The sequence below is a fragment of the Dinoponera quadriceps genome, unplaced genomic scaffold (assembly GCF_001313825.1).
Source record: "Dinoponera quadriceps isolate SergipeBrazil2010 unplaced genomic scaffold, ASM131382v1 scaffold717, whole genome shotgun sequence".
Classification (NCBI taxonomy): Eukaryota; Metazoa; Arthropoda; class Insecta; order Hymenoptera; family Formicidae; genus Dinoponera; species Dinoponera quadriceps.
In genome coordinates, this window is record NW_014555639.1 from 2,321,089 (window position 1) to 2,382,569 (window position 61,481).

Genomic DNA, 61,481 nt, shown 5'->3' on the forward strand with positions numbered 1-61,481 from the left:
GACTCTCAAGTTAACAGCTACATAAAACCGGTAAAAATGGAATCGACGTTTCTCGTTCTGGAAAATATTCGATAGTAATTGGAGGAAAGAGAGAAGTGCAACCTGTTGGTTGCTTCTCACATTCATCGACTATGTTTCTTTCGTTTTACGAGATGTTTTACGCATATAAAACATGTATAAAATATGCCTTAAAGATTGTCCAAGTGCGCAAACGAAGGCCACCTCGTCAGAATCAAAAGATCAGTCGGAAAGAATGTCCTTGGAGTCCATTTTCAAAAGTGTTTCTCAAAAGCGTTCAACTGTCAAATCGACGAATTACGAACGTGATCCATTTCCATCTATGCAATTATTAACGCAATTAATACTCTTGGAATCCATTTTCAAAAGTGTTTCTCAAAAGCGTTCAACTGTCAAATCAACGAATTACGAACGTGATCCATTTCCATCTATGCAATTATTAACGCAATTAATACTTACGAGTTATACTAGGCCGTTTATGAAAAGCAAAGATCAACTGTATTTACAATGCTAATCTTGTTAAACTGTTATTAAGCGGACACGCAAAAGCGTTTGTTTTTATCCTCCTTTTTTACCCTTTCTCTCTCTCTCTCTCTCTCTCTATCGTAGATATATTTGCAGCAGTTATTACAGTCGCGATGAATGAATGTAAGAGGAAAAAGATCAATTTCGACAAATAATTATGCGTATGAACGGTCAAAGACCGAGGGAAAGACTCGTGGATGCTGGGTCCCAGGCTGACAGTGGGTCAATATTAGAAAGTATTCGTGTTACCTGCTAAGCAGTACGAAACACGGTGCGTGAAAAAGCGAGCAACGACTTTTTACGCGAAGCGGTAGTTGAACGAGCCTGAAGGAACGCCAAGGTTCCTCGATTCAAACAAGTTCTTGTCAAATAAAAATCAAAGTGAATTATCTCGTTTGCAAATGTAAATAATTTTCATGAATAAAATCAAACAACCAAAGAGAGTCTGGACTTTTCTTCGGTTGTCGCATCTAACGGGATATTTCTATTTCCTTTCCGATTCGCAAACATTTTTACCAGAAAGATAAGAATCTGATAGAGAGACCTTGCGCATTTAAAACAAGTATAATAAATTTGCGTGCGGTGCGACGCATAGTGCGCACGTGCAAGTGTAATTTTCTACGCGCTTTTAAACGGCGAGACACGGCACGGTGGTATCAGCTGCTGTGGACAAATTCATGTATCTTCTCGCGCGCAGTATGCCGAATAACGGTTTTCCCGGTGTTACCGTGTAGGAAACGTTCGCATCGCCATAATTACGATAGCACTGCAAACATACTTTCCAACTGGATCCTGGTTATCTTGCGCCTCTTGGGTATCGCGGAATATCAATTATATCTATATAAACCGTAATATAGAAAGAAGATTCCTCCGTCGCATCTCTTTTTAATTACGGCTATACCTCGCCGATTCTCGCTGCGTTTAATCTCCGATGTACAGTTCTATCTCCGAGAAGGGAAAGATTACATTTCTATTGAGCTGCTTCCTTTTTTCCACAGCTACTGACGATAAGGTTGTTCTCAGGGAGTAAGTTCCTCTTTCGATGTTTATCGAGTTTCCTCTTTCGATTTCTCTGTCAATGTTTATAACAGCTCGACGCGCTCGCCGTTGACACTCGGAGGTTTGCAGCGTTTGGAAAATGTACTTATCCTTAAAATTAGAGTTGGAATCAAACATATGGAGAAAACGTTTTTACGGTCATTTCACGTCTTGGAGATTTGTCATTAAACGTAGAATGAATTTGAATCTAGAATCAATCGTCGGTAAGTCGGACAGCTCTGTCCGACGGCTCTGAATATCGCGTCTATTGTCTGCGCTGATTATTCAATCCAGTTTCCAGGGTGAGTTTTTGCCGGAGAATGTACTTCCTGTTTTCCAGAGGTTCCCGTTTCGTGTCTTAACATCGGCTGGAATTTGCAAATTTCTGCTTTACAGTCGACACGAGTCGTAGACAGATTATGCTTTTAGATACGACCGATCACGAGCGAGGTACCGCTGCGCATTGTCCATCGATCGCTTCCGGTTTCCTCTTGGCTGGCATCCGTTCGCCGACGAAATTGGCAATCGAGAGACATTAATCATTGTCCATCTACGGTGTACCGTATAACGCGCCTCCTTTCTTGGTTACACGAGTAAGATGGTTTCAAAGTGATTTGCTAGATGATTTTTACATATCTCCTCTAATGTGCACCACTCCCTCGGGAATGTCGAACAACAGCAATTAAAGGCGAAGGAGAAGAATCAACAGAATTTAGAAGAATCGCGGAAAGGCGTTACGCATTACGTGCTTTACGTAAAACCTAATAACGCAGCCGACTGTGCGACTCGGTGAGAATTTTGCACGCCGTCGCGTTTCTTAGTGAATGGAACAACATGGCCTGATTACCTCGGTGTTACCGTAATCGCGTAATATCTACGCGTCTTGGACGAATTGGCAAGCGCTCGATGTAACAAGGTATGATCTAATTTCCGGCTGTCATCGACAACTTCGAAAATGGCCTTTCCTTGCGTAACGGTAACGCGGACGATTCATTCGATGACTCTTCCAATCGCCAATAATCGCCGATATAAATCCGCCGTAACGAAAGACCTGTGGGTATCTGGACGGAATATATTTTTGAGCGTGGGTGTACTTTTCTCTTGTGAGAATTGCGTGCTGAAGGAAGCCCGAGCCTTTGTGCGAAGGGTCGGGATTATGGACCTCCTCCTTTCTTCGCTACTTCGTCTGGCTGCCATCGCGATCGTTTGCATACAACGAAGCTCCGTCCCGGCAAGAACAAGAGCGAGCTTCGTGTTTCTTCATTTTGGCGTTTGATATTCTCCGACTTGACACTATTCACCAGTGCAGTGCATTTGCACTCGAGTCGACGAGCTGTATCGAGAGATGGTACAATCAAACTATTTTACTAGGCGTATAGTTTGATCACGCACGAAAGTAAGTACCGGTACGGACCAGTCGGTCCTTTTCTTTCTTTCACGCGATTGTGCAAGGGCATTCCGAGTGCTGCACTAGTCGCACCTTTAGCTAATGTAGCCGCGTGTAAAATTTCGGCCAAATACTCGAGCTGGCTCGGATATTCTCGCTTCCATACAACTCGTCCGCCAGTTATTAGTCGACGAATTTTCTTCGCTATCGTGAAGCCACTCAAATCCATGGAGATTTTAGAGCATACCGCGAGACAAACTTGCTAGTTTGATTTCACTTAAATACGCTAGATTCTTCACTCATCATTAAATTCGCGATCGTTTTCTTTTTCTTCTCTATGACGCATATATCCATTATCGAGTATAAAGAATGATGAACGAAAGATAAATCATATATACTTGGTTTCGCGTGTTCTACTCTTTTTCTACTCTTGTCATTTTTGCGAAGGACGCAAGTGTCATTAGCTACGGCGGTCAGCCTCGCGAGCGTGACTTTGTCGTATCGCCCTCATTGAAGCCGGTTTACCGTTTGTTTCTTGAATGCGGGATGCGCGGAAATTCAGGGTCGAGGCACATCGTTTCTTCACGAGATGACCTAATGTTCCTTACCTCACACAATTCTCACGGTTAACTGACCGATAAAGTTATTAAGACCGATAAACGAGGATGTCGCACGAGCGAACGTCGAGGAGGGGGCACACGCGTTTTTCGCGCGATTATTCGCGAAAGTCTCTCGTTTTTCAGATGACTTTAGCAGCACTTCAGTGAAAAGGAAATAGACAAACGAAAGTTTGTCGCCTTCGGTGCGATGAGGCGCTTGACATTTATGACCCGTTTTGCTCGCAGTTCGTCGACCGGCAGGAGTGCAGCCGGCCACGTGCGTGTTGCACGCGTGCGATGCAAGCGCAATGGAAATGCGAGGCGCGGCCGCGGATGCCGAGCGTTGTTGCGGTGCAGGCTTGTATTATAGCGCGGAGTTTCGCGGCTCTCTCGGGGCGTGGCCGTGCAGTCGCGGCGGTAATGCCGCGCGCGCCGACAGTGCGAAAAATGTTGCGAGACGATCGCGCAATTATTATCAGAACAAGGAAACCGTGGGCGTAAAGCTGGTGTGCGCTTAAAGTGGTGAAATGTACGGCACGTGGCTGCAAAATTTGGCTGAATTCGAGCATTCGTGGCTGGAGGTTATGTGGAATTTTGCGCGTGTGTGTATCTAGTTTCGTCGAATTCTTCCGGTTTCATTCTCGACACAATCTCTCTCTCGCGTGATAATATATTAAGGGAAAAGAAAATGCAACGCGATCGCCGAACGATCGTCATGCAAGCTTTCATCCGGTCATATCTGTTGCGCGATTGGAATTTCTCACGGCGATGATATGCTCTAGCCGTCGGCGAGTAACGGTACTCCGGCCAAGTAGCGTCATGGCTTCGGCGAATTTGTCGTTAAGTCACGGAGTCGAGCGAGGCGCAGCGAGAATTTCTGATCGTTCGTACGAATATCATACATTGGTATTTTTCAATCCCGATATGTATTACATTATATATAACATATATACACGGAGCCGAGGCACGAATAATGCGGGACGAATTTTAGCTTGCACAGACATGTAAGTACGTATTTTCACGCTTGGAATAATGCTGGGGTTGAACGTGACGTTGAACAGAGAGCGTGCCCTTAATATGCAAAATACGGGATCCCACGTGTGTGAGCACTTATCTTCTACCTACATGTCAGTCGTGTACCTGCCCGTCCACCTACCTACCTACCCGCCTATCCAAGCTACACAGCATGGTCTGTGTTTTCCGCCGGCCATTCTTCCATCGAAGATACTAATCTTCGATAGAAAAATTTTAGGTCATCGTGACGATGAGGAGAACTTTCTTAACATGTCGACCAGCACGCGAATAAAAATAATATCTCTCTCGTTTCATGCCTAAAACATGCGAAATTTTGTAACAACTTGGCCAAAACACTGAATTTTCTAGAGAAATAATGAGCCAAAGATAATACAAAACGACACTTTGTAATATCTATTGAAACACGCATCATATACTTTGCGATATTTCGCGCGAATTAAACGAATTAAACATTCAATGATTTCATAACGACATGTAGTAAGGACGCAACGTAAGGACGCGATATATCGTACTGTAATACTTTCAGTATCGCGCCCTTCTCTAATCGCGTGAAAATAATAATTCGCGTCGATGTTTACATCGATCTGATTAATTTGTGAGGAAAACATGCGAAAGAAAGGAGAACGCGAAGAAGGAAGAAAACCCAGCGATTCTCTCATTTTCTCTCTTCTAGCCGGGCCGAGTGAATCATTCGCGCCAAGCCGCTCGAAAATATGCGCTTGTAATTTTGTTCCTTTCGATATCCGCATTAGTATTTTATGAAACAAGGGATCGCGAGAAAAACTTTCTCCTCTACGCACGTCCCTAACGCTTCGCGACTGCTTGACGAATTTGCGCTCGGTTCGAAGGATTGTTGTGTGAGGAAATATGTGCGAATTGCGGCGCAAGGAAACCATCGACGCTAGAGGTATCGATGTCCGATATATCGAAAAAGGGAAAAGCCGGAAATTGCAATAGATGCGAATTTTTGAGCAATTTGCATATAGGCAACCTGCTTATGCCGTCAGCGATTGCGTCAACGAGCGAGAAATTGATTGCACTGTCTCTGTGTGTATGACGACGAGTTTCAAGATAAGTACGGAAAGGGGTTCTCCGAAGCGTTAAGCGAAGGAGTTCTTTTTTCTTATCATACGATGAATCTCTCTCACACAGTGAGGAAGATGGCTGCTAATTAAATTAGCAATGATTCGTGCTACTATTCTGGTTCAGTTGGTGTTTCTTGCACCACAAAACTACGACGTTTTACACTTGACGATGAAAGAGACGCGTATTTCTGCGGATCCTTTTATCGGGGGATACAATCTCATTGAAATAATTATCGCTTCAACTATGCACGCACTATTGGCCGTCCGTTTCGCGTAGCTTGGCGTTGTGCTTAGAATAGATGTTGTCTCTCGTCGATTCTCTTAATTGAACGAGTCAACGACCGGCAATCGTCCGTTCTGGCATTTCAAGATCGCGAGAATAGGATCGTGACTCGTCAATTTCAACTCTTCCTTCGTTAAAGTCTTCTACATGTGCAATCGCTGCAAGGTGCTTAACTCAATGCGTTTTATTGCAGACATTATATCAAATCGAATTGCGAATTCACCATCACCAAATTTCACCTTCCAGGCTGAAAGGTCGAAGCCGGACAAATTCGACCTCGTGCCCGATCGAGTTTCTGTTTCGAGCGAGTGTGCGAATGATTCCTCGACGCCTGCACGAAGAAAGGCGCGTTCATGCGACTCAACTTACGTTCGTTTCTCCTACGTTCTACGATGCGATCCTGGTCCCGGGTTACATGTACACCACTGAGGTGATTTTGATCCGAACAATCCTCCGTCAACGGTAATTCACTTCACCACAACGAAACACCGAAACGAATAACTCGCTGATAACCTTTGCGAAACCGGAAGACGAAGAAGGACGCGCGAGAAAGAGTCAGAATAAAGATAGACGCCGTAGTATCACGTACAATAATTGCGGCCGAATCGCGGTGCGAGACGTGCTCGAGGAAGAAAACGGAACTGAGAACGAGAAAAACGAGGAAAAAAATTCAAGAATCGTCCTCAGGGTCACGGAGCTCCTTCCCTCCGGCCCGCCGCTACGAGACTGAAGAATCCGACTCTCTCTCTTTCTGTCCAGGTGAACGGCAGGCGCGCATTACCTGAAGGAAAGAGTGCCTCCTTCTATTCCCTTGCGAACGCAGGGCAGCGGAGTAGAGGAAAGAGAGAGAGAGAGAGAGAGAGAGCGAGGCAGCCGTGAACGTAGGCACGGTAAAGGTGGAGAAGACTGACTCGACGGTCCGTCGCAACGTCGAAGAAGGCCGGGCACCGGCGTTGTCGCGAACTTGTCGCGATACGGGGGTAGCTGTACGGTATATTTAAATACCTGTCGCGTGGCGGTCAGATTGCTGCAAAATGACGTCAGAAGGACTGCAACAAAGAGAAGAACGCAAATTCTCTCTCTCGAACGAACGTACACGCCCGACGAACTCTCTTGTAGACTTCGATGGCGGCCTCGCGATGAAGGAGTTTTCGCTTTTCGAGGCGCGCTTTTCAGAAACTCGCTTTCCTCTGTGATGTTCATTTCTGAACTATATTCCGACTTTCGTTGCGAGTAAACACATCAATTTCAATCGCACTACATAAAATAGAATAATTTGATATCGTCAAGTAAGAATTCTGTAAGAGTTGAAGAAAAGTATTTCACTGATATATATATATATATACCCGCGTTCCGTAAAATATATCGCTCGTGCATTCTATTCGAAAATAGTATCCCAGTTTAAAACCGGTTTGTACGAGTGCATGGCTTCCCGTTGTGAAGGACAATATCTCAGTCTAGTGGATGTTCTCTCTCCGATTCTAATGCCACATTCGTAGGGAGATAGGGAATCGAAGAAGCGGCCTTTCTATTCGAGAAAATGGCCGTGAACATAGCAAGAAGGCGAAACAGCCGGTACAAACCAAGCCGAGAGGTTTACGTCATTACCGAGAGTAGGTATATACGCCTCCGGAGCTATCACAAACAACCAAAGAGGTTTGTTGGAGTAATCGCGAGACGTTCTTTCGCGACGTAAAAATCCACCGATATCATTATTCCTGTCTTTCGTTCTTCTCCTGTCGTCTCTCGTCCAAGCATCAGTCTTTATATACTGATTATATATTCCGCAGCAAAAAATTCCGGTAAATTTACAAAAGAAATTATAAATTTGCAAGAGTTGTCTGAACAGATAATATTAACGTGGGTAAAAGAGGATGTGCGAATGAATTGACTCAGAAAGCATTGCGAAATAAATCTTTAAGGAAGATTTACATTGTAAATATCTTGCTCAACTCTGACTAGAACTTTTTCTTTACCTTGCATTAACGCATACAGATCATAAAACATTTAGGGGGTTGACGTCTCGCCGAGAGACAGGGCATATCGAGCGTACCGATGGACCGAGCAAGCGAGTTGATCGCGAAAAGAGACATCGATGCTCGCGCAGGAAAGGCCGTCGAGCCAGATCGACGAAGAGTCACGGGTACGACGACCGATTTCTTTTTCTTGCGCACTTGAATGAAAGTTGTAATTGAGCGAGACACTGAACACGAACGACATTACGGCGCATCGTACGTTTTTACGCATCGCGCCGCTAATTCGGAGAGAAAGAGAGATCCTCATGTCGGCGATTATAGAGATCGTCGCGACGTGTATCGCTTCGAATAAGTGCAGGAGGAAGTTCGACGGTAATGTACACTGTTGAAACAATATCAATGCTACTTGGATTTGAATGGATTTTATCTTACGAATAAATGAGAGGCCGGTTGTGCATCATTATCTCTGTATTATCGGAAAAATGATCCACTTAATCCATCTTACTGTATAGAATAAAGATTCTCTCCGTTTCTTTTTTTAATTTGTAAGAAGGAGGACGAATTGTTCATGCGATTGCACATTTATTCGCCGAGATTCAAGTGCCGCTCTTTTCGTTCTCTCGTTCCGATTGGACGTAACACTTTTTTCCAAGCATGACTGCGGCATCAGAGTTATGCAAGAGGAGTGAACGCATCGCCGCGCCGTCGCCGACGCTATCCGTTGCAATTATCTTCTCTTAATTGGCGCGCCGAGCATTGAGAAGATCGCGGCGACGAAAAATCGGATAATTTCGCGACAGAGAAAGAAGCGCGCGCGTAAGTGCATTCCGTTAGCGTTTTATCGGGTCTGCTGCACTCGAAGGCGTTCAACCCGGCAACTCGCACGCGAGTCTTGGCGCGCACGGCTGTTTATAAATAAAACGGAACCATCATCCTTAAGTTGCTTACCAAACCAGAAACCGTGGAAGCCGACTCGCGTGGGCTGATGCTCGATCACTGTTTATTACATCGAGGAATCCGCATGTTCGTGCATACGAGAATAAAGAAAGAATATTCTCCAACGCGATACTTTCTTCCCTTATCGCGAGATTGTGTGTATCGACAAAGATGTTACGCAAAGATCAACGGAAAAGTGTCGATGAAAATATCGCGTCGGAAGCAATCGTATTGATACAGTGGAATTCACGCTATTTCACTTTCAGCACAGGTGCGGACAAGAGCGGGATGCAACTCTCACGATAGAATCACGAGTGGCGATTGTGAATCGGTCCGCATATTCTTTCGCACGACCAATATCATCATCCGCTGAGATCGGTCGCTTTCGTCCGTCAGTTTATATCAAGAACTTTCGCGCTGTCAATTATACACTTTCCCGGCTTTCTTTCGATCGGGCTTGTATCGCCATGTTAAAATTCGCTCAAACGTCATCAAAGCACTGGTCTCGTAACATTACACCAGCGGAAGTACGTTGTAACGCGCGTCTCAACGCATCATCCTGTTAGAAGTATTCAATCTGCGCAAAGAAGACCGATTTGTTTTGCCGGCCGGGGGTTATTCCTCGCGAACGGATTAGGAAGTTTGGCAGGGCGTCGACCCGCGAGAAACCGTTCGGCCGTCCAAGCGCTATCCGCTGTACGTAACGCTCCGGTACTCCGTGTCCTACAAAACTCACGCCGGGAATTAACGCTGGGGCATTTACGCGACGACCTCTTTATCCGCTAGTACACGCTCGCGTGCAAATCGACGCGCCGTCGTTTTCACCGAGGACATTCCAATACCAGCCCAAGCGTATTATATCTTTCCGCGACCGTGAAGGCCTCGAATTCCACAAAATTGGTCTCTCGGGAGAAAAGTTTCGCGATATCTTTCTTTGCCAAACTTTCAGTATTCATGTTGACACCACCACGCGAGGTGTCGAGTATGTAAAATTCGACGTAATTTAATACGGAAGAAGCGGAAGCGACGAAAAATTCAACGAAGCGCAAGAAAATGCCAGCGCTAAGCCGATGGTTAAGGGGCAGACGGACGTGCTCGTAATACATGAATTATATGCATCCTTCGCCTTGAACTTGAACGCGAACAAACGCGGAATAAGAATCGCGTACGATTTCCTCGTTCGATTCTTACGAAACTCGCCGTTGAAAAGAAGCCGACACGAATCTACAGAGGCGTGAGGAGTTAAAACCGTGCCGCCGATAATTACTATTTCATCGTGTGGCTATTTTTATCGCGCGAAACGGTTTCCGAGAGAATGCCATCCTAACGCAGATGAGCGCGCTAATTAGTGCTTCAATAACGCGCTCTATCGCGCCCGATGAATATTCATTCGACGAACGCGCATTTGTTGATGCAATTTTACGCGGCTCACTTCTCTCTCCCTCTCTGAGCTAAACTGCTATTCCGCAAAACTAAACGTTAATTCGAGCGAGCGTATAAAAACCGAAAGAAACCAGGTTTTAATCTTTCTATCAATTTAGATCTCGTGAAATATAAAACTAATCATCACGTTCTAACCATTCATCACCTTTCCAGCGTGATTAAACGTCGTGTCGGGAAATTCGAACAATCTACCCGACCGTACCGCGATAAGTTTTCATTGCAATTCGCGACAACCCGAAGGCGCGCCGTGAATTCCAACCTGTCGAATGCATTCTGAATTCTCGATCGGTGGAGTTTACGGTACAGCAGCGCGCGCGCGCGCGTGCTCGCACGTCCACCGGGAGTAGGTGACAATGACGATGCCAAAAAGACACCACGAATATGCGAAGGAGAGTCGTCGCAGAGCTGGGCCGCGATGGAGGACGCGAGTGGCAGGAAACTGCCAAGTATAACGGTACCGCGCGACTACTTGGTGGAGGCTTCGCGCCTTCGTCGATAAATATAGAGACGAGCCACAGGCTTTGTCATAGTTCAGTCATAGTCTCATCAAGGGATGCATTGGTCATCCTGAATGCCCAAAGAGAAAGAGAGAGACGAATATTCTGCGCAGGTTAGAACCAACTAATTAAACGATAAGAGGATAACCTTTGTAAAGATTTTTGTCGTCGTTTAATTTCTCATGTCTTCTTTTTTTCCTTCGCTCCTCCCCTCTCGTGGACGGAAACGAGTCAAGTATCACAAAATTGAATTTACGATGACCTCCATTTACATTCGGGTCTGTACACTCAACTAATTATCGCACCGCGAGAGTCTCCTTTCCCCAAGGTTCAGTATTAACAATGTTGGCCGAAATTCACGGCGACATTTTTTGCGGCACGCCTAACATTCGAATCATGCGACAATCTCTTGAATCATAATGCGCTCGCTCGATTGAATCACAGAAGGAATCTATCAATCGTATATACTTAATCGATTCGAAATCATCTCGCTTCTCCCATCCCTCCCAATTGTTAGAGCTTTGCAAAAATTGATCTTCTATTTCATTGGCTCGATAGAAAGGCTCGATGAATCGTTTTACATATTACGTACACAAGTATTTTGAATGAAGCAGTCATTCAGAAAAATGCCGCCTACCTAATTGTCGAAACTCTCCGACGTTCCGTTAACCATTGTTGACACTAACGGTTGCACGATCGTTAATGCGCCGATAAGAATTACGCGACCGATTAGCATTCCCGTATCCTACGATTAACGGCCTCTTTATCGACTGCTTCTGTAGAGATTACAGTTACACCGTTAAGATAAAATGTACGCCCGGAATTCTTTCAGTCATACGCAAAATCCTTCTCAAGGTCATCTTATACCGGCTCTTCATCCAGCGATTAAATAAAATGTTCTCTCGAGGATAAGATAAATTATTTGCAGATATCAAAGAAGGTAGGATTATTAACTGAACATTCTGTGCATCATCGTCCAATTAGGTAAGTGAGCGTAGTTTATTCTCAGCAACACGCCGCGTCTGAATCCATGCGGTGAATCAACTTGGAAGAAGGTGTTTTAAGCAACAATGCATGGATTATACGAGAAATATTCCTCTCCTTGGTCGCGCTTGTGGTAACATTACGTGACACACCCGTCACCGTTCGTAGATCTTCCGCAGGATGAGAACTTCCTCGGGATGATGATTCATGTCCCGCAACGATGCCGGTACAATGGCGCGTACAGGATAGAGCGGGCTCATCAAGACTGAGCGACGTAATTCGTAATGAGGACTTGGTACATTCCTGCCCGCTTTCTCTACTCGTCTCACTCGCTCCTTCTGCCAACGCGACAGGAGATTTCTCTCGCTCCTTTCCCTCGGATCCCGGCGGGTAATTTACACTGAAACGATTCATCGAAAACTATAATTCAGAGCTATCACGCGTTTTCAAGTATCGAATGTATTGTTAAAATAAAATTCCAGCAGACTCGCGATACGCTCCTTTACAGCGCTCGAATACGAGTGCACGCGCGCGCGCGACATGCACACATTAGCACGAGGAACGAAGAACCTTAGGCACAACCGGCGGGATCAACGGTACTTCTCCGATGGAATAAAATTACACATAGTGCTACCTCGTGTTGATTACATAATCAATGCCTCGCACGTATCACCGAGGAAAAGTTCCGATAGTCAGTCGCGCTTGGTTGAAAAGAATAAAACGAGACGTAACATTTCTTATTACATTCGAGTACGGTATCACAAGCGAGGACAGAAGGAACAAGAAAGAAGAAAAGAAACAGGAAGGTTTATAGAATGATTTGATTGACAATTGAGGTGAAATATATTCTTACATCTATCTCATGTATGTCGTAACGAGATCGATTATAACGATCGAGTCTCTATGAAGCAATCGCATGAAGCATCCAGTAAAAAAATACGTTCCTCGCGTACTCGGAGTTGCGTGAGTTAATAAGCAATGAGCATTTAACCGCTTTAAACATTGTTCGCGCGAATGCGCTAGAAACTCGGTTTACTTGTCGGCCGGAATTCTCTGTTTCTCAAGATTCGAGATTCACCGACGGAGTCCAGCGCGTGTATTTTGCGTCACTTTGAATCGTGCCCGTCGTTTAATCAGAGCGTGAATCTACCTGTCGGAAAGCGTGTGGAAAGTGCATCGAAAGTACATGTAGACGCGTATATATACGCCGCGATCGATAGGCCGTCCTACTGATCACTCGCAAAACCGACGTCAAAATAACGATCGTGATAACGGACGGGGAATGTACGAAAAAAAATAAAGAAATACGTGGATCACTGCCAGACTTGCGGTAAACAGGATGAACACGCGGAGGAAAAATAGTTCCCTCCCTCGTTTTCGCTCGAAAGAGCCCGCAGAGGAGTTTCCGCGTCGTCGTCGTCGGGGAATTCACCGATGCCGAGCAACGAACCGGCGGCTTTTGAGGTAAAGTACTGTAATCGAGAGGAGAATGCCGCGGAGAAATGGAAGAGAAACGAAATATACGCGCCGATAGTTACAAAAACTGACTTTTCATTTCGTTATCTCTCTTGTGCTTTGCGATCTCTCGCATTATCCTCTATATTACCCACACAAATATAACATTACTTTTAATTGATTAGAGTGAATTTTTCCATCGGAAAACGATCGAAACTTTCTCGCGGCGTTATTTCTTCGCGCGTGTTGGCACGTGTTTTCCCGTGGACGTGGTAAATCGGCCGAACGAAGTGAGCATGCAAAATTGCCGGAAGGTAGACGGGCGTGTGCAAAAGAGGAACGGAGAAGAAAGAGCAGATGTGGGGAATGTGGCGAATGAGGTCGCTGCCGTTGAAGGCAAACGACTGAGCACCGCCTGGCAGGTTGCCTTCGAACGGAAAACGATGCCCATTCACATTCCGGGAGTGACTAATCCCCGCTATCCTGTCGTAGGCTTCGTCAGCTCCGAGCCGGCGGATCGTGAAAATTCGATTGAAAGAAGAGATTTTCGGGGGTGACTAAACGATTTGCAACGCATCTCATTCTCGTATTTCATTTATTAAAAAGTCTACCACATTAAACAAATCTAAAGTATACTTTCTGTGTAACGTTTAGCGCACAGTGGTCTCAGTGGCCGCTGATGCGGTCTGCTTCAAACATTCACTTGTGATACACATAGTGATTTTAACCACTCTCAATCCCCATTTCCTCTAACGAACACTGCAAATTTCCCTTTTTCGTATGTACACTGTGTGTGTGTGTGTAATTCACTTCCCTGCTTGCGCATCTTTTCAATGTACGGTTTGATGATGCTTATATGCGATCCTCAGAAACTTGTCGCAACAAGTTGAACGCATCATGCGCACTTGACGAAGAGACGGTAACATGGATCTTCCGGTCGGACTAAATCTATAAGTGGTTTATCGTCACGCATGGTTACCCACGTTTCCAGATTCACTCGAATCGTATAAAAGTCATCACGAGACGGCACGACCGGCTCGTTCCAGGCTCGATCTTCGCGATCGATGGTGCCATTGGTGTAACCGATCTCCCTGCACGCGGTATTTGCCTCCGCTGACGTTACTACTACCGGGAAACATTGAGAATGCCATACACCGTAAGATCGTTGCATCACTTCTCCCGTACCAGGTCTGTAAAGCAATTTAGCGGACATATTTGCTCATATAAATCAAATTTCACTCGATGTTTGAAAAACATCGTCAACTCGGCATTTTACAATTAATACACGGCTTATTGAGCAACAACCGTTTAAATTCATATAGGTGATATATATATATATATATATACTGTGTAGATTACAAAGAGCTCTCGTTCGTTTATTCGTATGAAAACGGATGCGATCTTACTTATCAGCTGTAGATTCGCGCAGCTTTCGGCATTGCTTCTCGTCTCGGCCGTTCGGACAGTCCTGATCGCCGTCACACACGAAATCTTGAGGGATACAGGTGGAGTTTCCTTCTCTGTATATAAATAAAGCTCGTTATTATTCATACCTTTGATTTGCGGCAATTGTCAGTAAGAGTGTTAAAGTTCCGAGACATTCACACGAGACGAAATATACAAAAAATCCATGTCGTGCGTCTTACATGTCGCATTTGAAGCTGGTTTCCGTGCAACGACACACGTCCGGTGATTCGTCAGTTTTATCGAGACAATGTCGCACACCGTCGCACAGCCTTTCCGGTGCAGTCAGTTTAAGATATTCCGCGCAAGTACAGCTTATGGGTTCGTCCGTACCGTCCGAGCAATCCACTTTACCGTCGCAGAAAGTGTTCTTCGGCATACACTCGCCGTTTCCGCATCGCAATCTGGTCTTGGCGCATTCTGTGAATTTGTAAAAAAACAATAAACGGAACAAAAATATCCGATATGATGGAATCTTGACGCCACCACTGAAATGATCGTTGCGCGGTGATATGACTGCTGAAAGCAATTTCAATCAATGATTGCACAAAATTTTACAAAGCAGCCTGTGTGCGGCTTAATAATGTTGCTCGTCCAACAACGGCTACTCACTGCGATCGATGTCGTTATTGTAAACCCGTTGCGCTTTGTCACACATCTCGTCCATCTCGTCCACGGCGTCTCGGCAGTCCGCTACACCGTCGCATACTCGATCCCAAGAAACGCACCATCCGATGTTGCATCGAATACCGTCGCATGTAGCCTCGGCCTCGGTCGACTGCGGTTTCCCGTCTGTGTGAACAAAAAAATGGTATTATCTCGCGAAAACACCGATTTAACCGCATGGTCGAAAAACGTGGGAAATCTCTCTCTACGCAACCTACCTAAAATTTGCGTAATGTAAGCATGAACGTAATCGATACTCGTGAGATTTCGCGTGTTCTGGAAGCTGCACGGGCCGTTCTTCTCGTGAAACACAGCCGCGGGATACCATCCTTCCTGACCGTGACACACCACCGTGCCAGTCCAATCCGACCGAGTTTTGTTGTTCTGAGCGAGATTCACACGAATAGAAATAGAGAAGGCTATAGTAACTATAGTAGATTATACATTTCTCTGCTTACCGAACATTCCGAGCGTGTAGCTTCGACGAAGCAACGGTGACACTTGTCGCAATCTTCAAGGATCGGCTGCAGGAAGACCGATTGTGTCGCGTATTCCTCGTCAGTACCGACCGCCACGCATGAATCATTATTCCCCGGTGGATAAATTCTGCAAAAGTTCAGTGAATATGAATATACGTGCAGAGGGAAAAGGATAGCGATACTCACTTCTCTTGTAGAAACAGCGGCAATACGTAACGCGTGAGTTTCACCGGGGTTTTCAAGTGGAGCAACGAGACGTCTGAAAGTTTCACCTCCTTGATGTCATCAACGACCGATATCTGCTGATATGGTCCATCGACGTGGAGGTACGAGCGACTGTAGCCAACTAGGGTCGTCGTGTAATTCACCGATAGCCTGCAATTCGTGTTTTCGTGGATGAGATCCAAGGAAATTTAACAACGCCGCTCGAACAATTCAAGTAAAATTCAAGCACAATTTAAGCAAGACTAAAGTGCCTCAAGACAGATTTCGCACTCGCCTGATATCTCTCGTACATCCGGAGTTGGACAAGAGCCAGTCCGGCTTGAGGAGTAAAGCCGGGCAACGATAACGGCCGTCCACCAAGATGGCGGCCAGCCACGGCCACAGGTAGGTTTGACTTCCGGTGTCCGGATCGGCGATCAAGTGTGAGTCGACGCTGCCGCTCAAAACCGGTCTGCAGTGTATCCGCAGAGCCGAACACGGCCCGTCTCCCGTTTTGTAATCCGTGCTGGCATTGTTACTCCTACCCTGAACTTCCAGCTTGGTCCTGTTCACGTTGACTCTCTCCACCGACTGTACACTCCTGCCCGCGATAGGTGGCTTATTTTGTACGATTGGCCGCGTGCTTTCGGGCTATATCGGCCGAATATGAACGATAATTGCGTCACTCGGATGTGTCTTTCCGGGAGAGTTACGTACCTGAATCCGAGATACCTGCAAACTTTCTCGCCGATTCTCGTTGTTAGAGTATCATTGTCACGTATCGCTGATTGAGGGCATTCCGTGCGCCACGTTCCGTTTGTGTATCTAGCGAGCAAGCCTCTCACATTTAAAGCCGGCCGATCGTCGCTGTCCACCTCTACGTACTCTCCGTTGGTCAACACGACTGAAAATTAAATCGATATTTGCGATGCGTTTCACAGAAACGCGGCGATTTACTTACAGCAATCAATCTCGTCCTCTTTTAGAGCGCAATCGAATTTTCTGTCGCACCTCCTCGTCATCGGAATGCACACTCCGCTTCTGCCGCAGCGGAACTCGTCTTCCTTACACATACCTGAAACAAACGGTCAAGCGGCTGAGTTCGTCGTTGATGGAAGAACGCGTTTGCAAAATAGTATATCGAGCACCGCAATTCTTCTCATCTGTCTCGTCGTCGCAATCCAAGTGGCCGTCACAAATCGCCGTTGCTCGCAAATTCGACAGGTAGTCCTTGCACGTGCAGCCCTCTTCGTCGGTGCCGTCCTCGCAATCCAAGCGCTTGTCGCATCTCTTGCCGATCGTTATGGTTTGGATCAGACTGCGAACGAAATAAGTCTTCAGTTCGAACGAGATCGCAAACTATGCTTCCTCTTTCCGTCATTCAACTCGCCTCGTGCACGTGAACGTCGATCTAACGCTCGATATTGTTGTCATCGTCGCGCCGGCGGTACTTGAAACTTCGTTCGGCTCGTCAGTCCGCACAATTTCCTCTCCGTTTGAAGATTTCGAAGTTGTTGTTTCTGCAGCACGATTTGTCGCAGAAATATTTCGTGCGAACATTTGAGAGCTTATGCGTTGATACGTACCGTTGGTACGTTGGCCCGCTGATCTTTCCCCCATTTCCACAAACTCGTTGCTGCCATCTGACCGCCCATTACTGTCCATCATTTGCCAGACACAATCGACCTCATCTTCGGCATCCAAACAATCCACAATTCGATCGCAACGTTTCTCTATCGGCAAACACTTTTCCAATTTTCCCTGACAGCTGAAACCTGGACATTTAGCCAATGGTGTGCTCTGGTTGGAGAGCATCGGGGATTCTTCTGTAAATATATTCCTTGAATAACTATAATAATATCGTGAAAATAAGCGTGTTTCATCTTCTCTCCGTCAGCGGGACTGTCGGGAAACGATCGTGAGAGAAAGAACGTTTCGACATCTCACCGGTTTGCTTCTGAATCCAGCGCAGAAAGTAGCTCACTTTCGTGTAAACGCCGGGCTCGTCCGGACGTGCGCATCCGTCGCCATGGCTGATCACACCCGCCACGTACCATTGCGAATTCGGATCTCTGCGCAACGTTTCAACAGTTGGGAGAACGATTACCAGGAATGCTAATTTTTATTCGACTTTTACCTGCACATCAAAGGCCCGCCGCTATCACCTTGACACGCGTCGTAACCACCGTAAGGATATCCCGCGCAGATGGTGGCGTTGTTCCGATCGAGCGTATGCTTGCAGGATGATAAAATTGGTACTTCCACTTCTCGCAACTGGTCGACTGAACGCGAAAATTGTTCAATTTCATGATGTGTTTAGTTCTCGGATAAAGAAAAGAAACTTGCTCTCTATCATCTCTCTATCTCTCGCCAGAGATTTCAGTTTTACAGAGAATATCGAATGAATAAGTGAATGAAGCTCATTGTTGCCGAACAAACGAAATTCCGTCTTACGATCCGGTCCGAATTCTCTCGTAGCGCCCCATCCGATAGCGACGCACATGGATCGCGGTGTTGGTTGCCATTCCGCTGGTAGGCAAGCCTGACGGACCCACCGATTGAAGAGGAGCCTTTCGTCCAGCATAATCAGCGCAATGTCATTTTGCATGTTGTTACCGTTAAAGTCGGCGTGTATCAGCACGCTTCTCGCTTTCCTTGACTGAGCCATCGGTGAGAATGAAAACCGCCTGAGCGTGCCGGCTTGCACCTCATAATAATGCTTCTCGTACCTGTAAGCGGAGGACAAATCGAGGGAAAAGGGGATAAATTTGTTTGCCAATTTACGATAAAGCAGCGCCGACGCTTTAGAGTGACTCACTGGGCCATGCAATGAGCCGCGGTGAGTATCCAGACTTCGGTAAGAATGACACCGCCGCAATGGAAATCACCGTCCTTGTAAATTGCGACCAGGAAAGGCCAAGCTTTCGGTTGACTCGCTCGACCACCGACCACCCCCACTTGCGGCTCGACTAGCGTGTCGACGTTGCCATCCTCCTTGCTCCGTTCGACGTCCGAATATTTTTCGTCCAACAGTTTGAGCGTTTCCAAATAAACCTCCTCAAGATCGGACTCCGCACGTCTCACATAGCTACTTTCTGTTGTGTCGGAAGGAGTGGTGGAAGCCAGGAGGGAGTTCTGAGAGACTCTGGTGCCGCAGAGCAATGGCGGGCACTTGACAAACACCGCTAAATCCGAACACGAGTGCACGAGTTGCATCTGTCCGTCGGATCTGTTCAAGTAAGGACCTGGGAAGTCGTTTGCAAACGGACGGACCATTTCTATTTTCGGCGTTTCTCTGAAAATATATATTGATCCAAGTTGGCATCTGTCCAAAGAAAATACAGGAGAATCGCGCGTTCGTTGTTGATGAATCGTAAACTGAATTTTCCCAATTCAATTTGAAATGTATTCGATAAGCAGCGACGTACGTTGCGGGTTGGCCGGTTTCTGACGCGCAGGCGTCCATCGCCCAAGAAGGTTCGCTCGAGCACACGGGGTACCACCGCCCTCGCACATTCTTATGAAGATATCCCTCTGTGTAGCCGATCGTAAATATCTAAAAGTGATACGACGATTAAGATGTCACGGATGACGTGTGAGAGAGAAAAGTGATTGAAACATTTGTTTTTCGCGCGTACATCTTTCCTATCTATATACGACGTCGAGAGTATATTGCAATCCAGCTCGTCCTTTCCGTTTTGACATTGTTCCATTCCGTCGCAACGTTGGGAAAGCGGCACGCAATTGTCACTGTTGTGACGCCGGTCCCAGTCGTCACAGCTGAAAGAATCGTCAGGGCAATCTGAAAAATCGATCGTAGTCTCAGCAAGCTGAATACACACGGACTCATATAGAACAAATGCAGCGTAAATCCTGGCAAGTTTACGGCAACTCGTAGATTTACAAAATCGCACCGGAAATGATGTTTTGTATAAGGCGTTTGTGTAAGTCCACTCTTTGGACGACGGAAAGTGTCGTGGGTAAAACAGCTCGCGCAAATGTAACTAGTACTTGGCGTCATCTGGCGGACACTCGTAATGTCAATGTTGAAAGAAGAAACCAATGTTGAAGAAAGATAACCATTTTGTAATCATTTATTATAATCCGAATGCAGATGCGTGTTGAATTTGGAAATTTCGAGGCATCGACTTTTGTGATGAAAGTGATAAAAGAAGAGACGCGGCGTGCTCGATTGGACAATTAGGTTCCTACCGTATCGTACATTTTCACCGTTTCAACACTGCCTCGTTAAAATTTATATACTGTATAACACATTGCATATGTAAAGGCGTTATCTTAGCTAAACAAACATTTGCATGAGAAAAAAGACGTTGTAGAATGTGTAACGCAGAGAGAGGGGGAGAGAGAGAGGGAGAACTTTTCAAGAAATATCCACAACTTACTGAAACAGCCGAGCTCGTCCTCTCCGTGTGGACAATCAAAGTAACCATCGCAAAGTCGATCTCGAGATATCCGATCTCTGCAAGAGCACATGGTTTCGTCGCTGGCGTCGGAGCAATCCGCACGACCGTCGCACCATTTGACTTTTAAAATGCAACGCCCAGTGCCAGCGCAACGATGAGAATTCAACGGACACACTCCGAAATGTTCTGAAACAATCATTATACCGTTCGAGACGACGATCAATACGACTCGTGATTTTCTTCAGATAATCGACTCAAAGTTCAATCCTTTGATAGATGCACAAGCTGCTTCCAAGCCAGTGAAATTTCTCTTACCCGGACTGTACGACTCGGACGGTTCTTTCACCTCGCCGGATGAGGAACGAACAAAGTGCGATAAAGTGTTGGGAGTCTGCGGGAAGGTTGGTACCGATATGTAAGTGCAAAAGTACCGCTCGCTGAACCAAGTCGGTTGCTGCTGGTTAAGCGAGAACATCGGCGGCAAGGTCACCGTAGGACCGACACCTGTCGGCTGGGCTCGCGCTTGTTCGTTATTTGATATCGGGGAGTAGAAACCTAGCGGAAAGAAACTCTGTCCGAACTCATGATTTTGCGAAGAGCTGAAATCGGATGAGCCCGGATAAAATGTGGATCCTAGTTGCTTGTTGAAGACGGGGTAGAAGCAAACCAAATGCGGCCACGTCGTGGACGTCATCCGCTGAGCGCCTTCTGCGTTCTTCCCGGTCCGCCTCTCGGCGTTGCCCTTTGCGAAACGGTCGTCCTGAATCCTGGCCGAATCTGTACATTTTGAGAAATTTCCCCCTGTTGTATGTATCGTTTCAAGTTGGATATTTTTCTTTTACTTTTATCGGGATACTTTATGTATGTGGCGGAGAGACATTCTTACGTTATATATAAATGCTTTGGCGGAAACTCATGGAGGAGAATATGAGAGCAAAAGCGGCTAAAAAGGGGAGGCATTCTATTTAAAGAAGCGCAAGATACGAACGTAGTGTCGTCGCTCCCCACTTCTTCCATTACCGCAATGTCATTATTGTTCCATCTTTATATTCTTTCCGACCACGTACCGATCGCTGCGGTGGTCGACCGATTTTCCGGACGTCCCTCAAACGAAGGATGCGCCGGGCCGCCGTCGATTCCTGTCACGTCGGTGGACTTCTCCTTTGTTTTCACCCAGCTAGCCGTTGTTGCGCTTCCTTCGGTCGCGTCGTTTGACGAAGCGGCATTGCTCCGGGAAATTTTCGCCGCACGATTGTCGACTTCTTCCGACATGATGGAAACATCACTTTGGATTTTCGCCACGTGCGAGTCGATCGAACCGTTCGGCTGTTTATCAGTGCCATTGATATCATTTATCTCGTACGTGATAAGTGAAGCTCCATCCGAGCTTGTACGATCGAGCGATGCGACGGTTAAATTCATTTTTTCCGGCCGATCGGCAGAGCCGCGAACGTCCTCCTCCGCTTCTGTGTTAGCGAAAAATCCGGTAACGGCGGATGAATCCTGCGAATGACTGATATGGTCGTACGGCAGATATTTCTCGTTCGTCACGAGTTTGCTCGCTTTCCTGCAATACAGACATTTCAGAATATCCTCGAACACGGTCACGTCAGAGCCTTTGTCAGAGAAGTCACTCTTGAGAGTCTCGAGGTACTTGTGCATCGATCGCAACAGCACCTCGCAGCGCTCCGCGCTCACATCGCACATTCCTTGCTCATTCCTCGATATCTCTCGCTTGCTGCGCGTCTCTTTTGTGCTTCGTGTTCCTCCACTCGCGAGCTTCGCCCAATCGGATGACTTTCCATCGATCGTTACTTCCGACAACGATGTTTTACCGAAGAAATAGCCTTGCCTAACGCGATCTGGAAGAATCATAGCGGAGGAGATGACTACTCGAGGACATCGGCTGGAAATTGAAGATTGCTCGAACCGCGCGCGTTCACAAACCTGAAGTATCCTGAACATCGGATAGTAACAACGTGACAGCGAGCATAATTCTCATTAAATCCCACGCGATTAACAAAGCTGCTCCGATCAGAAGAATACGTTTGTAACGTCCACAAAAGTTCGAACAGTCACGTGCGTTCGCCGACTTTGCGTTCGATTTGTCGGACTCTTGGAACACAATCGATGTCAATTCTGCGGATAAATGTAATAACACAATAATTACCGTCATTATCGTTGAGCACACCAAATTTTCTACTAAAAACAAATCAGACTTTACAAATGCTTCGCGTTTTTATCGCGCAATAAATTTACCTGTATTTTTCAAATCCGACAACACGATGCAACATGATTGATCGATTCGAGGCTGCTCGGCCACTTGCGAAATTTTCTCGATGCCTACCTTATCCGAATTACTCTCGAGATACACTAATTATATAAAGAAAGAAAGAAATATGTATGTGGTGAAGTGTGTGGTATAGTAGTACTAATGGTAGTAGTAGTGAAACCGAAGAAAACAAAATTAATTAAAGTAGTTCCCAAGATGGACAGAATATAATCGGCGGATAGAAAACTTTTTGAAAGATTACACGTTTTGAAAGCTTACTTTCGCGGCTTTCCGTTCCTATCGAGGCACACGAGCAAATACCAAATTCCTCGAAGCGAAACCTCTTCGTCGATCCTCGCGCAACGACGATTCCGACGATGACTAATCTCCGATATAGATCCCATCATACGCTCATCGCGAACGATGCGTCAACGACAAATAAATTGCTGACGGCTATTCGGTCTCCGGTTACAATCGTGTGAATGAACCTTTTTTACACTCATCTGTCTACCGACGAACGACTTACGCAAAATGAGCGTATAAAATTTTCACGCACAGCTTTGAACGCGCGTGCTCTTCTTTGTCGCGCCGATCTGATTTAACAATCTCCACGACCAACGCGCGTGATTAATGGCTCTCATTTCCATGTGGAATCTTTCCTGGGAAACTTCCAACCTGAATGAGAAGCTATCATTCTTAGTCGTTGGAAAGTGTGCCGTTGTGGGCAGAGTTACTTCTCGCCACGTTGGACGAAAAGAAGAAAAGAATCAAGAAGAGAGAAACCGGTAAATCCGGGCTTTTCTTTCACGCAACACAATCAATTTCAATGGAGCGTCCGCGAAGAGTACTTGTTCTCGAAAGAGGCTGATGTAACTTTTTTACGTTTCAACTGATAATAGAAGTTGATTTTAAGATACGTGACAAGTTGAAACTTTCCGACGCGTCAGCTATTTTGAGAAAAAGTACTTTGCGCTGCGGAAAATGATTCGGAAAGCGTAAAGCATGAAAGGCACTGTAACATTGCTGTGACTGGAAACTAATTGCACACGTTGCTGAAGTATTAATGGATCAAGTTGCGAGCGCGCGCTCACGTTTCCGCGCATTGTGCCGCAAATTGGCAATCGATCGATCGTCGGGACGAACGGCACGGCGTTGTTATCGCGACAGGTCGCGTATTTGCTAATTTTCCGTAATACACTTCTCTAATTTGGCGAAACAATTGACTCCCAGGTTAGGCTATAGCACAACTTGATGTAAATACAAAGAATGATTATTCTATAAAGCGATCAAATGATAAATTTCAGTTATTCAGGAATGAATTTTTCAAGTGCTGCAAAAGTGCAGACGCAACGAAACTGGGCGGAAGTTAAGATGTGCGAAAGAAAATGAGGAAATTGCAGGGAATGGACTGGCCGTTATGTGAATAATTTCTTCTAATTCGAAAATTTCTCTGTGACACAAAATTCCACCGTGTCAGCCGACTGTTTCCGTATGAACATCAGTATGGAATGTGCCAACTACTCGAAACATCGGAAATTTGGAGCGATGCTTTCCGTGTCGGCAATTGAGAAACGCAATACTTCCTGAAAGATCCACATGAATTCGATCGTTTTCCTTCTCCAGCCGTTATTCTTCACATATTATAATAAAAAGCGATAATGTGCGTTACATAAACATTTGAATTCGCATGCCGCGCTATTGAAAAATTATCTCTCATCCTTTTATCGTTACGATCATTTAGCGTTGCATGGATGGATAATTCAATTATCAAATGCTCGCGCATCTGCGTGCACCACTTTCAGTGCTCATCACGTCAACAAATTTTTGCCTCACACTGTTTCACACCTGTCGGAAAACAGTGGCGGAACTTGCGAAGAAATCGAATGGATTTAATGAGTAAAATGGATATAAATTTTAAAGAGACACTCACGCGACTTTCTGCCTGCTCGTATGCTGTGTGACACTTTTTCGTTTTGTGTAATTATTTATAACAAAAATTAAGTTTGTGAAGCAATATGTTGTTATGAATCGTTGTTCAAATCTCCTCGAGACAAATTTGGTCATTGTAGAGTAGCGTTTCGCTCAAGTTGTTTCGGCTATTGTAGCGACGATAATTGCACAATCCGCCTAGTCTTACTTTCTCTCGCGAGTGTTCGAGCCAGTACGGATCGATGAAAGTGACAGTCCACGTTTCAACGTCGTGCACGATCGTATCGACGGATATCGCGTTCGATCGCGATGCTTTCGATTCCTCGCGATTACAGTTCGTTTGCACTTGAAAGTCTGAAGAAAAGACGCTCACACACCGTGCAGTACCGATGGTCTTAACCAACAGCGATCAACGTTTCTGTTAATAAGACATTATTGAGGAAACTCGTTCGTCAATAAAAATGTTGTGCAATTAAGTGGGAAACATAGAAAGTGTGCAAATTGACAAATAATTGTGAGAAAACTTTGTCACGACTCTTTACAGACGTATGTAGAATCTGTGATGTGAAACTAGCTCCACGAATGAAATTCGGCTAAGAAGATTTGGAGAAGGGAGACCCTTTTTTCGCGAATCGAAAAAGGTTCCCTTCAGACGTATTAAGCTGAAAATATCCGAAGATTTAAACAAACCTTCGTCGAGTAAAGCGTTGATCGATGAAACAACGCGTCCCGAAAAAAGAAATATAAAGTTAAAATTTAAATTAATCTGGTGAATATACGGAGTTTTTCTTTTTGGTTGATACAAATTCAAGCATAAATTCATCATTCACGATCATTTTTCCACACGCGGAAGTGGAAAAATGACGCGCACCGCAATTTCGGGCGACATATACGTCTCGAAGGATCTCAGGACGGAAATTGCTCCCGCGCCGCACGAGAAATCACAGGTGAGATTGCTGGGAAAATAATGTTCGAGCTGGTGTGCACATCGGAGATTCAAGGTAAATCGAAGCTTTCGATACATTTTTACATATAGCTATCCATTCGCCGCTATTTGAAATGTCTCTCTCACAGGCGGTATATTTCCCTTTCGCCATTGGAATATTCATCATGAGGGAAAGAAGTGTGCGCGGTTATGAAGCTGGCGGGTTTTGTTTCCAGGAAAATATCGTCTGCATAAAATATCGTTAAAATATCGTTGCGATTTCAACGATAAAATATCACTGAGACAATTTGCGTCTTGTAATCTGCCTAGAATGTACGTTATCCTTTTTACGAGTTTGCTCAGACCTTATGTTCATTTTAATAATTTTGTTACTTCATCAAGCCTCCCCCCTCTCTCTCTTTTTTTATAAATCTATCTTCTGAGCTCACTTAAGACAGCCGGGAAAGCGGAAAGTATGTAAGAAACTTAAAATGTAAAATATCGAATTTGTTGCGATGCACTTTTGCCCAAGTGTAAAATTTTACTGACATTTTATTTTCAATTCGAAACACTAGCATAGTTTGCCAATGCTCGATGCTTTACACGTCAAACTTGTCACACATGACGCGTTGATAAATATTTAGGTGCTCATTTAAACGGATCGTTGCACGTGTATTGCGTCACAGGATAGTTGCAACAGTGTTTTTTTTTGGAAAATGAAAAATGACAACGAAACAAACCTATGATTCACGAGCATACATCGGTCAGACAGCTGTCAAAATTACATACATACGTATGACCGACAGTATGCTTCTTTTTAATCGCTTTAGAGGCGATGCAAATTGTTAACAATGAGCGAACATAAAAAGATGAAAAATTCACATTTAGCGTTAATGTGAGAGATCACCGTGATCGTCACGGTTGAATGATTACATTAATATTGTGTATTTGCAAGTATGCGCAAATACATACATTTTCTTTCGAATATTTTTGGGCAATAATTGGGAAAGAATCGATAATAATTTCCAATCGCTATCATCGTTTTCAGCAGCTGAAACAGTTTACTCGCGGTGCGTGTCGTGACGTTAAAGTTAGGTCGTAATCCAGCCGAGAGAAGGAAAGGCACATGAGAGCGACAGAGATGAGGAACGTGGTCATTGTGTGCAATGAGAGAGTCGTTTCCTTCTTCCCCTCCTTCGCGGCTGAACATGTGAGTTCCAACATTGGGTTATCCGAGCGAAGCACTCGTTGTGACGCGATCTCGTGGCAGTCTCAACTGACACGCCGCGCGCTTCCCTTTCTTTTCACCAGAAAGAAGTCCATCAGCGGCGACCATCACGATGCATCAGGTGAATCATTGGTATCACTCGTATCGCTCAACTCGCAAAGGCGTGCCGCTTACATTTACTCGTATGAGATATATTTTATATTTTGTGTTATGTGATGCTCGCGATTAGATGGCGTCGCAGCGACGTATCGTTTCCACAAGATCGAGATAACATCGAGTTCTTGCGCCGGTAACGTTCGTTGCAACGTTCTTCGTTGCTTCGACAGCAGCATCTTCGGACGGACGGTTACACTCACGGCCGATAATTGGAATAAATGACTTAGGTATGTAATGTAATTTATCTCTTCTCAAAGACAGTGGAGAGACGCATTGGAAATTTAAAAGTTTTTACATGGAATACAATTTCTTCCCACGAGAGGAATACGTGCAATGCGGATGATGCAATACGCGGGCGAGATTCGGTGAAAAGTGAAAGCGCAGTGTTGGCATAAGTGACATAATCGGCCGTCTCGTCTCGAAATTTAGCAGCATCCGGCTCTTACTTGGTCCTATCTTCCCGATGGCAGATAGCGACCGCCCATAACCGAGCGAAATTTATGCGTGTGTGTAACATAGTTCGTACGTAGTTCCACTGAACTGTGTTCTTGACGACTTACGGCCTCTACAAACCATACGACGATCGACGAGAATATTATCGCACAAGATATAGATACTGTCTGACAGTTATGCGCTCTGCCGAGAGTATTCGACGGGTCGGTTCTTCCTCCGCTTTAGCATATCGCCGGATACTCGAAAGATCAACACCGGTATGTCATAATCGAGACGTCGTCTTGCGATTTGGCCTGCAAAATGCTGCGCACTGAGAAGAATAATCCCGATTGTTTTCTTCATTTCTTCGAGTGTACCTTTCTCGAGTGTGGCTGTAACCGTGGAAATTCCATCCTTTCGAGACATGGTTGAAAGCAAAAGTAACACAAATCATTGGTACAGCGCGTATATATAATAAATAGCGTGTATGTGTGCGTGACTAAATAGATACATAAGAATCAAGTTGAACGAAAATGGGGAGTATTACAGCGACGTAAACATGTTTCTCTTCATTCCTCTCATTTTACATGTGAAAGTGAACACACACACACACACACACACAAACACACAGACGGTACATGTTTCGACAAAAACTGCAGCAAAAATGACTTCGGTCGAAAAATTTGCAAAACAATCAACCGGTTGGAAGCGTTATAATATGCGTGAAAGATATTCGAGCGAAGTTGCCGACTATAATATAATATGCATGTAGCGGCGTATTTGAAATATTTGTACAAGGACAACGCGAAACGCGACGCCCGTGAAACCACGAGCGCGTAAAAATCCACGATGATTTATCAGTATGATCACGGAAGCGCGGAGCTTCCGTCAATGGCTCCATCATACCGCCGGTGTATCTGCACGTCACCCTGCAACTTTTGTTCTGATATTTTTGCTTTGTGCACATCGGTTATTTCGATTCGAAGGTGGTACTTTATATTTATACAATTAAAAAGATTTTATCTGTTCTCTAGCGTAGTATTTTCCGAAATGTTCACCGTGGCAATTGTACGCGATCGTACGTAAAGAAGAGAAACGGAAGAAAACGAGAAAGTTAATTGCTCTGGCGAACGAGACTCGTCTCATGTGCAAACGTCACATGTTCGTCAACGTGACGTCTCTCATGATTTTCAAACGTCTTCCGGCCTCGATCAATATATAGGATATATAATATGCAACTATATATAATATGCAACTATCATTAGCCTTAAATGATTAAAGGTCGGTTAAATGTTCTTATATCAGCTGCTCACGAGACCAGTTCTATAAATTGCTGATTAATGTCTCGCGCGATCGATCACGAAATGTAAAGTAAAAGAGCGATGTGTAGGCGAAACATATGCAGCATATTAAAAGCGACTCACACCAGTCTCTCTTTCTCTCGCGCGCGCGGGATTCAATCAAATATAAATTAAGGCGAATCTTCGTCACAGGCGAAAGATATAACGAGACCGCATCTTGGGAAACGGCATCGACACGACAATGAAATCTCGGTGTCGTTCGATAGTTTTTGAAGAGAGAGGCGAGCGCATACATTCTGACAATATGAAGAATTCGCGTGTGACATCACTTCGGAAAACAATATTGCTACTGAAACCGTAGAGATTCTGACACGTAGGGGAATAGTTATTCGAAAAAACAATGAAGATTCCAACAGATGACAAATGTTTCGGTTCAAACGTGCGGATTGTACACACGCAGTATATATGAGTAAAACCAACCAATATGTTTGCCATATTGTATATGTGCAAACGCACAGCTCTCGGTCCGATGAATTGAAATATCGAGCGACTTATATTAACTTGCGCGTTATTCGTAAACAGCATTGCACACAGAAGGCGTGTGACAAACGCAACTAATTACCATTCTCCTTTCTCGACTAAAACCAACGAAACATGGAACTCATCATTTCACTCTTTGTCTCTACGTACGTAATTTACAATAAATTTCAATGCGCGATATTATATACGACAATAAAAAACGCATTTACAGCCAGGATAATAAATCCCATCCCGTGTGTGGAATTACGAACTTTTTTGTATCCCTCCAGATTGCGTGCAGACGCGACAGCAATTGGCAGCAACCTCTAGCTAACTGTCGAACTGACTAACCGAAGGTGTTTTCCGTGAAATTTTAGCCTTCTCCTTCCTCTTCATCGAATATTCAGACTTACGTACGTAGTGAGAGTCCTTCGATCTGAGTCGTAAGGATCCGTCGGCTTTTCTTATCGCTCTAATGAACGTTCAATGTTGTTGTACGTGGTCAATACCGAGAAACAGCTTGTTCAGACGATTCAGCGTCGAGTATTGACATTCTATACATATCTCTTGATAAAAATCGCAAGCAGAGTGATGAGATTGTCAGAGTATTACACCTGAAATGGAATTTTCGCGACATAAAAATTCAGAGACTTCTCATCAGTCCGTCCACGCGATTTTTTTTTGGCAATGTTAATACGAAAAGAGGATTGTTGTGTTCGTCAAGAAAAAAAGAGGTACGCACTCTGAGATATATGAGACGATATCTCGTATCGGAACATTTTCAAAGTGCGATTAGAAATTATCAGAAATCGATGATTGTCTTGATGATAAATCCAAAGATCTCGCGCGCGCGTCAAGGATATATTCGCTGCCGTTGCGCGTGCACTTCTCATATCGTTGTCTGCTTCCAGTCTGACCGGTCAAGGGACTTGCAAGGCTGAATGGATACGTCAGTGTCGTCGTTCCTAAGAACCCGTGGCTTATCTGCGTTATGGCTCCTCCTGGTGTTATCGCCGGCCGTTCGTGCCTCCTACAGTATCGGCGTCGGAATAGCCGACAGCACAGGACCGACTGCGGAAATAGTTTTTGTTAGTAGTTTGGACAATTGTAAGGGAGCAAAATCCTTGTTTCAAAACTCTCTCTCATTCCCGAGATGTTTATAAAATATGGATCAATAAAGTTAATGGAATGATTTCTTGGGAGTTGTAATCAGAAAGATATAAAACGCGAACGAAATGTGACAGGAGCGAATGATGAAAAATAAAATGTCACACGCGATAATCCCGTGCATTTCAGATGGGATACGCGAAAATTGATCAGAAGGGGAGTGGTCTTCATCTGCGGACGTTCGCCAGAGCGTTTATAATCGACGACGGTGCGGAAAGATTCGTGTTTGTCAGCGTCGATTGTGGAATGATAGGGAACGATATCCGGCAGGAGGTAACGTATATGTATTCCTAATCGTATAATACCACACAAATCCATAATCTGTTCTACTGTTGATTTTGTCTCTTGTATGATTTTCGCCTTACGAAAATGAATTATAAGAAAGTACAAAGTTGTGCTGGGCTCGATCATTTGTAACTTGAAAAACGGCCATGTCCCGATTCTTCTTTACATCGATTCTCAATGTTTCAAGTTACTTTTCTCGATACTTTGTACAATTTATTCGCTCGTACCAACCTCCGCTGAATTTTGGGTTCTTTGTTTTGTTTGAAACTCTTCTTTCAAATCACCAAATAGGAAAATGTGCATTTATTGCTCATTATTCAATATTCACCGATATTCATGTATAAACGATACATACCGTGAAATCTATGCTTGAAATCTGTCCGAAAAAATTACGATCGAAATTTCGACCTTATATGACATTAGATAAACATCAGATATACGCAATGCATGTAAATCTCAAAGATTGATCGCGTTTTCGTACGTCATCAATACGAGAATCGTGTGGAGAAAAACGCGTTGTAACATCACCGTGTCATTTTGATTGAATAATGCGCTCCGCCGCGAAATACGGTCGTTATCTCGCGAGATGTTAAACGATGCCAATCTCTTGTTGATTGCGCAGGTACTGCGCAAATTACGGGGCAAATTTGACGACATGTATACGGAGAAGAACGTGATGATTAGCGGCACGCATACTCACTCAAGTCCCGGTGGCTTCATGCTCGACATGCTCTTCGACCTGACCGCATTTGGTTTTGTCAGAGAAACGTTCGACGCTATTGTTAATGGCATAACAAAGGTGAGCGCAAACAAATGTTGCGTGAAACATTGATCCGAAAACAAGCGATAACGCTTAAACCTTTTTAGAGCATCGAACGTGCTCACGACGCTGTTGTGCCTGGAAGAATCTTCATTACTCACGGTCAAGTTTCGGGCGCCAATATCAACAGGAGTCCGCAGGCATATCTTAATAACCCGAAATCAGAAAGGGACAGGTGAGTCCATGATGCATATTATATTATTTATTTTTCCTTTCTTTTTTCTTTCTAATCGATTCCAAGAGTGAATAAACTCGTTAATCTGAGCGAGCACTGAAGGACCGGCTACATTGGAAGTAATTAAGTAAGAATTGGTTGGTAATAAGGGAAAATGATCCATTTCGCTTACTCCCGGTGTTACGCTTTATTCCACTAAAAAAACTCTTACTTCGCAGTGTTGCCACCTCGAACGATCCTTAACGGTATTACGTTCTTTATATTCGGTTTGTAAACCACGATAGTCAACCACGTAGCTGGATTGCTCAGATTAACATAGCTTTTTCATTCATTCTCGATATACCGCGAAAGCACCATATTCATTATGCAAGTTGCCGATACTTACAAGTATCTGCCTGGCGATCCTTACAAGTTCGAGATTTATCGGGTGTTGATCAACTTCACGATATTTCTAGTTTCGCCGATAGTAGAAAACATTTCTTACGATGATTTTTCTTCTTGTAACAAGAGAGGACATAAAATTAATATTCTCGTCTGTTTCCAGATACGAGTATGACGTGGACAAGACACTGACGCAAATACAATTCATCGGCGCTGACGATAAGCCCCTGGGTGTCATAAATTGGTTTGCCGTACATCCTACTAGCATGAACAATACTAACCACTTAGTCTCCAGTGACAACGTGGGTTACGCCTCACTCCTATTTGAAAAAATGATGAATAATAACGCCATGATCGGCAAGGTGAGACTTTTCTGGCGAAACTATCGCGAGTGTCTTGAAAAAGATCCCGGCATTCGCCCTGTTTAAAAAGAAAAATTAGCCTTAGTTGGTCCCGCAATGAAAAAAAAAAAGATAGCAAGTGTATAAATATGTTGAAATGTTCGTGCAGATCGAAATTCAGTACATTTTCACATTGAAATAAATTTATCTCAATGAGCGATTACGCACATGTCGCGTGCAGACGACGATTTCGCGAGCTTCCGTTCTGTTCACAAGAAGTCGCTTGTGTCATCGTTTCTTTTTCCTTTTCAAACTGAACCCACTTAGCCTTCGCGTGCTGTATTACTTGAAATGTTGCGTCGCGGAAACGTTATATATTTCCTTGATTTTATTATGTAATTACTTTTCAGCTACCATTGCATCGCAATAAAAATTCACGTTTCAACCCGAATCAAAAAAGAGAAAAGAAAGATATCGAACGCGCGGCCAAATTGAAAATTGAAAATATGCGATGCTTCAGCTAACACGATTCGCAAGCATATATTGGAACGTTAAATTAGCGAATTAATTTGACCGTAATGAAAATATCCTGGCGTATATAATCAAGGGTTAATTTCCTTTCCACTCGAAATAAGCCCGTTGTGCAACACAATTAAGCTTTAAATATATTATACATGGGATTTTGCCACCATCGTTTCATATATTTCCCCTCTTGTTACACGCGCGCGGTTCAAGCCTGTGGAACATAAATTTTTATCTGAGGAAATTGTAAACTTAGACGAAATTGAGAAATATGCGATCCAAGTGCCATGATACTTTTTTCTTCTTTTCTTTGTTAGGGTCCCTTCGTAGCGGCCTTCGCATCGACTAATCTCGGCGACGTTTCACCAAACACACGTGGTCCAAAGTGCGAGTTCTCCGGGCAAAACTGTTCCGAGCAGTATACGTGTCCCGGAAAGAAGGAGATGTGCTTCGCCTCCGGTCCCGGTAAGGACATGTTCGACAGCACCAGTATTATTGCTCACAAGCTTTACCAAGAGTCAACGGTAAGTGCACCTCTAGTTTTATCTCTACAGCCTCCCTTTTTTTGTTTCCCCTTCGCATAATTTCGAGTGACGTTCCGTACGGGATATTATCTGAAATTCATCCGCTTTAAAAAAGTCGAGCAGAAAGGTGTAACCATTTCTTTCCACTCACGCGCGTCCCGACACTCGTAAACGCAAGAACGACGCGTTAATTGAACGAAGAGATCAGATTATGCCGTTATCGCCGTGAAAATGAAACAAAAGTGGAAAGCGGAGATTTCACGGCAACGCGAGAGCAGATTCCCAAGGTGTATTTCAATCGAAGAGTCGGAATTAAACGCGTTATCGCGCCAACTATTCGCGCTTTACTTTATCCTATATGCACGTACATACAGGTGTACATTATTAATCGCGATATTAGCGATTAATAATCGAGATAATTATCAGAGGTGCCATTTGTAATCGAACAAATATGCTATCGATATATCTGACACGGTACTTGACGTTATTTCATTACAGTCGAGAGAGTTCCTCTCGCAAAACTGGTTAGATAATCCGCGTTACGTCCAAAGGGGATCAAACGAGAAATGAAACGCACAAGCGACTAATTTTATTGTATTATTAATTATCGCTAATGTTATTGACTTCCCCTTTACAAGTTCGTCCGTTGAAGGTGAAATTCCCAAGCCGCAATTCATCTCGAGCGATGCAGTAGCGTCGCCACACCAAGTATTGCGCGAATTTTATTTACGTACGAAAGATATAAAAGACTTAACATCTATTTTCCTTATTTTTAACACGAGCCATTTCCTAGTTGACGATTTCATTCACTACGTGATCGATATCACTTCGAAACGTCTACTCCCTTCTGGCTTTGATTCTAATCGCTCTGCGACGACCAAGTTCCGTCCTGGAGTTCCGAACTGTCGCGGACCTCTCAGAGAGGTCGGATCGGCACAACGCTTTCTACGAGCCGCCAAATTATTTACATACTCATCTTCTCCTAACTCTGTTTCTAAATTGTTCGCCGCACTATGGTAATTCAAGTGTTGTACTTTTAAGACTGACTGAGCGCACGAGAGATGTTCTCTCATGCGAGAACTTACGGTCGCTCGTTACACAGTCGCGCCGCTGCAAATATAAATCGATAGCTCTGATGTGAGTGGTTACATCTCAATTCCGTCGTAAACAATATTTTTCTTCTTTTTCTTTTTTCTTTTTCTCAAGGAAGTACGCGAGATTTGGTGCGATTCCACACGTTGGATGGAGAAGCGTCAAATAAATAGATACAAGCTCTACCCCTGTGTTATTCTGTTATCTGAAAATAAACGACGTTCGCATTGTCGCTACAGCAAAATACAATCGAATGTCTCGGAAGGAGCATCGGGAGACGCAATACAAGAGAGGGACAAGATTGTCTGTTTGTACGTTTCTCGGTAAACATGGTAAAAATTTTATTTCTTATCTTTATCAAGCGTTCAAAAAAACAAAGTTGCCGTATATCGATAAAAGAATCGTTTCGACAGTCATATTCGCAGTTACAATGCAAATATTGAGGGTGTTGATTAGAAACGTAATTAGAAACGTCTATCGATGCCCTTTAGCGCGAGACCCCCGATTCTATTTACACGACGCTTGAGTTAATAATGCTTCTCGTAGTCGTAATTGTTGTAGTACGCTGGCGAGACGTATTTGACGACCGGAACAGGCTTCGGATGCAACGCCGGTCCAACCTTTTTCACCACGGCGTTGAATCCGTTGTGATCGTCCGCCGTGTATTCGACGATTCGCACGCTTCCGTCGGGCTCGTTCACACTATACGAGCCGTGAACAACGTCGCCGTCGCGCACCTCGTGTTGCGTTTTCACATCGCCGGTATTGGGGTCGTGTACGCCGTAATTGAAGGTGTACCTGGGGTGCGACTGCAAGCAATGCGGTTCACGAGTTATAAAATGCGAATTCGCGAGAAGCACTCTCTCTCTCTCTCATGTCAATATTTTTCTTCTCTTTTTCAGCTTCAGTTTTCCAACATTTCACACCCGCGTTGTTATTCTGAACGGACAGATTCATCTTTCTTTTTTCCCTTCACTTTGTTTAACTCACTCTTTTCTGTCTTAACGCTAAAACGGTCAAATGACCGGTTTGTAATTTTTTCTTATAAAAGTTACTCTAATTGCTAATGGTGCATTCTCTGAAACTAACTGTCGCAATGTGTAAATGAGTAAATGTTTTTTCCTTTGCATTTTTGTCAAAAATCTTATTTAAACCGTTCCGGTAAAAAGATACACGTTAATCGTCGATAGTTTTAATATCAAGTGACTAAACATAAATTTCACTTGGATTTGAATTCTCGTTGTCTTTTCCTCTTTGGAGACTCCAAATTATTCTCTCCAGACAATCATCGTCTAAAATTTTGACAAAACAATTAGCAACTGAAAATATTCGTCAACTAACCCGAAGTTAATTTTAACAAATTTTTACAATGGCCGGCCGTGCTGAGTTGACTGCTGAGTTTGCTGCTTTACTCGAAACTATATCGCAACTGTGTCTCGTCTAGATGCGCGATACATTCTCTCGTCCCGATATTACTCGAAGCGCCGCTTTAAATGACAATTAACATAGCGAGAAAGCAGCGACGATGGAAATCGTAAACGACGCGGAAAGAGAACCGGCAATAAGATATGATGAGGATACAGGAAGCACAACTAGACACTGCTTTTCAGAGACAGTAATTTAAATTAACATACGCGCCAAGCGTGTCTGGAAATATCTTTCCGCCCATAAAGCACGGTCTAGTATCCTCCCGAGTACGGAACGGAACGTGGATTTATGTCAAATTTTGAATAATTAGTGAACAAACGGTTAGAAACGGTGGAGGATACTTTAAAGAAAGATGTACCATAAGCGGCGCTTCTTTTACAACGATAATCACGAAGAAGAGAATATTTCTAAATTTGCGTCACTGACCATTTTCACGAGGAATCATTCTCGGCAACGCGCGGTTGGAGCAAACATCTACGGTGCTTGGGAAGGAAGAGAGAGAAAGAGAGGCGAAAATGAAGAATGCTCACGTAGTAGTCGTGATCGGTGTCGTCTTTGTGCAGGCCGTGATCTAGGGACGCGTCGACGTGCACCGGTGCGGCGGACACCGCATGCACCGGAACCGCGACCGTCGGCAGAACCTTGTATTCGGCGGGTCCCAGATATCCATCGAGATCGCTGTAGTCGCTGTAGGACAGGCCATGGCCGCCGTTGTAGCCGCTGAGAACGACCGCGTTACCGCACGCCAAGGTGGCACAGAGGAAAGAAATTGTCTGAAAGACACAGTCCTCTGTGTAGTAAGCGCGTCTCTACGATGGAAAGACTTGAGAGAATTTATCGCAGTCAATTTATCGTAGTCGTTGCTTGGCATCGTCGTAAAAAGAGAGGTTTTCTATTTAGACGATGAATTTTTCAGTTTTGGAAATTTAACCGATCCCCCTCGGGAAAAGAAAATGCGAGCGAGGATTGCTGGATTTGAAAAGTCATCGGCTTGATGTATCGGGAAAGTTTCCGCGGAGATACGCGCTTCTCGTGTTCCGACATTTCGTTATGGTCGCGGCTCGGAAGTGTCCTTTTCACTTTCACACCGACCTTGCTCCCCGCAGGCCGATAGATCAATTTGATGCCGCGGAAGTGGTTGAGAATTCCGGTTCCGTTATGATGCAAAAGGATTACACCCTCGCTGAAAATATATGTACGTCTTGGAAAGCTGACGTTCAAATAACACGCGATTCCAACGCGATGAAACCAATTTTTTCATTGCATAGATGAAAGTGTGAAGAAATTTCTTTGGTATTTGTGTGATGCTTTGATGAAAATGGATAACATCCGCCAATGGAGAAACGATTTTGCGTCGTTACAGCAAAAATGTTCAAAAGACATCCTGGTGGACGCCCCCCAAAAAAAACGCCTCTGGAACGTCTGTAGGATATCTTTGGAACATTTCTGCTATATCAGTCTCAAAGTTTCTGAAAGTGCAATTTTACCTCGTCATTAATTATGTCTTACAATCATCACCGACTCGACGAGAAAAACAATTTCAAAGCTCTCTCGCTCTCTCGCTCTCTCGACACGAAAAAATCACCTTGAAATTACTCTTCTATTCGTTCGGCGTTTCACAGTTGGCATCCTACAAGGAAGAGGAAAGAGAGAGCGAGAGAGAGAGAGAGAGATCCATCGGGATGATAGACGCGGCGGTTCTCTCGGTCGGCAGGAAAGATCGACGCACACTCGCAATCACTCAAGAGCACCCGTTCATACCACACTCGTCATATCGCGAATCTTCTCTTTGTACCTTCAGCATGATGCTTGCGACGTTTCAGCCGTTCCGCGCGTTTACTGTATGCGAGACCGTAGTGCAAAGTCACTGATAGCATTATTCCCGGACGATGGGCTTATATCCATCTCCCACCCGTGATGCTTCCGTTCCGGGCAAAAGCTCTCGGCCTCGTGCCGCCACCACCACCACCACTCTACGACCCTACCCTCTCTGCATCTTTTTGCGTATGAGAAAAACACGCTTGTCCACGTGCGGCTCACCTTCGCGAACGTCGCGTCACTGCTGTCGGCGTTAGAGAGTGGAGATTCGGCGAATTTACTTAGTCGTTCGTCATCGCCATTATCGCGCTCGATCGTTCGACCGAAAGGACGAACGAACGTAAGGTCTCGAGATCGGTAAAACGCGCGGATAGGATGGTTGTCCGTCGCTGCTCATGGACGTCACTCGTGCGAATCCTGCAGTTAGACGTTAAAGATGCTGCGGAATGATTCCGGCCGTCAGGGTCGATTGTGCCGAAAGGATAGATGGAAAGTAATCGCCGACGGATAAATCTTATTTCTCGACTTGTTCGGGATCATATACACACGAGAATTTGGCACAACAATACAACGAAAAGTAGTCGAATAATTTGAAATCAAAAACCAATCAAAAATTTCATACGAACAAAAAACGACTCGATTTATTATTATCGATTATTGCTGCGATTTAATAATATTGCACGAGAAACCTCATATTACGAATCGCTCTCTCTCTCTCTCTCTCTCTCTCTTGGGGAGATTAAATTCAATAACGTTATACGAGCATTTATTTAACGATTCGTTTCACGTATAAATTCTAGGTATTTCACTGGAGATGCATCGAACGTTATTTTCACATGAAACATTTCCGTCGTTATTGACGCGAGATATTTTCAATGAAACAGATTTTATATTACTAAAATACAATATTTCGTTTAAAATGTTTTGCTTCCACGTACTGCTTGCGCAAGGGAAATTTCTATATTCTCGAGGAGAGAATAATTGTCAAATGTAAGCCAAATCAATTAATGATTTCAGCTTGTTATACAAAGTTTCATATTATTAGATTAAATATTAGAACTTGCGCCCTAAGGGCTGTATAAAAATACGGTCGACTGTTTATGCATCATTGTTTCTACGTGTGTAAGCATTGCACCATCTGTTGGCGTAACTCGTCCTCTCAACAGGAGCACTTCTCACTGCGTGCCTCCATAGTTAAATCAAGTCCGTGCTTCCTGTTTGTTTCTTACGTTTTTCTCTGTTTTTTCTCCCTTTTTCTCCTTCTTTGAGAAATCGCTTCCTTCGAGAGAGAGAGGAAGAGAGAGAGAGAGAGAGAGAAGGGGAGAAAGCGCTGTAATTAATGTGCGAAATTAACGCTAAATTCTGTCGAGCGCGATAGAAGCGGACCACGCGTTGCAGAACATCCTGAAGAGAGACGATATATTTTTCGCGTGCTTGCGCGAGAGCGATTCGCTCTGCCATTCGTGACTTAGGCGTGCGGAACGCGTTCCGGAACGCGTTACGAAAATCACAAAAATTTCACGCGATCTCGTGACGTAATCGCAAAGATGCAAGGGCACGAGTTAAATTTCGAAACACATTTCGCGTATAAACGAGACACGGATTCGAACGAACGTAATGCGCTACTTTCTCGAACTCGTACGTAAAACGAGTCCTCCTCATATCCGGAATGAACAGTCCACAATCGTGCTACATTTTAAATATTATAGACGTAGTTCATCTCACTTGAAAACTGACAACAACAAATTTGAATGATGCTCGATTGAGATATTTCGCATGTGACGCTTCGCAATCACGGAACGGACAGTTGCTTTTGAATCCAAGATACGATTTGTTTAAGAGAAGGAAGCAAACTTAATTCCAAGATGTGGGTTTCGCTCCGACCAAGGCGTGGCGACTTCTGTTCTACTCGTCGCTTACGCAATTCTCGACAAAGCCCGTTTGTCTTCGAGAACGAGCAATGGTATTTCTCTCTCTTTCCACACGTATACATCATCGTCGTTCCGTAAACGCGATCCGGTTAAAAAAGACCAGTCCCGCCCGAATGATTACCGCAATCCATTATCCGGATCAAGATCATAAATGACAAAACCTTTCGATCTCAGCCCAAATTCTTCATTTACGTAACAATATCGCCATACAATAGCCGGACTTCAATATTATTCTGAGATTGCGTGACTCTCTTACCTTCGTGCGATATGTTGAAATTTGTGACTTTAGCAACTTTAGACGGGAGTGCTCGCGCTATTCCATTGAATCCAATTGATCGAATTTAATCGATCGAGCATCAATCGAGCGTTGATCATGTCAAGTATTTGTGTCATATTAACGGGACCTTTCCTTTTCTCTACCGGTGACATTGTCCAGACGAATAATAATTGAAGATTGCTTCCGCGGACAATTTCGTTAACCGTTGAGATATTTCTTTCGAGTCGACGCTTATTACTCGCCGGCGAACGAGCGACGACTATGGCGACAGAGTTTCATCAGAGGAAATCTGGTGCAATGCTGAATTAACTTTTTGATCGTCTACTTTGAGTCTCTTTCGAGACGACGACGGACCGCCTCAAGTTTTCAGGGATAATTTATTTCGCGCAATTTATCAAACTATTTTCGAATCGATTTGAGAGATAAACGAAATCATGACTGATCAAGGAGTCTCCTTCGTACATTTTAACCGAGAAACAAATTCTGTCCGAAAAACGAGAAATCGAGGAAAAAATGTGCGATAAAATTACGGGAAATACATGACACGCCAGAGTCACACCGTGAAACGACAGAAAGAAGCAAACAACGATCGATCCGTTTATCCGCGGCCGTGTGATGTGTGTCAGCATCCGCTCGTTGATCGCACAGGTGAAGAATTATGTAATTGCGTGTCCTTCGTGTCAATTTCGATGACAAATAACGGGGCGTAATCGTACAACACGTAACAATGCAACAATTTAAGAAACGTAACGACCCTTTCTCACCGGAAACGTTATCCGCCTTAGGTATGTTTATGAAATATGACGAGATGGAAGGAGCGAGCGCCGCCTTACAATAAATCGTTTATCACGGATTCTCTCCGCGCATTAATGTGTTTGCAACAGTTTTTACTTGTTATTTTCACGAGAGTCTTTTCATCGCGTAGAAAACAGTGTATTCGAATGTCAATCTGCATCAGACTTTTGTAGCATTGTTTAAAGAAGCTCGCGAACAAATATCGCGTGGCTATTTGTTTGAACACGTGCACTTTCCGGTTACACGAATTTTTTAGTTCAGTCACGCGCATAGTTACGCGCGAACCGGTGTAATCGATCAAATTTTTTTCACCGGATATAACTCGTCGATTCCTCTTTCCGGAACGATGCGAACAGCAAAACAGTGCGCAAAGGTGTAAATCCGCGAAAGAGAATAATAAGAATTTTCGCATATCTCGTTAGAGCAGAAGATATGCAGTCTCCTTCGCGATTCGGGATGGTAATGAATTCAGCCACACTTTGTTGACGAGCCAAACTCTCTTTTCACATTTAACCGCGCTATTTCGACATGTGTCAATATCACGTCTCCGCTCGGCAAATATCAACACTGTTATATCAACACGAGATATTGTATCGCCGTTCGAAAGTGATATACCGCGCGAGGGTTCTTTGGTGATTGCCTCTCTCATCTAATTTTTCATCCGAAAAACGAAAAAAGATCGAAAAAACGAGAAAGAGGAACGGAATGCGCTTGTCACGCAACCACCACCATGCGTCGTTCGCATAAAGGACTCCTTAGCGTGTCTATTTTGTCATCGAGAAACTCTCTCGTCCAGTGCTCCTCCCCTCCTGGAAGAGACCTACCTAGAGGACCTCTGTCTCGCGGTTACCGTTCCGACGAAAGGTTTACTCGTGACCGTAATGTCAAAGAGGCAGATACGTACGCTCGATTATGCCCGAACGAGAACAAGCGGTGCGAGAACGAGCGCGCTCTGTGAACGATGGGAAATAGCGCGTCTCTAGATGGATATAAATTTAGAGACTCGGAAAGCAGCCAGTGAGAAGAGGGGGGAATAGATAAAGAAAATTCGTTCGAGCGAACATTAAGTCGATCAGACGCGTCATTACTGTAACGACTTATTCGTTGATTTAACGATTTCGATTGCAACTTGCAATTTCGCTCCGCTCTTTTATCTCAGCGTATATAACAGCTGGAGACGAATTATGCGGCGAATGATATAATGACTATAAGAGAGATGAAAGGAAGAGAAATAAATTGGATCTTATCGATGAAGACATGTGCGCTCTTATCCGTCGAACGATGTCACGTCCACATCTCGTTTTACTCCGGTTATTATTATTCGAGCGACAGAGTATTGATCTTTCGTTTAACGGGGCTAACTTCTATCGGAGTTTCGTTTGACTTGGGAGGCTTCGCGTATAGAAGCTGACGATACTCGTTCTTTTCCCTTGCTCCCCTACTGTCACGCTTGTGTCAATTCATGACAGTGCGCCGCGACGTGCTGTGTGACGCAATGTATTGTTTACGAGCCGCATTTCAATACAATCGTGTGAGAAACCGTAAGCGCGAAACGTGGGGAAGAAATGTCTCGGCGTATCCTTGGCACACCCCGAGCACTATTACCACCACTCCTGAGGTCACTTTCGGTCGTAAAAGAACCTAATTCGGCGTTTTTGTCCCAGCCATCTGTCCAAGGATACATGATTTCTCTTGCCCTCGCGTAAGTGCCACCGCCCATTCGACGAGGCGATTTTATTGGCATCCTTGCAGCTAGACGACCTGCCACGTAACAACCTCCTCTCGGAGTCCTCGTACTTCTTGCACGGAACGCGCGTTATTCCAGTGAAACTACTCCTCGTCCGAGCATCTAGGTGTCATAAAGCCATGCATGTGTGTGTGCAGACTGTCTTCTCGTTACTCAGCCGCAGATTATGTGAACCGTACAACTCTTCCTGCGGTTAGGGCATATTAAAAAAAAAGAAACATACAGAGTAATCTTCTGTCCAAATGTTAAAATTTTCTTAAGATTATTTAAAAATGAAATATTATTTTCAGTTATTTTAACATAATTATTTCAGGAGATCAACATTTTTTTAACATTGACATAAGTCAAAGGGAGTCTTTAAACGAGGTCGTTAACTATAAAATCGTCAAATAGACCAAATGTTACGAATGATGGAAAGTAATTCATATAATTAACATGAGAAATGTAAAGGACGCAATCGGTACTAGCGCAGAACTCTAGATGTAACAATAAGAAGAACGCAAGATGACCGAGACTATGTCGAGAAAATCACATGAGAACAAATGTGTTCTTCACGAATCAAAATGTTAAGATGTAACATTTGTTTCAATTTATGCCATATAATTTTCAGTGTGCTATAGAAGTAACGACGAATATGTTTAACATAAAATTTAGAGTGGATTTTCTGGGACATGTAATTAATATTGAATTATATTGGCAGCAATATTTAATGAAATCGTTATGCAGACAGAGGTCAATAGAGAAGGGAAAAATCATTCAATATACTCGGACAATGAGACATTTTCGGCAACAATGGATGTAAAGTTTCGTTCGCAAATACATATGTAATATCTAGTAGCGTCACGTCTTCTCGAAAGCTCGACGAGTCTAAATCGATGAGACGTTGCGGCATCTCGTAACGTACAACGCAATAATTTCCGATAACATATGACATTGGAGGATATATTTTCCACGCGGTTAAACACGAGACGGCACAAAAGAAGCTGCTAATGGTATAAAAGTCTAAATGCAAGTAAGATGCCGATCGCTAATTATTCCAATACACGACATCCGCGGCAGCTTTAGCCGGAACGCTCCGGAATTTACAGACAATGGGTGATAGGCTGAATGAAGTCGGCTTGAATGGGACGCCTCGCTAGAGAGAGATCAAACTTGGTCTGACGATTTTCACAACTCGGGCCGATTAATAGCGACGTAACGTAATGTTGACGCGCTAGTTAAAAGTTTGTTTTTTAAGTGAGTCAGCTGCGATTTCTGTCATTTGCGATTCAGCGACACGTTGCCGGCGGTACACTTACGGCTGAAGAAAGGCACGCGACGCTTCTGAAAAGTGTCTTCAACACTTGCACTCTTCTCCAGCACGATCGTTAGAAAATGCGCTCTGTTGGATGCGTTGCTGTCGTGCGCTTGTTATTCCGATGTAACCGCGACGAAGTTGACTGCATTTCGCGGCCGTTCAATCGCGAACGAGAGTGAAATCTGGCCGATTGAATAACCGTGTCGTAACGTCCGGAAACCAGAGGATTCCCTTCGCGTAGTCACCCTTCCCGCGTGTATCTTTGTTATTTCGCAAGGGTCAAGTCGCATTTGTCTCAAAAAATACTCGGATACAACGAGTTTCCGATGGAAACTGTGACGATACTAATAGAGAAAGAGAGAGAAGGTGTCGTCACATACGCCGCTGATTAATCGCGAGACGCAATCGAGAACACACATTAGCCGACATTAGTCCGCTAATCCCGTCGCAACGCCGACGTCAATTGGCGCGGTCAATTTCATCCCACGCCGGAACGACTTACACACGCCCTGATATTACCGCTTGTGCAAGGGTCGATCAGCGGGAGCCGAGAGCAGAAGGCTCGCGAGGAAGAAGAAAGAGAGAGAGAGAGAGAATGGAACGGCGATCCACGTGTTTACACGTTCCTGTTCCCACGTCTTAAAACAGTGCTCCGCAATCGCGTAGCATCTCAGCCTCATTATGCAGCTTATCTCGCATCGGCGGAGACAGACTCCGCTTCCGCGGCTGAAAAGCCCCGCTTGCCGGGATCAACGAAGAAGTCGATTTCAATTAAAGAACGAGATGATGTGAAGGAAAACGAGAGAGAGGAAAGAAAAGAGCGTTCATAGCGCTACGGAAGGACGACTGGTTCAAATAAAAAAGATCGATTTTATCGGCGCAGTAAAAAAGTCCATCGGATCGAGACGGTCGATCTCACCGTTAACCACGTCCGTGCATCAGACGTCTCGAACGTTCCGTCTGCCCCGATGAGAAGCGTTTTCCAAGGTAGACACGACACGAAAATGTGGGAAAAGCAAAGATTGCCTTAGATATTAACAATGCCCGTTTCGCCACCTTTTCCGATCTGCGCACTGTTGCAAATCGGACGACCATTTTGCCGATTCACCGCTAAATTCTAACGCGTGCGACTACGGGCTCGCGACCTCTCCCACTTCATTACAAACGCGTCCATGCAACGTTACTAATTAATGACCGAGATTCGCTCCGATATTAACGTAACGTTCCAGAAAATTTTCACGAGTGCGTAAGTGCGTATAAAGTCGATGTTTCCATCGCGCAAAAGAAAGGAAGGTCTCGAGCGCGACGATCAAAGGAGTGCGGCCCATTTCGGTGCTCGTTACCACGCCGAAAATGTGGCCGCGCATAATATCTGGGTGGAAAGTTTCCACACAGTGCGTTGCGAAATCTATCAGAAATATCTTTTGCCAGACGAGCGCTGTCTACGCACTTTTACCGGAATTTAACGAAGAGTATCGCTCGTTATCTCGTTCGCTTACACGCACGCACGTACGCATGTAAAAATACACGGAAGGAAAGAGAGAAAAAAATGAGACCATCCGCAGAAGAAATAAATTATATAAACAGAGACGCGTGTTTCACTTACTTACGAAAAGACTGCTTTATGTAACGCATTTAGACTTTTACTTTTAACAGACATATTGGTTGAGCCGCGAAGAAAGAGCGTTTCGCATACGGAATATAATGTAAGGTTTAGCAAAACGTTTATTACCAAACTAGTAGATATCCTGCTGCATATTGCATACTGTTATCGGTGATTTTAATTGAAAACACCTGCTCTCGTAAAGATACATTGCCCATATTAATTAATTTGGAAATTAATGTAAATTATCGCAAACGAAAATCATATACGGTTTGACACGGCAACTGTGCGATGCGATGGAATGTTTCAGGTGTAGCACGAATTTGTTTACGAACGTGTTCCAGACTCGAAACTACGAGGAATTATCACAACACGTTCCAACATCTGGAAAATGTATCCCGAATATCCTCCTTTCATTTCTGTCGGCTCTCATTTCGCGTCCGTCGCAGAACTATGCGCTCTGCCAAAAATTAATTAAATTCCGCTACATATATATACATATATATATATATATATATGTATATATATGTTATATATATATATATATGTTATATATATATATATATGTATATATATGTATTCTATATATATATATATATATAGAATCGAGCTAAGTGATTAGGAATTGGCGATGAAATTATCGTATAACCGGTAAGACTGGTGCAGATTACGCGAAAAATTTCCAAGAGAACAGTACCTCCAAAGGCACACAGTATCTCCAAAGGCTATCGCGCTTCAACTGAGTAAATTAAAGCTCTCGAAAATTATAAATGTTGCTAAATATCAACTCGAGAATCAAGGGAACAAAACCCGTTCAAGACACTACATATTGGATATTGTCGTCGTTGATTTTACGAAACGCGGAGAATTTTCCACGCATTTGCAGCATTTACCTTCATTCAATCTGCTCGCTTTCGTAACTCGATCGGCAGAGGTTTGTGTTTCCTCGTTCCCTTCGCTGATCGGGCGATTCCGTTTCTGATGGTGCTTCCGCAAGCTTACGTACGCGGAAACCTTCTCTGAGCGAGATCGTACTTTAAGTACTTGGCGTTATACTATTGGATGCCGAGCCGTCACGTTGAGCTTATATTAATTGAGCAAGAAACTGAATTAAAAGTTTGAAGCCGTGCGCGTACGTTCCAGATCTTAGCCGCGAAAACGAGCAGCGGCGTAAGAAAGCGTACAAATTGACTTATTACCATTAATTTCAAAGACAAAGCTCTATCATTGGAATTTTCTTAATCACTCTTTTACAATTAAATTATAGTGTCAATACTGAAAGAAAGAATTGAATAATGAGTATTTTCTTCTATGATTCGTCTAAACATCTACAGGCAGCTTTATCAGATGTTGATAAAAAATTTGTTCCAACAAAAATTTTATAGATTGTTTCATTTATATTTTGTTTTCCCCCCCAATGTTGAAAAGCAGTATTGATTTTTACTTCATGAAACAGTGTAGTTGTTCGAAAAATATATCTTGTTGCTCAAAATAATTAGGGAGCTCGATTTTCTAAGACAACTCGCATCTTGCACTTCTTGTAAACGTTTGAAGGAACGGAAAGGAGGAGTGCTTGCTTCAAAATCGCGTTTTAAAAAGTTTCTGCCCATCTTAAATTTCACTATCTTAAATTTCATATTAAATTTCAGTTAATCAAAACGATTGTAAACAGACTATTGCAGCGTAACGCTGAGTCGGATCGATACGTCCAACAGTTGTCTCGACGTTATTGGATTTCCCGGCGAGAACAGTGAGAAGCGGCAACTTAACTTGGCAGCATCTCGAAGCAAACTTTAAACAAGCCTGACTTTGTTTCGTTCGCACGTCGCGAATGAACGAATGTATTTGAAGGAAAATTTCGAGCGAAAGATCGTTTTTTATCCACGCGGCTGGTATTTGTTTTATAACCACGCGAGATTATATCTTTCTGTCGTAAACATCCGGAAGATTCGTTAAACCGGAAATTTGTCTATTTAAATGCGTTCTCTCTAGTGTCCCTAACTGTCTGTTATTTGATGCCGACCGATCGGATACAGTGAGAATCTTATTCTTTAATTTCCGAAGAACATAATATGGAAAAAATCCCTTTCGAAGAGAAATGTATCAATAGATACAAAAATATATCGATAGCGTTATTATTTCATGACACAATGTATATCGCCGATAAATACATAACTATCGCAATACATGAATCGATGAATTATGATTTTATGAATAAACAAAATTAGATGTACCATGCTTCAAACTCAATTGCAAATGACGAATGTACTCTAATGGGTCGGTTCGTGATTAAAAAAAAGGAAACGTATTCTCCGACGAGAGTTCGTTTTACGACATTACATCAGCTTCATGCACTTTCCTGTAATTAATTGAAATTTTCATGCTCAGCCATTCTGGCCAAACTTACCGCTTTAACATCGCAGAAGTAGATCTTATTGAAAATCGGATATTTTACCTCGTGAGAAATATTGTAAATTGATGCGCGCCATACGTAAAATAATTACTTTCAGACTCTAATTGGGCGTCAAAAATCCGACATAATGTGTTTTTCCGTTGCGTACCGTTACGGTATTCATACACGATATTCACAAATTTGCTTTTCGAATAAAATAAATAAAGAAAAAGTTATTGAAAAAAGAATTTTACCAAAGAATCGCGTGACAAACGATTAAACTTTCATAAACCCGACAAATAATATCTACGTCGTAGAAAGTTTCCTCGATGCTCTTTACTCGTTATTAAATCGATTAATTACGCAAGCACACGTGATATTTAACAGCACCCCCTTTAGATCCTCTCATTCTTTGCAATATATATTTTCCCTAACGCAACGACTGATCATGTCACGGCGATAAATCATGGCGTTTGTTTACGCAATGACGCGATCTTGACGTCAACGTATCGAAAAGGATTATTGGCTATAGAGTCGTATCTGCCAATAGGAAAAATCTTTGTGATCGTGACAAGTGGAATGTCGGATCGCGAATTACCATGAGGTGTTCCTCGCGTTAACTCAGTTCATATGGAGGCGTTTAATTCCAATTGGCCGACATGTCGAAGAGGATGAACAGTTCGTGCAAAAAAGCGGCTAAAGTAACCGACCTGGTAACGAAGCGCAAAATGATCGACTTGTTTCAACTCGAGCTGAAAAAGCGCGTCACATCGCACGCGATTTTGATTAAAATGAATGAATGAATGAAAATTTGGCCTAAGTGGCTTTAGCCCTAATATCTCCTAATGAGACACGACAGTTCGTCCGGCGGGTGCTTTACCTTGTCCCTTTACTCGTGCGTATCATCATTTCACATTAATCCGCTCGCGTCACATGCGACGAAGAGGCGATGCCCGAGAAAGTCGTATGCATCCTCCTCTCGGACATCATCCGTCATCGTTTCCTTCTCTCGCACCGCCGCTGACTATCTCGTATCTCTCGCCTACGCAACCTACAGCACTTTCCGCCCGGCACTTTCCCTCCGTCCAAACACGAGTGTAACTCGAAGAGAGAGACAATATCGCCGGTACGATGATGCACTCGACTCGCTCTCCTGAATTTTCGTGTATTGCAGCGCTTTTCCCGGATGTCTATTAAGTTAGCCCCCCCCCACCCCCCACCATGGAAAATAAAGTTAAAATACACATCAAAATTAAGTGCTAATTAGATGCTAATTTAGTGCAACAAAGAAAAATTTAGTGCTCCAGCGGTTTGGCGGGAAATAAAAAAAATATTGGGGGAGAGAGGGCTAGCTTAACGATAACCTAGCCGTCCCCAAACTTAAAAAATATTTAAACAAAAGGAAAATCGAAAAAACAAGTAGGCTAAATTAAGTGCTAATTAAGTGCTCCAAGAATATAAAAATAAATATCATAAAAACCAAACCGTTTATTAGTTAGAAAATAAAAAAGGATTGAGCCATTATGATCCAAGTGCAAGAAAACTTAAAAAATTAGGTGCACGCTCGATGTTGGTGTCAAATTGTTCGTCTTTTTGTATACATTCCAGATATCTAATCGCCGAATTTAGTGCTCTACCTAATTAGTACTTAATTTTAACCTACTTGTTTTTTTCGATTTTCTTTTTGTTTATATGTTTTTTTTTATGTTTGGAGGGCTAGATTATCGTTAAACTGCCCCCTCCCCCCAATATTTTTTTTATTTCGCGCCAAACCGCTGGAGCACCAAATTTTTCTTTGTAGCATTAAATTAGCACCTAATTAGCATTTAATTTTTATGTAAATTTTAACTTTATTTTCCATGGTGGGGGAGGCTATTTTAATAGACATTTCTCCCGGGGATATCGTCCGAATGGTGGTCTGGCTACTACATGTCTCTGACAGACAAAAATTAAAAAGCACATTTTGAGAGGCGAATTCTGAATCTAACGCGAACATCATTTTTGTACACACGAGTGAACACGAATTCGTTGCCCAAATCCGTTGGCTGTCAATTTTGAGCAAAAATGACATCAAATAAAACATCTTATATTACATGGGGCTATCTTTAAATTGCTATAAAATTGTTCGAAAATGAGACAACATGTATTTTAAGGATAAAAGTTGATACTGTTTAATTTGGAAAAAAAGTTTGCTACTCCGTCGTGAAAATCGTCGTTTTTTATCAATCTGAAGCTATTTTTCTCCAAATTGTGACGTGACAACCAAATTTGGACAACGGATTCGGCGGGCACAAATAAATTGGAAATGACTATTCGTGTTACAGAAAACAAGGTCAAATTTTATCGGACGATGTTATTCATCTCCTCTTGTTACAAAATAAAGTTTGTCTCCAACGTGCGTTTGATTAAATAATTAAATTGTATCCGCGCGGAATAAAAATGTATTTTTTTGGCTTTTCGTATTATTGCCTTCCCGACGTGTGAAGGCAATAAACGATAAGGTGAAGGAGCAAATAAGATAAAACGTTTAATTTTAATAAAGTAAGATAAATCGCATAAAAGAAGCGAAAGCATAAATTTTCTTCTGCTTTTGTTTGAGAAATTTTCACTTCAAAACGAGATAGTCCAACATGATAGTACAGTTCGCTTTATGAATGAAATATCATTCTAACAACAGTCGAGGGTCAATATTGAGACGCAAAAGCGGGTAATTAGGATGCAGAGTTAAAGCGCATTCGGTCGTATTCACGGCAAGTGGCTGTTCCGGCAACATGGATGAACAGAGCGGCGTACTTTAGCGTGCTTCAGCGTGCTTCACCGTGCTCCGAGAAGCTGCCAATAATTAACATATATTCGCATGCTCCTTAACCGTGACGGGGGCGCGACCGGCCGCGTCAGTTTCACGAAGAAGGATTAGCATCATAAAGAAGAGAAACACCGACTAAGATTAACCGACGGTCGCGTTTCACGCGCGCGTGCATACGTGCGAACACGCGAGAGGAGGACTCAGCGGGTTTTCACGCTTCCGCCGTTCGATTTAATTTTCCCGTTACATCATACAGTGATCGCACCTCGATTAATGGTGTTTTCATTCTCTCGGACACTTTGATTGGCTCTGAGTGAATTTCTACCGTATAATCATTTTTTCGATCATTTCTTTTCAGAAAGATACGACAAATTCAAAATACGTATTTTTCAAAATGGATAAATTCGTTCATAACCAAAAGTTTGCCTCCTTTTGCTCTTTGTTTTGCAGCGAACCAATGTGTATGCTCGAGCGATCAATAGTGATGTATGTGGATATAATTAAATTGCGCGTGCTAATTACGTGGTACGTTTTGTATTATCCACGTAAATGATGAAGGGGGATTAAATTGATGAGATTTTCTATGACACTGTAATTTCGCAGAGATTATGGCGAAGCGGCGAAGCGACGGAGGTCGTAGGACCGGTGCGAGTAGTTCACCGATACGTCAACATGCCGGAGCAGAGTGCGGAATTCTACAACGGGAGCACGGGTCAGACAGAGAAGGTAAACAAAAGTGTTGAGCCGCGTGACGAGATCTATCGGCGACTTTTCCACAGGTTCACGGCTGCGTGCCAGCAATGGGCTACAGCTTCGCAGCCGGCACCACCGACGGACCCGGTTCCTTCGCTTTCGAGCAAGGCACAACAACGCCGAATCCTCTTTGGAATGCCGTGCGCAACTTGGTGGCCGTGCCAACGGCGGAGGATATCCGTTGTCACGGCGCGAAGCCCATCCTGTTGGCCACCGGCCGGGTAAGTCGTCGTTGAAACCGGCGCCAAGGATGGTTATTCCATTATGCGCGTCTGTGTCGTTAGTATGCAATTAGATGTACGATTAGTGAGATTTCACCGTACGTAGATAGGTGTTAGATCCTTCTCACGGATATCCCGGCCGAGAAGAAATACTGACAATAAGATTCGACGTAAATCATCGCGTCTTGATAAGTAGCCGATTAGTATAGAAAAATGGAAGGTAGTGCGCGAGTGACGTAATTAAATGTTAAAATTGCTTCTTTCCCCCTCCCTTCCTCCGCAGATCAAACTCCCTTATCAGTGGCAGCCAAAGATCGTCTCGACCCAAGTGGCCGTAATCGGGAACGTCGTTGTCGCCGGTGTGCCCGGTGAATTCACGACAATGTCCGGAAGAAGATTGCGAGAGGCCATCGAGAAAGTCATGAGCGACTCGTCCAACGGCGAAACTTCCGTAATAGTCGCCGGACTCTGCAATACTTATAGCGATTACATAAGCACTCCCGAAGAGTATCAAGTACGTAAACTGTTTGGCCGTCATTACCACAGCGAGCGTTCCATGAACTCTCGCCGAAAAAACCGGCGCGCGGAAAGGAAATTGAACGAATTATATCAACTTTCAGGTACAGAGGTACGAGGCCGCATCAACGATATATGGCCCGCACACGCTCACAATCTACTTGAAGCAATACCAAGAGTTAGTACAAGCGGCCATTGACGTGAGTAAATAACACGATACCAGGCGAGTGAAAGGAAGACAATTATAAATAAAATCTTGGAAGAATGACATTTTTCCGGAAATGTTCATTCTTCGACTCGACCGTTTCGCGCATATCGGGAGGAACAACCGCGAGAAATTTCTTTTACATTAAAAATCATCCATCGTATCGGAACACAACAATGAGGTTGCAATGTCGCATGACAGGGAAAGGAGCTTCCGCCAGGGCCGCAGCCGCCGCAGCTCCTGCACAGCAATCTGATTAGTCTTGTACCACCTGTGCTCTACGACACCCCGAAATGGGGGCGCAACTTTGGCGATGTTATCCAGCAGCCGCGACAAGCTGTGTGGCCCGGTGACACGGTTACCGCGATCTTTGTAAGTTCATTCTTGGAGAACAAATTTTATCCCAAATACAAACCACCTGAGTGAGTGAACATTGCGTCTCGCATTGTGTTGTAAGGCTATTACGTAAAACGCGGACGTAATTGAATTGCTCAAATAAAGTTGACTCGCTTGTGCAAACCGTCATTCCATTTGAGGATAACAGCGAGCCATTGAACGATGGTACACTGCCGAATGGAGCGATTGCTATGCGATTGCTATGCGACCCCGTGCGCGGCTCTCTGTAAACACCGCGGTAATGAAAACCTTTCGGGATGACTGTCGTCATCAGCATTGCTCTCGATCGTGCACTTGATCGTATTTTCGCGCCGAAAAGCACAATCTCTCGACAAATCATCGCGATTTCGGCCGAATGTACGCGAAACGATATTAATTAAGTCGTTACTCTTGCGTTCAAACCCACGTGCCTATTAATAATTTAATTGCCTTTGCCAATTACTAATAATTATTAGTTGTATCATTTCTACATTGAAATATTCATTATAATAAATAATTGTCCATTGCAATACATTGTAAACGTTCCCCAGTGAGGTAATTACAATTAATTCAGAACCAACACACGTCCCTTGATAAGATACGTTTATCTAATCCGCGAGATGAGAGATGAGGAAGGTAAGACGCGAACGTCGATAGGATTTCCCTTTCTCCCAATTCTTGGTCAAGATGTCACGTAATCATATTACTCGTCGTAATTTCTTTCGTTAAATTCCTGTTCAATGATATTAATTTTCCGGTGATGTAGTTTTTCAGCAGAGGGGCAACTTAAAAGCAATTAGAGGTCAATCAACAATTATATCACGCCACGAAGAAGAGAGTCTATTAGTGACGACTGTGATGGGAGGGGGAGTAAAGGCAGCGTCACATTAGGCCCTCGGCACACGTGCTTATTTTCATGCTAAAGAGATTTAGTAATATGAAATAGAAGGGAAGTCGACATAATATTGAAAGGCGATCCTTTGTGACAAAATTAAGGGATAAAATACACTTAAATTTCTTTAATACGGGATAACATAATACAATGTCGTAACGCAAAGTAATAATAAACGACGATTCCTGTAAACGACCTAATGTTTCGAAAAGCAAAGAGCGAAATGGCCATCGCGCGAATTTGACGGTATTATGATTACGTGACATTTTGCCAAGAATTGGGACAAAGGGAAATCCTATCGACGTTCGCGTCTTGCCTTCCTCATCTCTCACCTCGCGGATTAGATTAACGTATCTTATCTTAAAGGACGTGTGTTGATTCTGAATTAATTCGGGTAGCTCTCAATGCTGAATGCAAATTACGCTCGCTTAATTATTATCCCAGTGAGAGCTGGTATGAGGAGTATTCGCTCAGAAATAATTACACCATACATCGTACTTGTACACGCATCGAGAGTGGTTGATTACTCGAGCGGATTCGAACTGAGAAACGTTTAGCGAGAGACGCCACATTTTCCAAGTGACGCCTACATTACCATCGATTTGATGAATGAATGGGAGAACGAGTCGATCTTACGCCGACGGAAATGGTCGTTCGGCGCTAATCGTGGTGCGCCGTTTTTATCGCGATCGAGTCACGCGATAAAGAGACGTTTTCCCGTGCGCTCGCGTAACGCTCGGAAAATAGCTTGCCTTCGGATGCGAACGGATTAAGTAATCGTAAATTGCCCTTTGGCTATAATTTCCGGCGACGGATGTGCGAGATGCATCGTGAAAGCAGGCGTGAATGATTGATAGAACCCGTCAGTTCGCAACTTTTCCCATCGACTCGGTCCTTCGGGAAAACTTGACTCGCCCGCGAAGGCTGCTTCCGCTCTATCAAGTATCCCACTTTTCTTCTATTCTGCTCCGAGAATAACACGAGGGATGGAAATGAGATTCAAAGATCCATAAATGCCGTTCAATGCGGGGGGTTAAATCACACACAAATGATATTTCTCTAACGAAGCGAGGAAATGATTACGCCGCGTTGATTACATACACGTTCATTATGTCGCAGGTCGCCGGTCATCCCCGGAATAATTTAATGACTGATAATACGTTTCTGACCGTGGAGCGACTGGGAGACGATGAAGTTTGGATACCGATTGCTACAGACGCCGATTGGGAGACAAAGTACGTATATATATATTTTTTTTGTGTATACTATTGCATAGCGTAAAAATCATTCGTGTATATATGAAGTATATAATCATTCGTAAGGAGAAAAATATGGTATAAATTTAGAATTTTGTTGTTGTATACTGAGAAAAAAATATTGAAAAATTTCTTTGTGGGATATAAGGTTCACAGAAATAAGATTTATTTTTGCGAAATTCTCACGTATATCCCACAAATAAATTTTTAAGTATTTTCTTGTCAGTGTAGTAAAACGTCCGATAAAATTGCAATAATGATAAAATTTAATTGGCACAACCAAATTATTTTCAAGTCTATATATATATATCCAGCAAATAACATTTAATCCTCTTAACAAATCTTTTCACCATACTAACTGACAAATTTGTTGTGCCAGTAAAATATTTTTCTCCGTACGATGTAGGTTAATGCAACAAATCGTGTGATATATACGTGCGTTTAGATTTCAATGGACGAGAAACTCTGTAATATTGGGATCCAGTCAAGTGACCGTTACATGGGAAATCCCGCAGGACGCAAAACCAGGCGAATATCGCATCAGACATAATGGTTATTATCGTTACATCCTCGGTGGTGTGTATCCTTACTACGGCACCAGCAATTCTTTCCAAGTGAGTTTGCGTGTATGCATAAATACAATATATATTTATTCACACCATTCAAATGCATTAAATATATAGGGTGGATCGCTTGAAATTGCTATATAAACGTCAGCTTCAGTTTTTATTTTAATGGAATCATATAGTTTTGTTAACACAAATTGATTCCTCTGTTCATTCTGTGTATAAAAAGTATTAAGGCAAGATCATCGAAGAGTGAATATTTTTCGAGACTTTATTCTGATATTATTCTGATATTTTTCAGCACAAAATATGAAATAAGGTATTCACTTTCACACATTTTAGTATTTTATATTTTACTAGAGAAAATGTTCGAACGTACCACCAGCACACAACATTTCTTTATGTTTCTTATTCAGACAAAATCAAAGTGATGAATAGTTGTATGTATAGTTCCATGACACACTCTATATAGCAATAATAATACAAGGTCAAACGTATAATTACGACGGTTACAGGTGGAAGTTCCTGTATATCAGAATATCCGTAGACATCGTTACTATGGATGACCAGCTGGTGCCGCCCTCGTGCTTTGTTAGTCGATAAGGAAATCATTACGCTTAATTGGACGGATTCGCTGTATAATCGATGTAAATAAGTATCCCATCAAACGAAAAGAAACGTTTAAACACTCTGTCATGAAGGCTTTCGCAAATCCTTATGTACAGGGTGTTACATCGACGATATTCAGCAATATGCCGAGTTGTCGCTGGTAAGAGCACGCATGAGAGAAATCGGCCCGAGTTTGTGCGTAGCTTTACCAGCGGCAACCCATCATACTACTCAATATGTTGATGCAATATATCCGTACAATAGAGTGCGTGCTCTTTCTCTCCTCGCATAAATATATTCTCTCGGATCTAACGACGTTACTGTCATAACTGTCAAAGTTTACGTATAAGTTAAAATATTGATTTCGAAGCTTCGTTCAGAGCGAAAATATTGAAATATTGACCTGTTTGGCGATAAAAGTACTGAGATCGTATAAAAATATGTGTTGCATTTACATACGAAACGCCGAGTTGCAGGGGCACGCGTGAGAGAATGAGAGCGTTGTAATACATTAATCATCGCAAATGTCAATTCAGTAGTGATTACTGAGACGCTTTTGTATTTTCAGCGGAAAAAATATATTGAACGTAATATCTTTAATTAACAACTTCAAATGTGAACATAAAGAATATGCATCTGATTGTGAAATTGCAATCGAAGTATGTAACGGGGTTTCTATAAGGATATATCCAACTGTGCGCGAATATACGTTAATTGGATATTGTAGGTAACGAAACTGCGGTTTAGCGACGTCCCCAATTACGATCGACACATACGACAATTACGAAACTTATAATTCATACGAAAGGATATCGATAGAGTATATTATTCTCTTAGTCGAGATATGCATTTACCGATGGAATTAAACTTTCGAATCACATTAATCAATAATTTCAAAGAAGTGTTATCGCTGATTGCTTTTCCGTCCACGATACTTAGAGCGTCAGAGAGAGCGTCAGAGAGAGAGAGAGAGAGAGAGAGGGAGAGAGAGAGAAAGAGAGAGAGAGCGAGCAAAACGTTTCCGATGCAGGAAAGAATAGCATTTTTTTCGGATATCATAATGTGACATGCAAATGCCTGGAGGCGTAGAACGCAATATCATCGAGATAAATCTCTATCGCGCGAGACAGCCATGCGTTACGCGAGTCAGAATTTTTACGCCACATTTAAATATTTAATATATCTTTTAATATATTATCTATTTAATATATCTTTTCAAAGCCAATTTTCATGCGAACAAAATATTGTCGCGATTCTACTGCGATTCTACACAGAATTCCATACGTAACCAAGACGTAATTAGTCTCATATTTGTATAGTAATTGTAATCATATGACGGAAACATAAATTGGAATAGCATATATAAATATTAAATTATCGATGAAAGTTTCTATATTCTCTGCTACATAATCCGTTCTATTTTTTTATTCATTTAAATCAAAATCACGCTTTTAATTGTGGATCAGTTTTTAGCTCAACAGAAAGGTGATCCATGTTTCAGTGCAGTGTCTCAAATTGATCTATAATATAGAGAGAAAACATTCTCCTATTAGAAATGGAACGCATTCCAGTGCAATGATTCTTCTAGGCGAAAATGTGCGGCGAATTGTTTAATGGTGTCCGAGGCTCGACAAGCAATGTTACGTTCCGTTTTAGTCTACCGCGCGAAGTCCGAGGTGCAAAAATACCGCAAAATATTAGGCATCGACGTTCCGAAGCAATTGAAAGAAATGCAGCCTTTTAACCCTTTGGGTACATTTGACGAGTGAGACTCGTCATCTGCTTACTTGGGCATAAAATGTATTACTTTTACATATTAATCCATATAGCGACAAATTAAATCCGTCCCATGGGCATAAAAATCTTCAAATAATTCAGTACTCAAAGGGTTAAAAACATCCGTGTCTCAGTGAAAAATTGACGTACAAAGGTGAAATAAACATATTTTTTGATGTTTCACGTATGACACGCGTTTACATGCACGATCGCGAAATGTGGCATATACGCGATATATCGTTGTACATAGAATATATTTAAATGCAAAAAATAAACAGTCTCGCTCATATTGACTTGAAAAATCCGTCATTTTTCCCAAATGGTATACGCGTTATTTCGAGACCATATAACATATTATTTGAGCGACATGAAGTGATACACAAGAGAAATTCTTTCTAGACTAATGTATAGATGCCGATTCTTGGCCAGATATATAGCTACACGCTCATACAAGAACTGTAATTTAATCCCGATTGTAAAAACCTGTATAAAAAAGAAAATTTACACAATTGATATTTTTTAATTAACTTCGGATAATAAAAGTATATTTAGCAAACACGAGTGTAACACAAACCGAACAAATGCTATAAAGTATATTTAGCAAACACGAGTGTAACACAAGCCGAACAAATGCTATAGATACACGACGCTTATAAATACAAAATATCAGTGAATGCGGAAGTGGTACTTGAAGCGATTCCCGAACGCGTGTCGTAATCACACACCGTATTTCCCTCATTTCGGGGATTTATGAATAATCGAGAAATGCGATGTATCGAATATATTCCATCAAGCGTGGCTTTAGCTCGGACCACAATCTTCCGAAATTCGATTAGCTTCTCCCTTCATTTGCTCCCAACTCAATTTACATATTCTCCTTTCAACGCGAAATATTATCCATTTGTAATATAATGGTATTGCGCACGCGCGCATTGCGAGGTAAATGGATCTGGCAGGTATCGTGCTTTCAGGGCAAGATTTCCAAGTATCAATTACACCCCGAGTAAGTAATATAAAATCAAAGTCCACACTGAGAGAGAAATCCTTCGGTTATCACAACAAAAACTCATATATTTTATGATTTATTTGATGATCTGGTAGGAAAATGATGTATTGCAAATCATCCTCGTCGTTCGTTATTTTAACAAATCATTTGCGTTCCAAATCACGTTTGTTCTTTTCCCGCTGCGACAAGTTTATAAGTGTAGACCTAATTTAAATCAGTGCTGCCAGATCGTGGAGGCTTCTACTATTTTATCCGAAGAAACAATACAAGCATTAACAAATAAATGCTCACTGTCTGTTGTCCGATCATCGAAGTCAAATGACGACGTATTACTAGGAACGAATCGAATCTACGTAGAGACACGAAAAGAAACGTATGAAGTGTGAAACAGCGGTTACAGACAATCGGAAAGCTCAAATTAAGATGAATATATATTTCAATGTAATAGTAATGTTGCCATTTTTTCACTTAAATAGTAACGTTGTCATTTGCAAACATCGCTAGCAATCTAACTGATTGTTACAAATAATTGGTTGGAATAGAAATATCATCTTGGATAGCAAATTAACACGTTGACTGCCACGTCACCCAAATCTGGATAACGGCCATCTTTCCGTGGAGGCCCCATCATCCGATTTCGGGTGACGCTTTTCTTCGTCCAATTTAGCAGGATTTTACAAGTAACTTGCAATAATTTGTAACACAAGTATATTATAATAATAACATATATAAACACATATATAAATGAATAAAACATTATCTTAACAGGCTGTCATACCCTCAGGCAAACGAAAATATTCTTATATTATTTTATTTTTTGGTGATATTCTCCAAAACAAAATAATTCACGTTACGCTGGAAAAACAAACAGATTAATTATAAACAGGTATATTGGTAATGCGTTACACTGCGGTTCAGCGTGAATTTGGACCCCGGGAGAAACACACCCGATTTACGCTGGGCGATCAATGTGTTAAGAGTAATAAATCACATTTGTTCCCAGATTCATTTGTCGTATCAATAAACGAAATTTCTTACAGACAAAACTTTTCTTCCAGTGGGCACCTAAATAATCAGTTGATTATTCGCCTGATATTCCCGAGATGTGTATCAATCTCCCGTAAGATATATCTCGTGCGTCAGATGCGATTGATGATGCATTCAACAATGTATTCGGGTAGCATCGGGTAGTGTAAACAATGCCGAACGGGAGTCTCGGTACGCTTGCAAATAATGTACGTTGGTTAACTGAAACCGTGGTAAACGACCGAAACCTGACGATGACTGGAACCTACCGTCGGCGAAAGAGACTTTCATTAACTGGCAGCGATAAGAACAAAGGAAGCGAAAGAGGATGCGATATAGATCATAAAGGGGGATCGCGGGACGGCGACATCTCCCGAGGTCGCGGCGATCCGAATTATCGCTGTCGAAGAGCACAGGTCGCTTTGCGATGTTATTATCGTCCCCTGCGTGCAAAAAACGATAACCCTGTGCAAATTATGTCGCGAGAGAGCGACGTTCGATAATCCGATATTATCTGCAAATTAATCTACGAGGGTAAGTGTATCGCATATTCGATATGACGGTGAGGTAGCGCTTCGTTTGAGCGAGCGATTCGATTTTGTTTTCGCCTCACAGCTTACGTTCTCTCATCTACGTTCGAAGCTTTCCGAATATAACTCGTCGTAAGCTCGATGAAGCTTCGGAGGCTATCTCTTTCTCTCTTAGCGCTTTTATATGCACAACAACGGAAGTGCACGCGATTGCAAAGTGTGTCGTTTCTTTCTTTTGCCGTTAGATATAATTGCTCTCTCTGTAATATTACAAACAGCCGCGCGTCATTAATGCGTAAATTGTTTTTAAATAATCTCGCGCACTGATGTCTTTCGCACGATGACTTCCCTCGGCGGCAATCGATTTACATCTACATGCACTATATAAAGTGACACTGTCAGCATTCAAATTGCACCATTCTCACCATTACGGTATGATATCCAGTTGTCGGCTCATGTCGGCACTTTACTTCACCGCAATCGCGAATTAAAATGGAGAAAATTGCGAATTGAAGATCACAACCGAGACAACATAACGTCTAAATGGAAAATTTTATATTTTGATTTTAGACATTGTCTGGGGACGGTTTTGATAAGCCGAGAAATAGAAAAGGAAGGTATTCGCGGACGATTTTGTATTTTGAGAAATCAAGTCCTTCGTTTGAGAGAATTTACATTTTTAATTTCAACTTTAAACTCTGTAATTTTAATTTCGACCGAAAATTAACGTTATAACCCGCCACGAAGAAAAAAATGAAAAATTTACAATTATGACACGACTAAAAAATTGATCGCGGTTAAAGTAACAGCAAATTCCACGCGTGGTGGCGCAGTTTTAACGGCACAAACACATACAGTGCAGTACAAAACTGTATCCTGAAAGTGTTTACGACTATAATATTGCATAATAATTACAATCGGTTTTTGTAGCAAGTGACGCATCCTCGGCAATAATCTTATGTAGTAGTACTTTTTCGTGTGTCAGAAGAAGAAAGAAATATGATTAACGCCAAAAATGACTATAATTTGATCAACCATTTCTTTGTTTATCTCAGTATACGTGTAAAGATCTATTCTTCAAGTTAGGTA

The 61,481-nt window shown here is 43.1% G+C and overlaps 3 protein-coding genes across 6 annotated transcripts; 1 reads left to right on the forward strand and 2 right to left on the reverse strand.

The window, feature by feature from the left end:
* Nucleotides 1-13,909: 13,909 nt before the first annotated feature.
* LOC106744958 (serine protease nudel) lies at nucleotides 13,910-23,464 on the reverse strand. The gene is made up of 24 exons (XM_014620141.1): nucleotides 23,446-23,464; nucleotides 22,758-22,871; nucleotides 22,446-22,613; nucleotides 21,566-22,360; nucleotides 20,814-21,275; nucleotides 20,478-20,684; nucleotides 19,713-19,876; nucleotides 19,503-19,630; nucleotides 18,893-19,369; nucleotides 18,529-18,803; nucleotides 18,212-18,356; nucleotides 18,022-18,146; nucleotides 17,465-17,900; nucleotides 17,223-17,392; nucleotides 17,036-17,149; nucleotides 16,792-16,978; nucleotides 16,370-16,675; nucleotides 16,057-16,245; nucleotides 15,850-15,997; nucleotides 15,601-15,775; nucleotides 15,338-15,517; nucleotides 14,908-15,145; nucleotides 14,668-14,781; nucleotides 13,910-14,451 (listed from the first exon to the last, which is right to left on the reverse strand). The coding sequence occupies exons 1-24, from the start codon at nucleotides 23,462-23,464 to the stop codon at nucleotides 14,157-14,159; spliced, it is 5,631 nt and encodes a 1,876-aa protein (XP_014475627.1). The 3' UTR covers nucleotides 13,910-14,156.
* A 3,222-nt stretch (nucleotides 23,465-26,686) lies between these two features.
* On the forward strand, nucleotides 26,687-57,445 carry LOC106745072 (neutral ceramidase). Of its 3 annotated transcripts, XM_014620340.1 has the most exons (17): nucleotides 26,687-26,834; nucleotides 26,936-26,973; nucleotides 27,082-27,235; nucleotides 30,172-30,348; nucleotides 30,557-30,700; nucleotides 31,335-31,511; nucleotides 31,580-31,707; nucleotides 32,252-32,450; nucleotides 33,269-33,475; nucleotides 51,265-51,387; nucleotides 51,441-51,635; nucleotides 51,919-52,149; nucleotides 52,256-52,351; nucleotides 52,558-52,728; nucleotides 54,743-54,858; nucleotides 55,325-55,493; nucleotides 55,961-57,445. In XM_014620340.1, the coding sequence occupies exons 4-17, from the start codon at nucleotides 30,202-30,204 to the stop codon at nucleotides 56,009-56,011; spliced, it is 2,154 nt and encodes a 717-aa protein (XP_014475826.1). In that variant the 5' UTR covers nucleotides 26,687-26,834; nucleotides 26,936-26,973; nucleotides 27,082-27,235; nucleotides 30,172-30,201; the 3' UTR covers nucleotides 56,012-57,445. The 3 variants fall into 3 exon arrangements, with proteins under 3 accessions (XP_014475826.1, XP_014475828.1, XP_014475825.1); XM_014620342.1 differs by lacking the exon at nucleotides 26,687-26,834 and having other exon boundaries at nucleotides 26,875-26,984; XM_014620339.1 differs by lacking the exon at nucleotides 26,687-26,834 and having other exon boundaries at nucleotides 26,875-26,973.
* LOC106745073 (cuticle protein 7-like) lies at nucleotides 34,066-37,879 on the reverse strand. Of its 2 annotated transcripts, none has more exons than XM_014620344.1 (3): nucleotides 37,791-37,879; nucleotides 36,526-36,768; nucleotides 34,066-35,376 (listed from the first exon to the last, which is right to left on the reverse strand). In XM_014620344.1, exons 1-3 carry the CDS (start codon nucleotides 37,797-37,799, stop codon nucleotides 35,095-35,097), a joined length of 534 nt encoding a protein of 177 aa, XP_014475830.1. In that variant the 5' UTR covers nucleotides 37,800-37,879; the 3' UTR covers nucleotides 34,066-35,094. The 2 variants fall into 2 exon arrangements, with proteins under 2 accessions (XP_014475830.1, XP_014475829.1); XM_014620343.1 differs by having other exon boundaries at nucleotides 36,526-36,804; nucleotides 37,791-37,828.
* Nucleotides 57,446-61,481: the final 4,036 nt, after the last annotated feature.

What these genes read in the sequence shown, in the direction of transcription:
- LOC106745073 (XM_014620343.1), bottom strand. An exon ending in ACACCGATCACGACTACTAC is followed by an intron (nt 35,377 to 36,525) that starts GTGAGCATTCTT and finishes CATTGCTTGCAG; the next exon opens with TCGCACCCCAGGTACACCTT.
- LOC106745072 (XM_014620340.1), top strand. Translation starts at nt 30,202, where the DNA reads ATGGATACGTCAGTGTCGTCGTTCCTAAGAACCCGTGGCTTATCTGCG. An exon ending in GGAACGATATCCGGCAGGAG is followed by an intron (nt 30,701 to 31,334) that starts GTAACGTATATG and finishes TTGATTGCGCAG; the next exon opens with GTACTGCGCAAATTACGGGG. An exon ending in GCACTCCCGAAGAGTATCAA is followed by an intron (nt 52,150 to 52,255) that starts GTACGTAAACTG and finishes ATCAACTTTCAG; the next exon opens with GTACAGAGGTACGAGGCCGC.
- LOC106744958 (XM_014620141.1), bottom strand. An exon ending in GGATGTACGAGAGATATCAG is followed by an intron (nt 16,246 to 16,369) that starts GCGAGTGCGAAA and finishes CACGAATTGCAG; the next exon opens with GCTATCGGTGAATTACACGA. An exon ending in CCGCTGTTTCTACAAGAGAA is followed by an intron (nt 15,998 to 16,056) that starts GTGAGTATCGCT and finishes GAACTTTTGCAG; the next exon opens with AATTTATCCACCGGGGAATA.